The sequence below is a fragment of the Humulus lupulus genome, chromosome 5 (genome assembly GCF_963169125.1).
Source record: "Humulus lupulus chromosome 5, drHumLupu1.1, whole genome shotgun sequence".
Taxonomy (NCBI): Eukaryota; Viridiplantae; Streptophyta; class Magnoliopsida; order Rosales; family Cannabaceae; genus Humulus; species Humulus lupulus.
In genome coordinates this window covers 48,259,282-48,331,370 of record NC_084797.1, presented here as the reverse complement: position 1 = coordinate 48,331,370, position 72,089 = coordinate 48,259,282, and the positions used below count along the sequence as shown (strand labels likewise).

General features: G+C 36.3%; 1 protein-coding gene across 1 annotated transcript; it reads right to left on the bottom strand.

Moving 5' to 3' along the window:
• Positions 1-22,752: 22,752 nt before the first annotated feature.
• On the bottom strand, positions 22,753-37,048 carry LOC133779120 (ATP-dependent 6-phosphofructokinase 5, chloroplastic-like). The gene is made up of 10 exons (XM_062219117.1): positions 36,930-37,048; positions 36,204-36,293; positions 34,625-34,820; positions 27,885-28,007; positions 27,393-27,494; positions 27,234-27,308; positions 26,650-26,790; positions 26,400-26,516; positions 26,223-26,327; positions 22,753-23,009 (listed from the first exon to the last, which is right to left on the bottom strand). The coding sequence occupies exons 1-10, from the start codon at positions 37,046-37,048 to the stop codon at positions 23,001-23,003; spliced, it is 1,077 nt and encodes a 358-aa protein (XP_062075101.1). The 3' UTR covers positions 22,753-23,000.
• Positions 37,049-72,089: the final 35,041 nt, after the last annotated feature.

Genomic DNA, 72,089 nt, shown 5'->3' with positions numbered 1-72,089 from the left:
GAGCAATTGCTTGAAGTCCTTTGGTCGTACAGAACTTCTCATTGAATAGCAACAGGTCATACTCCATTTTCCATTTTCATTACTTGTTGAGTTAGATCCCCCATCGCATTGGAGAATGACATACGATCAAGGCTCTAATAACTAGCTATTAATGGAGTCCCTGGATTTGATCGATGAAAAGCGTGAGCAAGCCCAACTTCAAGTAGCAGCTTACCAGCAAAAAGTCGCCCGGTATTTCAATTCTAAAGTACGCGAAAGGAAATTCAATGTCGGAGATCTATAACTTCGAAGGGTTTTCCTTAATACTCGCGACCAGGCTGCTGGAGTACTCGGACCTAATTGGGAAGGGCCATACCAGATTGAAGAAGTCATCCATCCAGGCACCTATAAACTTGCTCGCTTAAATGGAGATCTCATTCCTCGCTATTGGAATGGAGAACACCTGTGCAAGTACTATCAATAAACAATTCTTCTTAAAGAATTGGCTTGTATTAATTTTACTTTTTACAAGTTATGAAAAAGGGTTGGTCATTTTACATGACTGATTGCTTATAAGTGTAAGATCTTTTCGATCACTCGTACATACATGTTTTGTCCATTTATTATGAGAAATATAAGGGACTGTGCGTAGCTAGTCATTCTTGCCAATTATTGTATTTATTACAAGTATTTTCTCATTACATGTGTTGTTTTGCTGTATTAAATTCTTTGCTACGAGCAATATGGTTCGAACAGGTTTTGGCCGAGGCAAGTGACCAAGGACCTAAAGCTCCTCAATCCCTTAGGGGGCATATAAGGCATCTAGTAAAGCAAAGCATATTGAAAGATATGTAAACACATGAGCAAAACAAAGTGAAAGCATGCTACGGTACTTAGAGTATTTTTCAAAATTTTATATTTTGTTAAATCAAACCAAAGTACTATGCTAAGTTCGGTCATGCGAACAGATGTTATAATAAAATGCAAATATTATAATATCAAAAGGAATCCCTTTACACCGCAAGCAGTAACTGCTCGGATGTAATTGTTCGTTAAAAGTAAAAGCTGCCCATGCAGCAATAAAAATTAAAATTAAAAAAGCAATTGTCTTTACATCACGACCCGTAGGTCGCGTGTTCGAAAGATAAAAAGAAATAAAAGACTACGAGGCTGGAGGATCTTGAGGAGCGTTCTAGTCGACAGCAGCGTCAGCTTCGTTATCTACACCGTCAATCCCCATTTCCAAGGAAATCTCTGGGGTAGCAGGAATTTTGGCTCTTTCTTCTTCCTCCAGGCTAATGGCGCATCGAGTCATTAGAGTTCACCTCAAGCGCTCGGACAGATAACTGAAGTTGGCCTTTTGATTGTGCTTCCAAAACTCATAGAAGCAAAGGTGGGTGGCTTCCCTGTACTTCTCCAAGTTTTGGCATCAGTCTCTTCGAGCTCCTTAACGCGCCCCTCTAGCTCCTCTGTCTCCTTTCTACTCACGATCAGATCGAGCTCAAGCTGTTTGGATTCTTGGTAGTTGAGTTTGGCACTCTCCCTGAATTTTTCTTTATCTTCATTGGATTTGTTCAGGGCGGTCCGGCTTTCTAACAGCTCCTCGGTCAGCGTGGCTTTCTGCTCGAGCAATTCATCGTTCTGCTTGGTCAGTTCTGCATTTTTCTCAAGCAGTTCACCGTTCTACTTGGTCAGTTTTGTATTTTTCTCGAGCAGGTCAGCATTCTTTCCCTCGATTGACTTCATTGCCTCGACGAGCCTGGTGTCAAAGTCTTTGGTCTGGGAGACCATTGCACCTGCTCGGCGCCAGCCAACAGTCATTGTCAGCAATCCCTGCGACTAGACAAAAGGAATAAGATGATGGCAGAAATTAAGAGTAGAATGACTCAGCAACGGAAAGCAACTTACACTGACTATCTCATTCAATCCTCAGTTTATTATTTGATCAGTTTCCATGGAGCTGGTACCGTCGATGGCCTCTTGGCTGTGTTTGCACTTGGAGAGTTTGTATTTCTGTCCCTGGTCGAACTGACCACGGTGCTAGCCAGGGTGCCTTCGGGTTGAGTATGATGTGGCTGGTCGGAAGGCGCTGGAGGAGTAGAGTGCTGGTCGACCGGTGGAGTTGAGGACAGCTGGTCGAGCAGAGAAGGAGGTGGCGTGGTTTCCTTCGAAGGGGCAGCTGCTGAAGGACCCTCAGTCCGAGCCTTCTTTGAAGCAATTTTGCTGCTTTCTCCATGAGCCCTCTTGTTGTCTTTCTTCCTGCTCGAGGAAGTGGCAGCGGCCTTGTAATGCTCGAACACATCTTCAGACGACATATCTGCATAAAAGGAAGCAATACAAATAGTGAGACAATATTTATAGATGGAGCTAATAAGGAAAGCAAGGAAATTATAAGTAAAGTACCTGTGCTACAACTACTAGTCGCTACATTACTTACCTAACTACTGCTACCCTCACTTACTGCTTGGAAGAAATCTGAACCTAAGTGTGGAGTATACTTAAAGTTGTTGTCCCCATCAAATAAATTATAGGGAATTGGCAAGCTATCTAAGAATGAGAAAACAATGTCGTTCTCATCTAAGGACTCGTCGATGGGAGCAGAGGGTTCGGTGGCTTTCTTTTTTTCCCTTTCCCAGTGGGGCAGGGGGAGCAGTAGCTCACGGGGTCGTGGAGGGTTCCTTGATTGTCACTCCGGTCATCCTCCTCCTTTGAGGTTGCAACACATCTGGGTGCTTCTCGGGAATCTCCTCACTGGTGGCACTTCCGCTATTGACTCCCTCACATCCTAGTGAGGCGCCATAAGCCTAACCATCCTTAGGTTAGCTTTTGTGACCAGCTGTTTGACGCTCTTCTCTACGTCATTCATGCTAGCCAAGAGTGCTTATTGTACTTCCATGTTTGGAGTGGGAGCCGGTCGCAACCACGGACCTGAAATAAACTAAATCTCTAAGGGGAATGCAGGAAGAATTAAAGGAAAATAAACAACCAGGGGAGCAAAGATATTACCTCCTTAGGTGAAGGACAAGTTGTTGGCGACCATGTCAGTACTCAGAAAGTACTCTAGATGGTACTTCCCCACATTGGATATAAAAGTGGTATCACTCAGGAAAGTGCGGATCGTTTCCTGGTGGCAGAAATGGAAGAACCTCATGTTTTCTTGATTGGGGTTGGATTTTAGGTCGAACAGATAGTTGACCTCGTGTGGCATGGGGACAGGCCACTTCTTATGACTATAAAGGATATAGAGCGCAGAGAGCATCCTATACCCATTTGGGGTTATTTGGAAAGGAGCGAACCCAAAATAGTTGGCCACTCCTTGGAAGAAAGGATGGAGAGGCAGGATCGTTCCTGCCTCGATGTGATACCTCGACCAGGCGCTGAAGGTGCCTCCAGGCTGATTCGCCCGTTGGTCTCTAGTGGGTTAGACTAGGGTCACCCTAGGAAGCCCATACTTCTTGATGTAATTGGCAATCATCCTAACCGTTACTCGGCTAGGAGGGGCAATGTACCATTCAACATCTGGTCGAATGACGTTTCAAAGTTGGGCTTGAGTTTGGATTTCTAGGTCGGTGATATTTTCTTCTCGACTACTGGTCGAAGGAATTTCAGCCCGAGAAGCAGGCTGATTTGAAGGAGAAGCGGATGGTTTCTTTTTCTGGGATTTGGACTTTACTCGACCCATGTTTTGAAGAGGGGTCGATGGAGTGTCTGGGATGACACGAGAAAAGGGGATCTCTGGGATTAGCAGCGACGGTTTCTCCTCGTCCTCAAGAAATTGGGCCAGCAAGTCATCGTTGATAGGCCTCTCACCTCCCCACAGATCTTGCATGAAAGTCTGCAAACAAAAAAGGGGAGATGAGAATCTACGGCCTAAAAAATTTGTGTTTAAGAGTTGGAATAACGCTGCTCGTGTATAAAAGTTAAGCTTTTATACGACCAGTAGTGTTCTAACAAAAAACACTATATTTCAAGCGAGCAGTTTGGAAAATAGATTAAAAAAGCAGAAGTGAAAAGTTTTTCAGGAAAAACTTTTAGACTCTGAAAGGGTGGGAAAAACTCAGTTTTTCAACTAGCTTAAAAATCGAATTTTTACTTCGATTTTACGCCCTAAATCTACAATCTCAACTACCAAAACGACTCTTAACTCCTATAAAACATTATTTCACTACCCTCTCAAGCACAGGTCAGTATAATCGTCTACCCCGAAGCAATTATTTTTCAAGAACCCAAGATACGAAACAGGTAAAAAAAAAAATAGTTTTTCATGGCATCTTAAACGACTAAAGTGGTTGATGAACTTACTTGAGTAAAGGATGGAGTGAGTCTCTGAAACACTAAGTCAAGCGGTCGGGATGAAAACTTCGTGAAACGCTGGAACCATTTGGGTTTTTCTGGGCTTTGAGTATAGAGTTCTTGAAGAAGAGAAGGTAAGTGAAAAGTAAAAAGTAAAAGAGTGATCTTGGGGAATTATTTATATTGATCGTGGCACTGTAAAAGAGGTAATCATGGAATTACTTTTTTCAAAGCATGGGGAAGTGCAATAGCCGTCAGACAATTTTTTGGGAAAACGAAAAGGCCTGATTGGACATGATTGGTTACCTTTTTTGAGAAGGCATGGGTGACTATGACAGATTTGGTGGGGTATGCGAAAGGTCAGTTTCCTAAGTTTACTTTATGTTCGTCGTAGTAAAATAGACTTGGGGGGCAAATGTTTACCCAAAAACGGTTGCTGATGACATGGCAAGAATTTCTCACATGTGGTTGACACGTGGCAGCGTCATTATGAAGAGGTGTTGTTCGTCTATCGACCATCTCCGTGCTACTTCATCAAACCTCACGATTAGATATGACCAGACTGGTCGCATGCTTTGGTTTATTTCCTTAAAAGATTGTAATCTTGTAATAATTACAATTATTATTCCCTCTTTATTGTCTTGATCCGCTGAGATCAGGGATAATTAAGGCCCATTGGCCCATGTAACCCCCCTTGAGCTTATAAATATGCATGAGAGGGCTCAAGGAAGGGACTTTTGAACCTTTTTTCTGAATACTAAGAGAAAGAGTGGATAGTGCGATTATCCTCCAAACAGTTGTAATTCTCCTAAGGCTTGTGAAACTCAAGAACCCTAGTTCTTTGATCACGGCATTAGGATTCAATATCAACAATAGCACTAAGTGGACGTAGGTCATTACCATTCATTGGGGCCGAACCACTATAAATCGTCTGTGTCATCTCTTTACCATTTGATTCCATGCTTGATTATCATCTCATTTCTTGTCGTATTTCTACCTCCGTGTCGTTGCCCAAATCAAGGGTCAACACATAGTTCCCCTGAGAAACACCTTGGCCGTGGTAGTCAAGCGGCCGCATATGTACACGTCGCCACCTAAGCTCTCCACTCAAGGCTAGGTAAGCTTTTCTTTCCCTTTACCTGCACCACATAGCACCCATGAGCCAAGGCTCAGCAAGAAAACTTATTACTGCATGTAGACAAATAATAATAAGGATCATGAAATCGTTCTGGGGCTCGCAGCCCTAATTAGATGATGACTATTAAGTCATTCTGGGGTCCTGCGCCCTGGATAGATGACTATTAAGCCTTTCTGGGTTCCCATGCCCTGAAAAGATGACTAATGAGACATCCCGGGGTCCTGCGCCCTGAATAGATGACTATTAAGTCTTTCTGAGGTCTTGCGCCCTAAGCCATGTGTCTATCAAGTCATCTGAGCCTTTTAGCCCTGGCTCTAAGTAACTAGCCTTAGACTAGCCACGTGCTTTAGTTTTCTTCGACCAATAGGTCAGTCAAGCATTTAATGCTCATGTTGATTAAATCTAATCATTTCGACCAATGTTCATGTAACACCCTGCTAATTAGGATATGTTACCATGTGTGTTTAAAATTAGTGCTGGACTCGTTAAATGAGTCATTTGGACTAAACATGTGATTAAGCCACTAAGGGTTCAGGTATTTAAAATTTTGGTAAAGTCATAAACATTTTCATTAAACAAAAACTTTGGTCTTTACATGGTATCCCCCAAAAACAAGTTTAAAAGTCGGTTATAATTCAAAAGTTACAAAATAAGCCAACCTAGGCGGCAAAACTGGGTCCAACCCTAGCTTCCTTGAAATTTCTCGACCGTGGCGGTCGAGCGAACTGCTTATGTACACGTCACTTCTATCGCTCTCCAACTCATGACTAGCCAAGCTTCTCCTTACCCTTACCTGTACCACAAAGCATCCGTGAGCCAAAAGACTCAGCAAGAAAACATATTCAAACAATTCACGGAATAATATAGCAGGCTTAGCAGTAATAACTATAACTAAGCACAAACACAATTCAGGTCAGCAACTGAAGGGTTTCACAAGTGCGTGTTGCACTCACTTTTTATTCTTATGGCATCCGAGCCAGTCAAGTGCTTGGTGCAATCCCAAGGTGGCCCAACCATAGTGGCCTGCGCTCAACGCACATAATGTCAGTCTTGGCTCATAAGCCGAGTCTTGCAGATCCTCGACTCATGATTCGAGCCTCATAGATCCCCCACTTATAGGTCAAGCCTTAAAGACCCTCAACTTATAAGCCGAGCCTTGGAGATTCTTGACTTATAAGTCGAGCCCCCCCTTTCATCAAGTATGTACTCGACTAATAGGTCGATCTTTAACTAGATTCAACAACAAATATTTGGTTTATAAACCGAGCCTCCTTGTCACAACAGACAATCATATAATCCATTTATCATACATACAGATACAATGCATTATAATACATTTAAATAGATATACACATGCATAATCATAATCATGCGCATTTACAGGGCCAACGCCCAAATCAAGAATATGTTCATCATTCGAGCCAAGCCCTAATCATGTATATCATCTTCTGGGTGCAGTTTTCTTACATTCGATCCAAGTGAAAGCTACCAACAAACGACCCTTGAGTACGATCCCTAATCTAAGCCCTTAGCTATGACCTCTGAGATATTTTCACCCTTGAGCTAATCCCTAAGTTCAACAAGTCTAATTCTTCAATTTCCCAAGCTTTGTTCCTTCAATTTTCTCAAAGTTCCCAAGCTACCAAAGAGAGAGAGAGAGATATATATATATAGCTTTTTCTTCTTTCTTTCTTTCTGAATGGTTCTAAGCTTCCAGCTGCCTAAACAAAACATATCCCTTTTTGCCAAAAAAAAGTCCAAAATGCCTTTATAACTAACTTAAATCCTCTAGTGACCTCAACGGAAATTCCGTCAATTGCCACTTCCTGTAAATCCTTGAGTGTTCCTCTAAATCCCCAACTACCTCAAAATAATAACCATTTAATCTCCCATTACCTGATAAACCTCGGTAATGTACTAAATTACCAAAATACCCCTAGGCTCACCCCGAGCCGAGTATTTAACCCCGTTGTGACTTTTCCTCTAACTTGCTCACCAGGATCGTCTTGCGTCGAGCAACCCAAATATATCCACATAATAATGTGGTCTCAATCACACACACGCATATTTACAATTATACCCTCAATGGGTCAAATTACTGAAATGCCCTTCTTATAAGAAACGGACTCACACGCATATTTAATATTTCTAAACATGCAAGCATAATTATATTATAATATAATTCATGTAATGACATGCTCACAATACATTAGCACACAGTTAAAACAATTATTGCTTCCTAGCCCCCTAATCTAGGCACTAAGCCATATTAGGGAATTTGGGATATTACAGTTCAATACGCTATTGTCGCTCTTGGCTCATAAGTCAATTCCATATGACCAGAGCTCAATACTATTGCCGATCATGACTGATAATTCAAACCTTCGCGACCAGCACTAAATACCATTGTCGTTTCTGACTAATAAGTCAGTGCCATTCACTAGTAAACAATGCAATCCAATATTCATAATGCAACTGATATCCATAAATATAGAGCACTCAACATGCTTCATCAATAACTGCAAGAACAATCATAGCTATGTACATTTACAAGGGCCAATGCCCAATCAAAACTATGTTCAGTATTCGAGCTAAGCCCTAATCATGCATGTCACAAGATGGGTGCAGTTTTCTTACCTCAGGTTCGAGCGTAAAATAAGTTAAGAACGACCCTTGAGAATGATCCTTTCCTTAGGCCCTTAGCGGTCACCTAATCATAACTAAATATGAAATCCCATCTATAAAATGAGTAATAAAAGGTTCATGGACTAAAACCCAGGCATTCAAGACCTCAAATCCTACTAAAACGGCTAGTATATTCGATTCCAAGCCTTAAGGTTTGAAAACCCATGCTTAAAACCATGCCTGGCTAAAAAAGAACAAGCAGGCCGTGACCTGCTCCCAAGGGCTGCAGCGCGCCCCCCAGATAGACAGCCCCTTTTCTGGGTGCCAGGAGTGGGCCGCGACTTGCCCCTAAGGGTCGCGGCGGGCTTGCCAGACAGAGCCCAGCGAATGCTCTGGGGTTCACTCAAGTCGCAGCCCCCATAAAATCAGTTGTGACTTAACCCTGCGAACCCAGCTCTCCTGCATTTTCCTCAATCCAAACTCAGCCACAACAAAACCCAAGCTTAGAAACACCCAAAACAACATCAAACACCCAATTCTAAGATCAAACTCTAAAGCTTCAAAACAAAATTAAAGAAATAGAGTAAAACCAATCACAAACAAAATTGAAAACTCACCTCAACTATATACTGAATTCCTCACTTGCTAAAACTCCAGCCTAGACTCCAAGTCTTAATCCCCAAGCTTGAATTCTCTACTTTGCCTTAAAATCCCAACCGAGAGAAGGAGAGAGAGGTGATCGAGAAAGAGATGAGAGAAAAGCTTTGTTTCTTCCTGTTTAATTCTACAACCTTCTCCCCTTGGTCAAGCCTATCTAAAGGCCTAAAATGACACTAGGGGCCATTCTACTTCCTCAAAGCCACCCAAGGGCAAATTTGCCATTTCCACTTACCCCGTTCATCATAATTAACGTCCTCTAATTCCCGTCATTCCCAATATCCTCAAATAATTACTAAGACATTTCTCATTACCTTTCATGCCTGGTAATGTACTAAACACCAATTTACCCCTAGGCTCACCTCGAACTCGGTAATTAACCTCGTTATGACTGAACCGCTAACTTTCATCCTAGGATCGTCTCATGCCAAATAGCTCAAACATATCCACATAATAATGTGGTCTCACCCACATATCACATTCATGCACATAAATATACAAATATGCCCTCAACAGGTCAAAATTACGAAAATGCCCTTCTTATAAGAAGTGGGCCCACATGCATACAAAATACCATCATATAATAATATAACTCACATAATCATGCATATAATCACATATTAAATTAATTATGGCCCTCCTGTCCCCCTAATCCAGGCACTAAGCCACATTAGGGAATTTGAGACATTACACACAAGTACTCTTATTTTTATTTTAAACTATTGGGCCCAACTTGCATGTTTTATCAAGGCCCCACTGGATTTCATATGTTAAGTGGTTTTCCTCTATAATTTTATGAGTATGGAGATGTTTTGCAAAGTATTAGTTTAGGGCGTTTTACAGGTTCCTTTGGCTTTGACATGAAATACTTCCAAGAATCATGATTCTCACTGTCCACAATACTAAATGCAACTGGATATAAATGGTTATTTGCATCCAGCACGACTGCACATAACATCTGCCCACTGTATTTTGTCTTTAAAAAAGTGTCTTCCACACATAACACAGGAAGATATGTACGAAACCCTCTTCTACTAACTCTGAGTGAGAAAAAGAAATATTTGAATCGATCCTCCTCAGTGACAAAATCTGTCAACGTCCCAGGATTTTTCTGTTGAAGCATGATCAGGTACGATGGTAACTTCTGGTAGGATGCTTCCAGTGTCCATCTGACATAAGAAAGAGCCTTCTCTCGACATCTCCAAGCTTTTCCATATGACAACTCAATGCCATAATCATTCTTAATGTCTTCTCTTATGTTGTTTTCCATGTACGCATTTGATCCTGTAACGACCCAAAATTGCTAATAAGGCTTAAAGGCCTTGATTAGTGTGCCGGGAGGGCATAATTGGTATTTATGTGAATTAATGATAAAATGCATGATTATGTGGCATGCTTGATTTTATGATTATGTGAAAATGATAAAATGCATGTGTTTTGAGTATTAAATATGCAAGTGGGCCCTGTTTAGCTTTTAAGGGCATATTTGTAATTTTGGCCCGTTGAGGGCATAAATGTAATTATGTGTGATAAATTGTTGAGACCACATTATTATGTGGATATATTTGCATAATATGGCTCGAGACGGTCCTGGCGAGCGGATTAGCGAAATAGTCACAGCGGGATTTAATGCCCAGCTCAGGGAAGCCTAGGGGTATTTTGGGTATTGGAGAATACTTTGGGATTTATTGAGTAATGAAACAGTGATTGGTAATTAATTGGAAGACGGGATTAATTGGTAGATATTAGGAGCAATTGGTAGATATTAGGAGCAATTGAGGAGCTAGTGGGAACTGGGAGTAAAATGACTAAATTATCCGTTAGGCACTCTTGAAAGATTTAAATGGTTAGAGGGGCAAGTGAATCATTTGGCTGTTAGAGGATATATTCTGATTTAATTAGAAATAAAACAGAAAGTGGTAGAAGCATCTCAGTCTTTTCCCCTCATCTCTCTCTCACTGTTTGCTCTTCTCTCTCTTTGGGAGATTGAATTCCTGAGCTGAAGAAGGAAGTGAGAGTTTGAGGATTAAGGTGAACAAAAAGGGGGCATAAGCTTGGGCAAAGCTGAAGGGAAGGCTTGTGGATTTAAGGCTAGCCAACCAGAGAATCCAGTTGAGGAATTCGGGAGAACTCAACCCTTTTTTAGGTAAGGAGTTAGGCCTTTAAGCTTGTTGAGTTTTAGTTAAGTTTAATTTATGAGTTCTTATCCTATTGTTATGGTGTTTTGGGCTTGAGAGCTTGAGTTTGGGTTTTAGGGAAAAGAGGTTTGATTTTTGGTGGTTGCTCGGGGAAAAGGAAGAATTGGTGGCTGCTAAGGACCATCCAGAGGCTAGGGTCGGAATCATCCAACTGAGGTAACCATTTTTGGCCCTTATTTGTCTTGAGTTTTCTGGTTTAGGCAGTGTTCTTGAGCTTCAAAGCTCAGTTTTGATTTCTGTGCTTTGGTGAGATTGTTAGCTAAGTTTTGATGTTATAAGGTTGTTTTGGGTGAGCTATAGTGAGTTATGGGATCAATTTTGTGTTTGATTGATGATTGGAGTGAGTTTTTGGAGCTTTGGATCGGGAAAGTTCGAAGGGAGAAACCCAGAAATTTTCATTTCTGGTGCTAGCGCTGTAGCGCTAGGTTAGGAGCGCTACAACGTTAGGCTGCGTTTCTGGGGGGTTTAGGTTTCTGACTATAGCGTTGTAACGCCCCTCTGGTAGCGCTGTAGCACTACCCTGCCTCCAGAACTTGGATTTTGGGTACTTTTTAGGGTTTTGCTTGGGGGCTCAGGGGGACGATTTCACCACTTCGTTTGGTGAAATTAGAGGTCCCGAGAGCGTGAGTTTGGTCCCGGGATTGTCCTTCTTGAAATTTAAACTCATCGAAGTACCATTTATGGATTGTGACTAGGTTTATCGCCAAGGCTCGGAGCTAAGGATCGTGCTCGAAACCATTTCACCTTCACTGCTTGGAAATTAAAGGTAGGAAAACTGCACCCTTTTGTATGGTTGTGATGGGACTACAGGCTCCCTATATCTGAATACAATTGTTATATGATTATGATATGGCATGTGAGCATGTAATAAACGACCTAAGAGTGTCAGAACTGATATTTGCGCACAGAACGCGGCTCGGGCACTGGTAGCTGAGGTTAATTAAATAATCATCGAGCTTGGCCTAAGCGAGCCAGAGTCAGTGGGTTAAACGCTGGGTTCGACCTAAGTGAGCCGAAGACAGTAGGTTAAACAGAGGGTGCGGCCTAAGGGCATCGACCCTGAATATTGTATGATATGTTTACTATTGTTAATCTAAAGATTATGGCATGTTGAATATTTGGATGATAGATTGTTGATTTGTCAATTATTATCACTGATTATGTGAATGCTATGAACTGCTGAATATTTGGTTAATGTTTTATGAATTATTTGGTTATCGATATTGATTATGCTATGATGTTATTGTTTTCTTGCTGGGCCTCGGCTCATGGGTGCTATGTGGTGCAGGTAAGGCAAGGGTAAGATGGATCAACCATGGGTTGGAGAGCTCTGGAGGCGAGGTGTACATTGTCAGCTGCTCGGCCGCCACGGTCGAGGGATTGTACAGGGACAGAAACCTAAAATACCTATTTTTCCATTAGAGTGGCCTTGATTATTTATAACTTTTGGAAATTTTGTAAATATATCCTTTAAACCCAGTTTTGGGATCCCATGTACTAAACATTCATTTTAATGAAAACGACTTGTTTATGACCAAAATATTTTAATCCTAACTTGTTTATGACTTTAGATTCACATTTTTATCAATACTTTAAACACACAGTGTAACGGTCTTGGTTATCCAGGGCGTTACAGATCTAGTCTGATATTTTTTTCTTTATGCAATGACCAATAACCCAAGGTGTATCATGGTGATGGCCTTTATGTCAGAGGTCAAGTGAGCAAGTGTGTTTATTGGTTAAAAAAGTTATCTTGAACATATCAGATTTAGGCATTCTCTTCCCCCTCAATCTCCACCCACAATCAGGATCCTTGCAAGTGATATACCAAACTTCAGTACCTGACTTCTTCATTACAAACTCGAAGTTCTGCTTCATTGCATACAAGTGTGCCTTTTCTTCAACTCTAACTTGTTCTAAAAACCTTCCCAATTTCTATTACTCCACAACTCACTCCAGATAACGTGGGGATAACATAAGAGGGGCATGGGATATCTTCAGTAGTATATTTCGGAGAACTCCATCTATTTTTATCGTCTTGTGTATTTGGACGACTGCTTTCAGAGTCAGGAGTCCTCCATCCTTAGCTTTCTTGACGTCTTGGCAAGGGTCGTACATTTATATTATCTACTTGCTCCACAGGTAGCATCGACAACCGATCCTCAAAGTTATCATCAGAACTACTGCACCCCTCAACTCTTTCATCATCATCACCAAAATGGGCAACTGGATCGTCATTGACATAAGGCTCGTACTCATACCCATCATCATGCGAGAGATTTGTTGGGGGAAAAAGGTTTCATTTTGACTAGGACCTCTCATGCATACACTTGGCCCAGGAGCTGTTTGTGGAACAGCCATGCATGATTGATTATGATTTTCCATATTAACACTCGCTCTAGGAGATGGATCAAGAAGAGCAATTGTAACGACCCAAATTTACTAATGAGGCTTAAGGGCCTAGATTAGTGTGCCAGGAGGGCATAATTGAAATATATGTGATTTAATGATTTAAAGCATGTTATATGACTATTTGAATATTTGAGATGCATGACTATGTGTATTAGTATGCATGTAGGCCCTGATTAGGTTAGAAGGGCATAATCGTAATTTTGGCCCGTTGTGGGCATAACTGTATATATATGCGATAATTGTTGAGACCACATTATTATGTGGATATATCTGTGATCTGTGATTCGAGACGATCCTAGTGAGCAGATTAGCGAAAAAGTCACAGCAGGGATTTATACCCAGCTCGGGGCAAGCCTGGGGGTATAAATGGGAATTTAGAGAATATATTGAGGTTAATTTTGATAATGAGGAATATAATTGGTGATTAATTAGGTATCGGGAATTAAGCAGAAAATAATAGAGACATTCGAGGAATTAGCAGGAATTGGGGTGAAATGACCAAAACGCCCTAGATGCATTTAAAGGTTTAAAATTAAAAGGGAGGGCATTATGGTCATTTGGCTTGCAAGAGATAAGTATGATGAGACTTTATACTTAGTGGGAATTGTAGAAAAAGGTAGAAGGCTGAGGAAAGAAAGAAAAGAAGGAAAAGAAAGAAAAAGAAAAGGAAGGAAAACAGAGAAGTTTTCTTAGGGTCGGTTGGTGATTCTCTCACCCTTTCTCTTTAATTTTCTTGGAGAAAAACTCAGAAGGGAGCTAGGTTAGGCTGAGCAACAAGAGTATTGAGCTAAACTTGAAAGGTTGGCAAGGGATTAGTAAGAACACATCAATATTTGAGGTAAGCCTTTAGAGTTTTCAGTTTCTGGTTTGGTTAGTTTAAACAATGGTGTCTAAGCTGAGTGATGGGAACTTTAGGGGAATTCAAGCCAAGGAATTGGGGAAGAACAAGCTAAGGAGGTCAAGAAGTTAACTTGAAATCGAATTTCCATCAAAGGTACAAATTCTGAACTTTAAACTTTGAAGTTTTGACTGTGTTTTGCTGAATTTTGAAGTCTAGGAGTGACTATGGTGAATTTTGGGATTAGAGGTGCATGTGGTTAGATTTTATGTGGTTATGATGCTTGGGATGAGTTAGACATGTTAGTGAGCTTGATTTTGAGTTTGGTGAAGGTTTGGAGAAGTTTTGGTTAAGTTTGGCTCGAGGAAATCGCAGGAAGGGAAAATGTGGTGTTGGCAGTCTGTGACTAGCGCTACAGCGCTAGCCTTTGGGCGATGTAGCGCTAGGGCAAGCATGTTGAGGGTATTTTGGTTCTGTTTGTAGTGCTGTAGCGCTACCCTGTGTTCAGAAAGGGATTTTAGGGTTATTTTCAAGGGTTTTTGACCAAGGGTTCGGGGTTCGATTCCACCACCCTGTTTGGTGGAATTAGGACTTCCTGGGGGCTCGGGATTGGTCCCGAGGCTAGGTTTTGGACTTGAGGTTTGGTGATGACTTTGATCTATGGTTGTGATTAGGTGAGCGCTAGGGCTCGAGAGGGATCATGCTCAAGGAATCAAGTGAACAAAGCTAGCAAATCTAAAGGTAAGAAAACTGCACCCGGTTATATGTCTGTGATGGGACTAAGAGCTCCCGATATCTGTATAATGTCAATGATGGTATTATGCCATGGGACATGTGATAACGGCCTAAGGGTGTCGTACACAACATGTGCGCACAGGGCGCGGCTTGGCCACTAGTAGCCGAGGACAACTTAATATTCACTGAGCTATGTTTAAGCGGGCTGGAGTCAGTGGGATAATGGAGGGTGCAGCCTGACGGCGCTAACCCTAGTTATCATTTTTGAAGTGATGTATGATATGAGTTGATATGTTTGGTATGCTGAATACTTGGTTATTCTGAATGTTTAAATGGTTGAAAACATGTTTATGGAATATGTGATACTGAATTGTCTATTGATTGCTTATGCTCTGTTATTGTGTTTTCTTGCTGGGCCTTGGCTCACTGGTGCTACGTGGTGCAGGTAAAGGCAATAACAGGTTAGACCAGTCCTGAGATGGAGAGCTGCGGGGCTGAATGTACATAGCCAGCTGTTCGGTCGCCATGACCGAGGAGTGGATCAGGACAGTGATTGCCTAATTGTCTGTTTTTCCTTAATATGGCTAATACTGTATTTAATTCTTGAATCTTTTGTGAATGGTTTTAATCTGATCATTTTTTGGATCCCGTGTAAAAAGGAATTGATATATAAAAGAAATGCGACTTTTAAAACCAAAATCTTTTAACCCTAGTTCCAATATAGTTTCAGTAACATGTTTTTAATTAAATGACCTGATTAGCAAGTTTAGCACTTTTATAAACACACAGTGTAGCGGTCTTGGCTATCCAGGGCGTTACAGCAATGTTCTTTGCAATCGAACTAACGCATAAAGGAACTCAATGTCTTAAGGGCTTCGAATTTTAAAAAATAAGAGCACTAACTCCTTCATCATCCGTGATTTCAATTGGATCTAGGCTAAATCATTGCATGTAAATGACACTTCCAACTTTAAGTCAAACAGTGACCTATCCACTTCCAGCTTCGAATGCAACTTCACCAATAATTCTATGTAACCAAAATCAATTGGTACGTGTATTATAATATTCAAACCAACTTTGAAATTCCTTTCCCTCCTTTCTGTTCCCAAACACCGTTGTAAGAAACAATTATATTAACTCTACAACCTACAAATTTACAACAACATAAAAAAAAAGCATAAGAAAATTATAAAAATAAAGTATAATCGATGGTAAATCGATGATGAATCAATGCCTATGTAACGCTATTTGTATTGCAGTTCAACATCGATGACATTTCGATGCATAATCACTGCTGATGGTCGCCATCTGTATGCGATTCCATGTACATGATTCCATTTCGATGATATATCAATGCTAAACCAAATCAACATCTATGGCATCGATTCAACATCGATATACCATCGATATTATATTGAAAATAACATATAAATTTTATGTTCACCCCAGCATCATAATGTCATCGATGTACCATCGAAATGCCATCGATTTCGAATGGTACCCACATATTTCCAGATCCGAAGAACACATCAAAAATGCAGAAAAAATACCACACTCAACACCAGAAGAGTTCGAATCTAATATCTAACTATGTCATTTCATATTCACAAGTAGATAGAATGAAAGGATACTTACCCATGATTTTTTCTAAGCAAAAACGCCAAGAATGTCAATTTCTTCACTTGAAATGAAACTTCCAGATCTGAGCAGTCCAATTTCTTCACCGATTTCAGTATATTCGACAATAATATTTAGGTTGCTGTGAAAATGGCTGTGAATGATGGAGGAGGAGAGAGAGAGATAGAGAGAGAAATCTGTGAAGTGTTAAATTTCCCATATTTTTAACTGATGAGGGTATTTTTGTCTAAAATAGGGGAGGGGGCACATTAGTGGGAGAATTTTTATGATGGCATGTTAAAAAATTTAACTATATTATTATGCATATAGTGTAAAATTTCTCTTATAATTTTACTAAAATGTCTTAACATATAACAATGCACCACTTTTTTGACACTCTGTCGAAGATGTTATTACCTTTGTGATTTTGGTTGATTCTAGCCTTTAAATGAAAGCCATTTTCCCCTAAAAAAAAGAATATATAAATATATATAACAACATCAATAAAAATTTAAGCAAAACAGGTGTAAAATGATATATTAATTCTTAAATTATTAAAGAATTCTATTTTTATATTGTTATCCATCATTGTCTCATGCACATATTTCTTATTTTACATATAAAAATGAGATGAATCCGAATACAAGACGCAATCTTTCATAAATAAATAGCATATTTATATGTTAGTATGTTTTTGTTTTGATTTCATTTTCAGATTTTATGAGTTTGATTTATGTCTCTAATATTTTTTTTTTCTTTTTATTAATAACGGTAGGTTTGTTTTATTTTTACTAGATACAAATAATGTGCAATATGTACGTTTGCTTAGTTTTATTTGTATAATTTATTAATTATTTTTATTCTCAGGTAATTCAGTCCTATGGTTCTTCATTATCTGCATATGGCCTTGGCAGAATTGAGAAATTTTATGGCTCGAATCTTTAGTATTCTCTTATTTATTACCTGTATCTACTATTTAGGCAGAATACCGTCACCCATTGTTACTAAGAAACTGAAAGAAACCTTTAATTTATATTAATGTCATATAAATTTTGAAATAAATATCTTATTTTAATTAAATAATTTATTTATTTTTGTTTAAGTTTATGTTTGTTTTAGTTTTTGAATTTGGGAGTGACAACTAGAGATTATATATTATATGTTTAATGTAATATTAAATATTATACGTGGATTTTAAATTTATATTTCTTGCTAGTTTTTTTTTTTTAAAAAAAGCAATTTGTTGCTAACTCACATTAGATTATATTATATGTTTAATATGATATTATTCTAATAAGCGAGTTTAAGTTTAATAGAATTTTATTTAAGTTATAAAATATTTAATATTTTAAAATAATTATCATTGTAAAATATCTAAAAAAATATCCTATTTTAATTTGTTTAATTATTTATTATTTTTAAATAATTATCATTGTAAAATAACTCAAAAATATCCTATTTTAATTTTTTTAATTATTTATTTTATTTTATTAAGTTTAAGTGTTTACAAACTACCGTTAAATATAAGAATATTTTGTTAAATATAAAAATATTCGGTTAAAGTTAACATTAAAAAATAAAAAACCGTTAAAACAAAAAATTTCTGTTATCTACACACTTATTATATAGAAGAGATATAGAAAAATATACATGTCTCGTTGTTTAAAAGACAGAGAATTCATTCATAATATATGGGATCATTACAATTATATACGTATAATATAAAATAATTACAAAAATCACCTACATAATTTTATTTACAAAAATATTTTGCCACATCATTAAAAAATACCAAATTTCAAAAATAAAATAACTGAGTTGGAAACATTCCTGAAATCCCGAATTTCCTATTTTTCTGGGTTTTAGGTTACTTATAATGGTGATAAGTTACCAAGTGGTTACTTTTTCATAAAAATGTTTATTTTTAGAGCATATTATTGATTGACACGATTAGCGGCAATTGACACGATCAGAGCATTTTGAGTACTAAAATCAACATAAACACTTTATAAGTACAATTATTGATCTTGGAACATCGCGGATGGCAATCGTGACCATTGATGAAGTCCGAAATATCTCATAATTAGCTAAAGTTCCATAAACTACTACATTGGGTTGTGATCATCATCGACCAACATCAAACAGAGCTTTTTCATTATTAATAAAGTCAATTGGAATACTCTTTATAAGTGTGATTTTTTATTTCAAAAAATTTTAGATGGCGATTTAATTGTTGATTGGATTCTAAATACCGCAGAAATAGCCATGGTTGCGATAAACTACTATAATGGGGTGAAAATGGCGTTGATGGACACCGATCAGAGCATTTGGACGACTAAAGTTAACATAAACACTTTTTATTAGTGCGATTATTGATCTTCGACACTGTGGGAGGCAATGCTACCATTGACTATGTCCAAAATATCTCATAATTAGATAAAATTGCCATTAACTACTATATCAGGGTGAGATCGACACCAACAGAAATTATTCAAAGCATTTTGATTGCAAAAGTTAATCTGAATACACTCTATAAGTGTGATTGTTGATCTTAGAACACCATGGATGGTAATCTACTACGTCTTAAGCTAATTAGCTAAGTTTGTCTTAAGCTACTACGTCGGGTGGTGTCGATCATAAGCTTTGACCTAAATATTAAAATCTATCAACGTAGATCACTTTAAAAAAAAATTAAATGCATCACTTCAATTCTTAAATTAAAATCTTAAATAATAAAACTCTAATTTTGAAAATAATTTTTTTGTATAATCTTTTTATTCATTTAAAACTTTTCTAATCACCTTTTGCAACAATATAGGAGCTATTGTGACGACAACTATCCGAACGAGTAAATCAATTTTTTTTTGTTTTTATTTATAATTTTTTAATCAAAATCTTTGTGTATTGATTGATTTATAATATTTGAGATATGAGTTTAATTTAGGAGAACAAAATTATGTTTGATTTTTTTTAATATTTGTAAAATTAAATATCTACAAGGTTAAAATTATTTAAACTAGTAATATTATTTTTAATGCTTACCATTATGTATGCATATAATTTACTAATTTTAAAATTAATTAGTAAAAAAGATAAGATAAATAAAAAAACTAATTAGTTACCGAAAATGTGTCTAAATATATACATTGTGAGTAATAGGTCCCACAAAAAAGTGCAAAGAAATTAAAGTTATTTATGATATGATTGATTAGCAGTTAGAAAATTGTATTTTTAAGAATGATGATTGAAATAAGAATATAAATTTAGTGTGTGAAAACATGTTTATGAAAATATGATTGATTGCATTACATGTCAATTTTAAAAAATCGAATATATAATTGAATAAAAATATGAAAATATAACCGAAGCAAAGTAATTGGTATATAAATTCGAAAACTATTTTGAATGATATACCAGAAACAAAACAACATTAAATTTGAATTTACTAATAAATTTAATTTAATAAAATTTAAAATTAGTATATTGATTAAATTTATAAGAATACACTCACATAAGCTTTTTTTTTTTAATAAATGATTCTTGTTTTGGTAATATTTAGATGCCATAGTATACAATTATGATGTCAAGCACTTGATTTTAAAATTTAGAATGAAATATATATATATATATATATTTATATATGACAAGGAACTATTTCCTTATTAAGTAATTTTGTACATTATATGACAAAAAGAAAAAACCTAATCTCGATTGCACTAGTTTCAATAGGATCATCTCTAATTGCTTGAAACCTAATAAAATACAATTTAACACATTATTTTTCTTGATTAATCTATTCTTTAATTGTTCTACTGATTCTTTTTATACATAAACAATATTAAAATCTAGTGTTAAATGGACACATGAGGCACTAAAACATTTTACTGAGAAAATAACACAATTAATTGTAAATCAAGAAAATAAATGAATTAAATATTGAAATGAATACTAGGGATATTAATACATTATTTTACATAAATTTTGAGCATCCAATATCACATATAATAATAATAATAATAATAATAATAATAATAATAATAATAATAATAATGCATATGCTTAAGTATAGGTATAAGTACCTATTATGAATAATTTTTTATAGCTTTGATTGAAAAAATCATAATAGAATGAAAAGAGAATCGGCAAGAGGTAAATGATAGTAAAATAGTATTTTTGAATCATTCTGTATAAAAAAAATTCACCCAGCCATTCATAAAGAATCTTTAAGCATCTAAGGACTCACACGACATAAGGGACTAGATGTGAGTGATTAAAGAATTCCCCATTATTATATATCAAATTTTGTCATGTGTTGTATACATTTTTATTTTTATTTTAGGTATAAACGAGATTAATTCCGAATAGAAGACATGCACACCACTCATAAATATATGTAGGCATATATTTATCACAAAATTCGTGGTACGGGTGTGTGTGTGCCATCGGAGTCTTTACATTTACAGCTCAAAGGAAAGGCCTCTATCACATTAAAAAGTAGTGCAATCAATTAGTCATCCATATCCCCTTTTCTCAGGTTTCGTGCTAGACAAAATATTAAATGCCATTTCATCATTTATTTTGGTCATTTATGAACCCACTGCATGGTGCATCACTGTTTGTAAGAGAATATTTTCTTAATTTTAAACACAAAATGAGATCATTTCATTAAAGAAAAACTATAGATGTACAACGTTCGCGGCTCAAAATATATAAGTGAAAATATTGAGTGTGACAATCAAGAGGTGTTGCATTCAAAACCAATAATAATAATGTCTGGACACATACTAAACATTAATAAGACCAAATTTTTTTGTTTCAGATTGGTCGGTGACATATGTACATATATATCCTTACTATATACTAAGCATTGATACACTATTAAATATGAAAAAAATCTCACATGAAAAATATATATAAAAAATAATATCTTTGTAAAGGAAAGTATTACTCCATTTAACACCAATTTATTTTAAGAAGAAATCCCAATCCTAATCCTAGTAGCATTTCTCCCTCAAATTGTAATATGGTATTAAGAGCAGGTTCGACTTCCACTGCACTGCACTCCACTCTTGACCTCGGTTTGGAACCTTTCCAATGATGTTGATTCGTGTTGGATTCTATGACCATGTGAGGGGTATTAAATGTGTGAGCTTTCCAATGATGTTGATTCGTGTTGAATACTATGACATGTTTCGACGTAAGGGGGCGTATTAAATGTGAAAAAAGTCTCATGTGAAAAATATATAGGAACAACAATATTTTTATAAAGGAAATGGTGTTACTTCACTTAACACCAATTGATTTTAAGATGTAACTCATATCCTAGTCCTAGTGGCATTTTCCCCCTCAAATTGTAATATACCCCCTTTTACATGAAAAAAATAGATTAATGCCATTGTTATCCTTTTTTTCTATTTTTGTTTTTGTCTACACATGTCGGATAATAATAATAATAATAATAGTCTGAGTCTAATTTTTTTTAGTTTACTTTTGAGTTGTTTAATTAATTACTAAAATTATTAAGTGACCGTTTGGTATGAGAAATTCATAGTTTTCATATTATTGGGAAAGTTGAAGAAGGTAATCTGATAGACAGGAGACTTACATCACTGTGTTTGGTTATGCACTGGAATCTTATCTATGATTCATGTGAATATCACTTTTTGTGTTTCGTTGTGTATAGATATATGTTAAACTACAAGAAAAAATACTTTTAATAACACCAAAAATGTGTTATCAAAACATACCATAACACTTTTTGATGTGTTAAGACCGACTATGTTATTGTAGGTCAGGGTACTTTACATAACACTTTATCATTGTTATATAGATGTGTTATTATACTGTCAACGATAACACACTTTCTGTGTTATTTTAATAAATAGATAAGTGTTTAATTATATTATTTATAGTTGATTATATAACACATTTCAATACTTATAAATTTGTGTTATACTACACTTTAGTATAACACATTTTTTGTGTTATATTATACTTTAGTATAACACGTTTTTTGTGTTATAATACACTTTAGTATAACACATTATTTGTGTTATATAATGAAGTGTGCATAACAAAATTCTTTACTTATAAAAAGTGTTATTGTAATAGATATTATAACACATTTTTTGTATTATTTTAATATTTAGATAAGTTTAAATTCTCATTATATATTCATTTATATAACACTAATTTATTCTATTATATTTTTATTTTTTATTTATATTCTAATATATACTAGCATCATCAAATAAACTTGATTTTCAAATAACAAAAAGTAAAAACATTCAACATTGTATTAACAATCCACAAATTAGTTTAAAATATTCAACATTGTCATCAACAACAAAATGTTCTTTAAGTATTCAAGTATTCTTAAATATTCAACATATTGAAAAGTTACTATAACAAGAAACTTGGAGAGTATTGTCTACTATAACATTCTCCAACTCTCACTCTTGCTTTGGCTCGTTCTCTCCATTTCCCATTCCAACTGTTTCATATAGCTTCACAGTTTCTGCATAGGAAATAAGCAGCCACAAAAGTCTTTTTTTAAAAATACTTCAAGAAACTATGCTAAAAAAAAAAAGTTATGCAAAATAATACAACTTCAGATATATTCCTGGTCAAAAACCCACCAATTATTCTGATGGCTGAACTCCAAAACTCTGGTAGTGATTCAACAGCCCTAGATATAGTATCTTGTAATTTACAATCTGAAGTGAAGTTTTCAGGCAAGCCATCTGGCAGAGCAGATTCTACAGTGTCCAAAATAACTTTGCACGATTGAGCAGCTTCTGCAAGAAGTACATGAAGAAAGATTGGGAGTTTGTGTGGATCATAAAAGTTTGCTATTTTAGTAATCTTAAACTTTTTAGATATCTAAGAAATGAAAATCAACAAGTAATAATCCAATCATCTTTTCTATCATTTTACTAAATACAATAAAAATATCAGGAAAAGAAAAACTACTTTGACTAGTACTAGACAGCAGCAGCAATAATGTGAAACATAATTCCAAAGATATGAACTAAGAATGAAATTACAGTTAGGTAAAGGAAATACCTTCATATCATCCAAGGCCTTGCAATGATTTTGCTTTGAGAAGAACAGCTTCAAGGAGTAGACTAACAGCGTGCATGGACATAGGTGGGACAGAATCACTCTGTGAATGGCATCTATTTTGTTCACATCTTCTAGAAATGGATCCTTTCATCCTAGGAGTCACTGCAGCAATGTCTATTCCTTCAAATACATGAAGTGCAGCTTCTATGTTACCCTTTTGATACTCAGGTCTTCCTAGTAGAGCTCTTGCTTCCTATAAACCATGAAACCAACATAAATCATCATCCAAAATAAATCATCATCCAAACTGATTTGCCAAAATAAATAAGTCTAAAAACAACTCCTTAGTAATTTGCCTCAACTTTATGACATTGTAAACTGTTCCATCCCAAGACTAAAAAAACTCAAAAACAGTAATGCTATTTTTGTAACAGTATACCAATATTTTAATCAAACTGATTTCTTGACTCTTCCTTTCGATAGAAAATTATACACAGGAACAATGTTAGAACAAACAAGTAAAAAGCCAAGGATTTCTCCCATTTTTATTTCTTAATAAAATATCTCTCATAAAACATATAAGAGACTCCAAGTCAAGTGTGAAGTTAGATACCCCATGTCTAATTACACCCGAATTTATTACTGCTCATTAACACATGTCTTTCACACACTAGAAATAGATTACAAACACACAGAAAAATAGCTAACAATATCGAAGAAAAAGTCAGCTGACAGGAATTTAATCAAACACACCCGAAACGCCCAAGTTTTCTTGGTTCGGACTTAACCAAATCATAATGAAAACAAAAGAATACTGATTTTAACTCAGACTTTTCCTCAAACAGATCGTATGCATCAAAACTTTGAGTATACCTTAATGACTTAATAATAAGAAATATGTGTTCATGTATATATGTGTGAGAGAGAAATAGGGGGAAAATGATAGAGAAGTTAAACAAAATTTACTTGCAATACTAATCCAACCACAATAGTAATAAAATTATTGAGATTAGCTTATGGGACGCAGTAACAATAAAAATGAGATAGTAATTATCATAATATTGTACAAATTAAAGGCACCAAAATCACATTTTCGTGAGTCAAATTTTGTGATCAATATATGCAAGGGATAGTGAAATAAAGAATTTGATCACTTGATTGTAGAGTGCAGAACAATAAAATAAAAGATCTCATAAATTACTATAAAGTAAAAAACTGTTTAGAATCACAAAAGAATACAAGATTTTGATCCCTAGTAGAAAAGATTTTGGTCACAAAAAATCAAGTATTAATGATACAATAAGAAATATTACTAACTATCCCTAATGAAAACAGAACATAGAAATTTCAAGGTAAAACCAAATCAATTAACAGCAAAACCCACATACAAATATCCAAAATAAAACAGAAGCTACAACAAAAGAGCTCCATACCATTTCCTTCAAGGTCTCTAGGGGCCTAAGGCATACGATACATCGGTGTGCCCTATTTTTTAATGTTATCAACATCTTAATACATGAAATTGTAGGTAGACTGATCTGCAGATACCTTATATGTACTCAATAGATTTGGAGGAGCAGTGCTAATTGGTAGACTTAACTCAGTCCTCAATGCCACAATATGCATTACTTTGACAGCTTTCAATGGATATCTTTGTTATAATCACAAAATTAGACGGCAGATATGTAAAATAAAAGAAAGGAAATGACAAGACAGAAAATTTGCATCAGACAAGAGGAAAAAGTCATACATAACTGATAACTCTAAAGTGTCTAAGAATTATTAACATTTTTTTAACTAGAGAATACTACTATAATTATTGAAAAATATTATTTATCTTCCAACATCTTAAGATATGTCATTTTCAATGATATTTAAACTTTCTAGACTATAAGAAATCACCACTAATTTGACAACAATCAAACATGGTGCTAGCTAAGCTACTTACAAGAAGTCAAGCAACAAGATTCCCGGCCTAATTAGGAAGTAAAGCAACACAGTTTTAGAAAGACCACAGTACATTCAATGATGTTAGTAGCTAATGGAATTCCTCTAGACTGTTATAAGAGTGAACTTTAGAATTGAGTGCTCTATATGTCAAAAACTCTTAAAAGATTACACTATGTATATAAATAGATTCAACAAGGGGAAAGAAGGAGTAATTTAGCAGCGTTGGACTGGGCTTAAATTTATATATAGGATATGTAGAATGTGGTTTCACAAATTCTCAATCTCATGCTTCTTTGGCCTAACCACATCATATATCTGAAACAATTGCTGCTTTAGGCCTTTTCCAAAATATGAAAGGCAATATTTGAACAACTATTAGTAAGCTGGAAAAACAAGTTGACAAGCAAAAATGTGTTAAACTAAAAACAGTCACTATTCCCAGGCCAATCATAACAAAACACTCAACATGCTATCAAAATTTAATGATCCAACTGTATCTTCAAAACCATTGATGTAACATAGCTAACTTAGATCCTTAGAAAGATAAACATCAATTTGTTATTTCTTTTTAGCTAGTTGAATCTCAAAATATGGCTGGCATTTTGTTTTGAGGGGTTTCATAATATTTAGATCCAGAAGGAAAAAAAAATATACTAGTTCCAATAAGTTGATCATGTTTCAACTAGTGAAAAACTGATGTTATACTATGACTAACCTGCCCTGCTCCCTCAGCAACACAGACCACTGCTGATCCTTTTGTCTCAATGAGGTATTTCAGATGCCGCAAAACACCATGAGGACCATGTAAATGGAAAGGTGCCTTAAATGTATAAAACCAGTATCTGTACAGAATCTCAAAAATAACTAACCAATTAGTAAGTCGCACAAATACCTCTGGTATCAAGGATATATCGATTTGTCCACTAGCCAGGGATGCATGCATAGCAATAAATCCACTGCTACGACCCATCAACTTTACAATTCCTATACCATGGTATGCACTATGTGCCTGTAATAAGGATTGAGAAGTTAACAAAGACTGTTTTTCCCACTGAGTTCTTTAACAATGATATTATAATGCATGAAACTTAAGCAATAAAAATGAAATCGAACAAATCACAAAATATAATGAAAATTTGTACCTCGATGTAAGCTGAATTAATGGCTAGTTGTGCTTCCTCAACAGCAGTGTCAAACCCAAAAGTTTTGTCCATTAGCAAAATATCATTGTCTATAGTTTTGGGGACCCCAACAACAGCCACCTTTACCCCTCTTCTACAGCACTGAAATGAAAATAGGAAAAGTAGGACATGGGACCTAAATAGAAATGGCAGGCAAGGTCGAGGCAAGATAAAGGGAAATAGCTTACAAATGTAGCAATCAAGTAAAAGTAGTTAAACATATCCAATAAAATGATTCTAGTGGCACGGTCATCTATATGGCAGTAAAGTGCTTTATAATTTATACGAAAACATGAACATATAGACATTGTGATGAATCCTAAAATAAAAGCAGAATGAATTCAATTCATCAGGATTGCATCAACTTTTAATTCTTGAGACAGCACTTTACATCTACAAATTTAGAACAACTTGTACCAAAGCAATTTATATCCCAAAAGATTTCTGCTTTTAAGTAATCTGTTCACTAGTGACCTTAGTTATGAATGCATGCCAGATTATGAGATAAGAAACACAGGAATGTAAACAGATACACGCATAACTACCTCTTTGTGAATTACATTTGCCCCAGCATGAGTTCCGTTCCCACCCAGCACAAAAAGCATGTTGATTCCTCTTTCCTGATATCAAATTAATAAATGTTTTCAGGTCAGGAATCATATGTCCACAAAATTATTAACTCTAAAGAAACTGAAACAACAAACCTCCATGCTGTCCACGATTTCACTTATGCCTGGTCCTCCACGTGAAACTCCTAACAAGCTTCCACCGGATAGGTGAACGTTTTGGACCACTTTTCGGGTTAGCTGATAATCACAATCGAACAACAAAAAACAAAGTAGAAAACTTAAGAATCAAAAAACCAAAAGGGGTTTGGGAAATTTTGAGAGATGAGCAGGTAAAGTGAAACATATATATATTTAGAGAGAGAGAGAGAGAGAGAGAGGGAGGGAGGGAGACAAAGATGGGGGTTGAATCGGGTGATGGTCTAGGTCTGGTGGTGAGGACGTGTTTGGGAGGGCAGGATCTCTTAAACGTTGGCTGTAGAGAGGACCTCGTCGACCTCCCTGCCGCACGCCCAAAGCCGCGAGCCCCCACCATCCCATCGCACACCTGCAACAAATAGAGAAAGTGCGAACGAGAGAGTGTATACGTGAAAGAAAGAGTGAGCGACAGAGAAAGAGAAAGAGAGCCACCTCGAGCTGTCGGAGGGTTACGACTTCCCGTGAAGATGGTGGCGGCACTGCCTTCCTGTGGCTGAGCGTGATGGTGGCGCTGCCTTCCTGTCGCGCATTGGAGGGAAGAGAAGTGGAAATTGGCTAACCCTAAAGCGTTAAAAGGGCCTTTCTTTTTCTTTTTGTTTTTGATGAGAGCTGATGAGAATACTTTGTGTTTTATTTTGTTTTGTTTTTCTTTTCCCTCCATTTTAACTTTTACCCAGCCATTACTTTTTGTTTCCCTCCATTTTAACTTTATAGTTTTCTAACTTTTTAGTTTACCTATTATAATACTTTTCCAATTAGCTTATAATAATGTGTTATAGAAAGAGGTATTTGGTGTAGTTAAGTTTTCATATTTGCATAAAACTAATATAATAATAATATATTTTATCAAAATAATAAATAATATAATTATAAATATCAAATGACATTTTAAAAAATTACCAAATTTTTTCTTCGATTAAATTTATATACAATTTTACTCATGATTATTTTTATTAGAATTAAAAAATATAATTATTTAATCATAAAATCAAGTATAATTTTTAAAAATACAAAAATACTCTCATTTTATTTTTTAATAATATTTTATTTGTTATTTTAAACTAAAATAATGATATAAAGACTTTACATATCAATTTTTTTAAAATAAACAAACATTATTTATCATTTTGTACTATTTTTTTGCCGATGTTGCTGGTGTGAGGGAGGGACAAATAGTTTTCTTTTAATCTTTCTTAGGCGGAGTGGACTTCCATGCTTTTGTTTGGGTTGAGCAGGTCAGATCAACGGTAGGGATCAAATCTATTTGGGTCCAGCCTAGTATAAATATAAAGGTCTAGTGGTCAGTGAAAAAAAATAACCCTTAAAAATTTATATATTTTAGTTTTCATTTGATAATTATCGATCAAAATATGAAAAAAAAACGTCTCACAAATACATTTTATAAAATTAAGCTCCTATAAAAATAAATAAATTTACTACAAATAATTATAATTTTTGTTTGAAGTAGAAAATTGTAATTTATATAGTTTTTTATCCTAATTATTATATATTTTTTTATTCCAAGTCTCACCTAAACAAAAATCCTGGTCCGTTGTTGTATATTTATATATATATAGTAATATATTAATTAATTTAAGCTGATAAAGTTGGATACATATCCCTCTCAGAAAAAAGAAAAGAAAAAAAAGTCGGACTTATATATGTGGATATGGCTTTACACAAATTCCATCTCCATTCAATGAAGATATTTTCCTTAAAAAATTGTAGATGAAAGTTGGTGATCGGGACCAAAATGAATAGGAATCTAGTTCGTATTTGATGGGACTCAAAGCTATGTATGTATTAGTTGAGTGGTTCCAATATGGAATATTTGGAACGTGTCATGTCATGGAATATTTGGATTGGAACAACAATTTATCTTCTTCATCCCATATCCTGTATTCCGTAGGTTTTATATGCTTGAGTGGGTAATAATTAATAAGAACCTTTCTCAAATGGGAAACAAATTATGCTCGTAACGCTTGTGGGCTTAGTATGACATGTAGAAGCGATAAAGTGGGTCCACATAACGACTGAACATGGACACCTTACGTTTATACTATGATATGAAATTCAGTGATAGAGCCAGAATGTATACCTAGTCTACACATTATTAGAAATGTAGGCTTTTACTTCGTTTTTTTACACATAGAATATAAAAAAACTGAAGTAAAAGTCTTTCAATGAGTTTTTACTTCGCTTTTGGGAATGGTAGTACATAAAAAAAAAGTTATTACTTCAGTTTCTTAAAAAAACGAAGTTAAAATAGAAAATAAACAAGTGCCATGTTTGGTTTGCACACTATATTGGGGCTTTTCACTTCGGTTTTTATGAAAAAACCGAAGTGGAAAGTGGAGCAAGCCAAACGCGGCCATGAAGGCTTTTACTTCGGTTCTTTTATAAAAACCGAAGTAGAAAGGGTACTTTCTACTTCTGTTCTTGTATAAAAACCGAAGTAAAAGATATTAAGACCCTTAATATATAGCTCTCATCTCTCATTCGTCTCTCTGAAGAAAAAATCTCAAACGCGAAACCCAGAAAACTCCATTGTTGTCGTACTCCCACGAGAGTTTCACTAAATATACCATTTTTTATGTTTTTTTTACCATTTGAAACCATTTTTCTTACTTAAAAACAGAAATATTAATTCCATTTTTATTTTTGAGGGAGAAAATAAAGACTTTGGGTGTGGGTATTTTTAGGGTTCGAAAATGGGTATTGTTATTGGACTTTGACTGGTTTTCTTACATTTAAATAAGTTCTTGAGCTTCAAAAAAGGTATGAATCACTAAATCTTTGTTTGTATGATTTTTTTTTATTTTCTATATTATTTTCAGATTTTTGTTCTTATAGATATAATGTGTTTATTATATATAGGTTTTAGAGTTGCTAATATTGATTTAGAGGTTATTTTGAGCATCAAAGAATGTTTGCTATCTTAAAACTTTGTTTGTGTTAATTTTTTTTATATTATTCCGAATTTAATACTTATTTTTTAGTATATTTGTGTTATATTTTTATTTATTTTGTTATTTTATATAATGTTATTAATTATATATATACATTAGTAAAATTTAATAATTGTTGTGACTTGCTATTTAAATTTCTAAACATAGCTTCAATAGGTAATGTTGTTGCCAATGTTAGAACTTGAAATGTTTGGATTATTAGTGACATTTGTTTTTTATTTTCTATAACTAGCTAGCTTGATATGTTGTTTGATGATTATGTAACTAGTTTAATTAATTATGTAATTGATTTTTATTTGTTTTTTTTAAGCTTTTTAGTAGGGTTGTTGATTTAGTTGCCAATTTGATATTTATTTTGGGTGACTTCAAGAGTAATATTGGAGGTGAGTAATCTTTAAATTTTATTTATTACTATTGCAATATTTATTTATAAAATTAGAGTTAAATCATGCATGTTTTACTTTAGTGAAGTAGGTTCTGGGAAATTTCTTGTTGGCGGTGATATAAGGATGGAATTATGTATGTTGATTTTGTGTTTGTTTGTGTTGAATTTATATATAACTATAAAATTGGTATATGCTACAAAAACAAAGGAAACTCTGCCAATTTTTTTATAGATTTTATTAATTGTTTTCCTTTTTCAATTCGCACACTATGTCGAGATATTTTGTGTGTTATTTATAGGTTTTAAAATTTTTGGAGATGTTAAAATGCAGTTGTTATGCTGCCGAAATTTTGTTAGACTTAGAAAAATTTAATAATTAAACTTCAATTATGTTTGATGTCCTAGAAAAAAGAACTAGGAATGGAAGATGTAGATGGATATGAAATTTGGATAAGAGCGCGAGAAACGAAGAAGACTCTTGTTGAAGATAATTTGGACAACAAAATTGAAGAAAGAGTTGTAAGTGTTTTAAAGCAAAGTAGGAATTTTTTTAAGTGTTGTTACAAGTTACTAATTTAATCTATCATTGGTTTGTTTTGTAGAATGAACTAAATGACAAAGTTACTAGTAATCAAATTGTCGCCAAGGGTCGGGAGGACATCTTGCCAATTCAACAAGAATAGTTAAGCCGATTGATGACTTAAATTTATTAGTAAGACTATTTTGTTTATGCATACCTTTAGTTTTATGTGAATGTATATATAAATGTTTAGGCTATTTTACTTAATTACAATTATGTGAATGTATATATGAATGATCAGGTTATTCTACTTAACAATTATGTGAATGTATAAATATTTAATTTTATAAGAATTTTAATTCTAAGTGTATAAATTTTGTGATTTTTATTCTGTTATAAATTAAATGAAAATAAACAAATTCCAATTGTAAAACTATATATAACTATAAATTAATATAATTAGACTCTTTAAAAAAATTAGGACAAAAAAAAAATATATATATATAAAAATAGAATTGGGCCATTTAAAAATAATTAGAAATAATTATTAAGAAAGGGTGACTTTCTATTTCGGTTATTATGTAAAAACCGAAGTAGAAAGTGGGGATTCTACTTCGGTTATTATGTAAAAACCGAAGTAGAATCTCCACTTTCTACTTCGGTTTTTACATAATTAATAACCGAAGTAGAATCCCCACTTTCTACTTCGGTTTTTACATAATAACCGAAGTAGAAAACTTATTTTTTACTTCAGTTTTTAACTACTTTTTACTTCGCTCCGAACTACTGTGGTTGCGAATTTTAGCGAAAATCGAAGTAAATCCAGCTTAAAAACCGAAGTAAAAGCCATATTTTCTTGTTGTGACACTTGAACAAATATTAACTCAAAATTAATACATTTAAATATTAAATATCTTTACAAATTTTCATGTTCAGAAATACAAAACAAAACATTCTCATATACCAAAAATTACGTTTTTTTATGTTTTGAAATTGTTGTATGATCACATTGTCGTCATCAATATATACTAATAAACAAATCACTCATCTATTCATCTCTCAAAATCGACTATTCTAAATATTCATAGAAGAAGTACTTTCTACCATAACTGTAACAACCGGAAAAATAAGTACCAATGTTATGAATCTTGTGTATTTTTAAAATATCTTTCCATATTTTTTTAGAGTTAAATATAAAAATTATATTTTGAAAATTATGAGACAAATAAATAATACAATAAATATTTTATTATATTTTGGAAATTGAAATTAAAGACAATTTTTTTTTTAAGAAAAAGAAAAGCTAACTTGTAATATCATGTATTGATTTTCATTATATAAAATCAAATTAGATTTATTTGAGATGGGCAAATACGTGATAGGCCTATGAAATAGAATTATGTAAGAAAAGAAAAGATGATTTTTTTTTGAAAATATGGTATTTTCAAAGTCAATGATAAAAATATGACTTTACCATATTGTTAACTTTTGCTAAAATAACTTTCAATAGACCATATTATATATGGCTTTTTTACCACTTAACTTTAAGATTTTCCCATAAAATTATATTATAAATTTCCTAATACTTATACCGTACATATTTAAACCATTCTCATATGTGCATAGCATATATATAATTATATATATTTTTTTATAGACTCTTTTTAAAAATTAATACTACATATACATAATTAATATATGTCAATATATCTTACCTATTTCTTCATATATAAACTATATTTTTTATTGACTGATTGGGAGCTGGGACATTGTCTTCAACGTAGACAGATGAAACAAAATTACACTATTAGTTAACGAGTTGGCACATATTCTTAAGTGATTTTTGATTAAAATATAATTCAATACACTACAAAATACTGGCGCTATACCGAGAACAAAACTCATCGGCAGAAGCCTGGCAGTTGTCGGTAGAACATGTTGTCGGTATAACCTCGTCGTAGACATTAACTTCTACCGATGACAATAAATATGTCCTCGGTATAGCCTATACCGAGGAAAACTATTGTTGGTATACAATAGAAATGTCGTCAGTGGAATCTGTCCAATTTTGTTATTTTGTCATCTAACAGTGTTATACTGAGGACGATGTTGTCGATATAGATAGGGTTGGCCCTGAGTAGTGGGAGACCCTATACAAAAAATGTTATTTTTAAAAAATTTATATATAAAAAATAATATTTTTCAAAATTTTTAGAGTCTTTATGTATGTAAAAAAGACATTTTTCAAAATTTCAGAGCCTCATTATGTGAGGCCCTAGGCAAAGGCCTAGCCCATATGTGCACAAGGTCGGACCTGGATATAGACTATTGTCCTCGATATAGACCGAACCGAGATTTTTTTAATCCTCCATTACGTATTTATTTATATATTTAATTATTGATTGATTTAATTTGAAATAAAAATAAAATAATAAATTAAAATTAAAATACTTATATTAAACATTTAAATAAAAACATAAGGGTACGTTTGCTCGATCCAAATAAAGAGTTGTCCTAAAGATGGAAATATAATAGTCTATAAAAACAATACTCATCGGGATCATCAGGTGGTGGTGGGGTACATTAAGATCCCGGGGTGATAAAATGAGTCCAGAAGTGCTCCTCTAATTGTTGAAGACACTTTCTCTTCTCAACAATCTCTTCGTCTCTAGTTTGCAGTGGAGGATCAATAGTATATGGAGCTTGGTCGCTTATGTTAAGGATACGACCGTATCCTTTTTGGTGGCCATGTCATTTTTCGAAGACAATTTGTACCAAGGACAAGTCGTCATCTTCAGGCGCACTCGAAACTGGTGTGGAACTCACAGTATCAGTTGATTGTGTCTGTTATGTGTTGCGATAAGCACGCAATTGTTCCTATGATACAATATATAATGTAATTATGTATTGTAAATAAACAATTAAAATTTTGAAAAATGTTTAAAAAAACTTAACATACCCAGGTTTTCTTGGTTGTTTCTTTCACCCACCATGTGCCTACTTTGTGGTGAGTATTCAACTAGGTATTCAGGATCGACGCAAATTTCCCAGTCTCTAAATTGTGCTGCCATGTACATATATTTTTTTAAAAAAATAATTAAACGTAAATAAGAAAAAAAAACTTAAAAAATTTAATTAACTTACTTTTTTGTAGCGCATCACTGGGATGGACTGAGAACCTCCGTAGCAAGGCTCTTTTAGTTTCTTCTTATTTCCCTTGATGACCTTGGAACGTTTCTCCAAAAATTAGTGTTAGTAATATATTAAATTAAGACAGTTAAGTTAAAAATATACATACCATCACATATGGGCGTTGGAAAAACTCAATGGCTTTTTTCCACTGCGTATCTGTACAACCACAATAACGATTTCCTAGCCCATTATTCTGTAAATATTCCTTAATATCGTGCTTCCAATCAAAATACTTTTTGGCACATGATGTATCAATTCCTCTCAAGATTCTAGGCATGTGCTCCGATCCATATTGCGTACGCCTGATATCAAACAAATCATCATAAATTACAAACATTTATTAGTAAATATGATATATAATTAAATAGAATAAACATTAATATAGAAATGACTTACCTCCAAATGTGCAAGTATTGTTTGTTTGGAGGCCTTTGGTACTTATGTCCATTGAGTATAGTCTGGATCTACGTAATATTGAACAAGTAATCCTAGCTTTCTCGAGAAATTTGACCTGTAATCTCCGACCTCTTTATATGTTCTCCCTCTCACGTCCCACTCGAATGGGAGAGGATGCCTCGACTCTTCTCTTTTTTTTTTTCTAGAGTGCTCAATCCCTTGTGGTGTCCACGCTTGGTAGGGGCGATATTGAATGCAAATTTAATATTTTTAAATTAATATATATTAAGTGTTAAAAATTAATAACTTAATCAATGTATAATATATTACCTCGTTCACAATCAGTCGAGATATCTGACGGTCCACGTGGAGGATCGCATCCTCCACCATCACCCCTGTGAGATCGAGCAATAACGTTAGCCATATATCTGAAAAATAGAGATATTAAACTTACATTTATACTAAATATAAATAAATATGCAACATAATTACCATAATAATCATTTAATATAAAAGATAATTACTTCAACATAAAATTACATTTAATAAAATCACATTATAAAATTACTACTTAATCATCACTATCACCATCGGTTTCTATGTGTTCCTCTTCCTATTCATCATCTTCTTCTATAAATTCCTCTTCATCTTCCTTTTCATCATCATCTTCCTCTTCCTCCTCCTCATCCTCCTAAATTGCAACATTATTAATCTCAAGAATTGAATTTTTGACTTTATCTAAATCAGAGACTTTTAGAATATGCATGAACACCAACTAGCAAAAGGAATCGAATAATGATGTGACAATTAAGCAATTTCAAACCAACGATCTTGTTGTCATTATCAATCACGTTATTCCTTAGGTTAGATCCAAAACCATCTGGAAACTTCAGTGAATTAAGAAATCGACAAACTTTTGGCGATCTTAAATAGTGAAAGAGAACTTGGCCACGGGTCTTTGTATTCAACCATTCAACTTTTTTAATTGTAACTCTAGTCTCATCTTCTTCTTCTTCTCCAAGTATATTCTGGCACTAACTGTATCTTTGGTCTTATTCTCCAACCCAACTATTGTGCCTACTAAACTGCCGCGCACATTTTTCTCAACATGCATAATATATAGATTGTGTTGCAACATTATGTTGGTCCAATATGGGAGCTCAAAAAAGATACTTTTTTTCCGCCAACCTACTTGTTCTTTTGTACGCTTTCTTTTTTGGCCACCATATCTTATATGCTTACCATGAAGAGATTCTCATATAAAACTCATTTGTGTGAACATATCTTACATGGTTAATGACTCTGGTGGTGGTCTTTTTACAATAGCACCATATGTCTTATTGTCTCTTCTAATAGCATGTATGATTGGTAAAATATCTCTATGGCCATAAAAAGCAACATTTTTTTAATGTAAATGAATAGATGGTATTGCCACATTGCATGTAAAGCACGCATTATAACCTTGACCAGTCCATTCATAAAGGCTACTCCTTGCTGGGTAATCATTTATAGTCCACATCAACGCTGCTCGAAGAGTGAAGAACTACCATCGACTGCATCTTGAGTCTGTACACCGGTCACCCATAATTCTTTTAACTCACCAATCAATGTTCTTAAGAAAACATCAAAATCCTTTCCTGGCGAATGAGGCCTGGGAATTTATTTATCTCATGCACAACCATGGTGGCAAGTTATACGTCATCAACACAACTGGCCACATACTATGAGAAAGACTCATATAACAAAAGGGATTGAATCTATCTGTAGCCAATCCAAGGTGCACATTCCTGGGCTTTATTGGAAACGTTGGATTATTTTGGTCAAAGTCCTTCAAAGCTTTCCCATCAGCAGGATCACACAATACAACATCTTCTTTTGTATGTTGCTCGTGATGCCATCTCATATGTTGAGCAATGTGTCTCGATGCGTATTTTCGCATTAACCTAGGGGTTAAAGGAAAATACTACATCACTTTATGAGGCACTTTCTCGCCCTTAGTGTTCTTGTCCACCAACCGATCCTCTCCACAAACAGGACATTTACTTTTTCCAATATGCTTTTTCGAAAACAGTGCGCCATCATGCTCACAGACATGAATTAACTCGTAGCCCAATCCAATTTTACGCAACAACATTTTCGATGCATAATGCGATTTTGGAAGCTTATTTGGGGCTGGAAATGCATAATGTAACAACTCTAGTATTCCATTAAATATTATGTTGGGAATTTTTCCCAACACTTTGAAATGCATCAAGTTCACTAGGAAATTCAACGATGTGTAATTATGACAACCAGGGAATAATGGAGCCTCGATCTCAGTAAGCTGGAAATGCATCATGTAACAACTCCAGCATTTCATTAAATATTATGTTGGGAATTTTTCCCAACACTTTGAAATGCATCAAGTTCACTAGGAAATTCAACGATGTGTAATTATGACAACTAGGGAATAATGGAGCCATGATCTCAGCAAACAAATCGTTATAATGTTTCCGACCCCTGTAGTCTGCCATAAGTATCTCTTGATCACACTCATTCTCTTCTTATTCATCATTCTCATTTTGCATAACATTATTGAGAACATCCATTATTTCATCTTCATCATTTTGATCTACCACTTTCCTCATTGGTATTATTTCTTCCTCTCCATGATAATGCCAATTGGTATATTTCCATAGAAAACCATTTCCAAAGAGATGATTTTCTAATACGTCAATTGTCTTAAATTCAATGTGCACACACCTCCTACCAGGACATTTCACCAATCCCCTTGAATCAATGCACGACCTAGCTCTCTCAAGAAAATACATCACACAAACTTCATACTCATCAGAGAATCAATCTGTCAAATTAATCCAACTCTTGTCGATCGATATTATACGTGTGTAGCACTGCATGAAACACTTATTCATCAAAATTACAACCAATTTGTATGTGTGTGTGTCCTAATTCACCTTTTCACTCCATTTCTATAAGGGTAAAGAATCTATCCCATTCAGGTTTACTATATACTTATAGTGTGATCTACACTCATAATATTGTTTCATATTTGTAAAAATATCGGCAGCACCTCCCCAAACTAAAATTAAGTCTTCCCACTTACGAGAACAAAAGAGATGCATACCTTAATCTCTACAATTGAAACAATAAATGTGTAACAAATCACACTATGCATATACAATAATCCCAAACAATTCGATCTGGATAGAGAGAGCAAAATTTAAGAGTCCTTACTGACTCACCCTCTCCGAACGAGTCTAAGGATTTGAGTGAAAATATATATAAATAAAAAATTATCACTATGTGATAAGAACACACTATCTTATTTTTGGTAATAATTCCATATTACCAAAGACAAACAAATAGAGAAAATTGTTGTCCTATAATATTGTATGATCTTTTCAATGTTTTATGATGTCTAATTGTAGTATTATCTCATTTTTATGTTTAATTATTTATTCATAATTATTCTTATCATGTGAGTTAAATACTAAATTTAGTTATTTTAATAATTAATCATATTAGAATATAAATTATTTTATTAGTTTAGGCTTACTTTTAAAAAAAAAATTTAACTACTTTATTACTTTAAATGAATTCTAATTAGTTTTATATTTAGTTTTTAACATAAAAATGTAACGCCCTAAATTCTCATAATAATAATGTCGAGAAAGAGCATTGGATCATAAAATATAAATTTTGCGCTTTTACTTAAAAATAATATAAAGAAGAGGGATCCCAATTTTTTTTACAATAAAAATATGGTCTTTAACAAAATTAAATACAACAACAATCAATAAAAAAATACTTAAGAAAAATGCTTCATAAATGAAATCATAAGCACTAGATGTTTCCAACAGCCACATGGTCCTCACGAATACATCACCACAACTATTCAAGTCTCACTTGCCATCGGCCATTCTATCCTTAACTTCCTTGATCTGCACAATTACACTATAAGGAGTGAGCTTCTAAGCCCAGTAAGGAGAATGCATACAAGCAATCATATAATCATACATATCATAGCAATACATAACATCATAAGCTCATACGAAATCTCATAATAATAATATTCTATCAAGATAACTAATTCATAAAAAGTCATAATCATATACTATTGGTCATAATAGCTAAATAACAAGTCAAACAAGAGAAAGATAAGTGCTTATAAAAAGGTGGCAATCAATCCTCGGACATCACTTAGGTCCATCATACAATTTTTGACATCCGAGCCTACTGAACATCACTTAGGTCCGTCATACAATCCTAAACAACACTTAGGTCCAGCCATACTTATCTTCTTGTACCTGAAATGTTAGGGTCATACAATCATTTAAAATCATAATCTAATTCTATCTAAATTTCCTTACACTGAGTGTGGAAAAAATAGAAGAAAAGAGAGATTGCTAGTGAATTTCCCCCAAACCTTATTGTTGACCCTGAATTTGGCCAACTGACACGGAGTCAAATTTGCTTGATGCGGACAAACACGTTGGAAAGAATGTGATGACGAAATAATAAAGAACACAAGAGTTTATAGTGGTTCGGCCGCAAAATCTGGTAATAACCTACGTCCACTCGAATTGTTATTGATATAGAATTCAAAGGAGTGATCAAAGAACTAGGGTTCAATGAGTTTCACCAACCCTCTGAAGAACAAGACAATATATCAAATAGAATCACTCTAGTCTCAAATAATTCGAAGGCGAAAAGTCCCTTCCTTGAGCTATCTTTCTCTATTTATAGGCTCAAGGGGGATTACATTAATTTGTTACATATATTCTTTCCTAAATAATCGGATACTCAGGAAATCATGGGAGTCAATTTCGGGATTGACTAAGATCTTTATAGAAGTATCATGAGGCACGCGGAACCTACGACCATACTGGTTGCAGGTAAACTTCGACTGCCTTTTGCTTGTAATATCTCTTCTGGTCGATACCCTAGCAGAATTCCGCCAAGTGTCAACCACGTGTCTGGGAATCACTTGCCACCTCATTCGTGCTTGTTTTTTGGATAACACTTATATATATAACATAAAAGATTAAAATTAGAGGCTATAATAATAACCAAACTTTAAAAAATTCTAATCCTTATAAAAGTCATACCTTCACCTTAAAATGATATATCAAGACTCCCAAAATCCCGAGCCTCCATAACAATGTCAATCATCAACAACAATATATAGAGTTTGATTTTAGGGTATTTAGGCTATAGCAAGGATTGGAAGGCTTAGTGTGTTTCAACTATATAGGGTTGTATAGTGGAAATGGTGTTTGAGGATTTATAGAAAAATAGAAGAAAAGAATTCTGATCACTATAAATGTTATAGTGGTTTCGGCTAAATAGTATTTTATGGAGCAAAAAGATGAATATTTGGGAGAGAGTGATTTCGAAATCAAGAGCTCTTGAAGGCTTTGTTTCAATGTGAAAATGGTGAGCAGAAATGCTCTATTTATAGGCTTCCAACTCAACTCATTTTCTCAAACCTCTCCACCTCCATTCAACTATTTTTCAAAATTCAAAACTCCCTAACACTCTAAGGTTTCAGGCAGCACTAGTGTTTACCCATTCCAAGTGCTACACACACTAACTTGTTGCCACACACACTCACATACAACCATAAGTAGTTAAAGTCTTCACTTATCTCTCTAAAAACTCTCCCACGTCTACACCTATACACTTTTAAATTCAAATGATTTCAAATAAGCTTCAACTATAATCTACTTAGTCTTCTAGTCTGTCTTAAGTAAGCTTAGATTGACACCTAGCTCTTTAAGTTCAAAACTTAGTCCAGTCTATGCATATTCCTAAGCCTCCATGCCACCTAGTCTTGTGTCTCAACAAAGTAAGACTTGATTCTTCAATAAAAATATGTTACTTATTTATTTAATTCATGAAAATTTCCACCTATTTAAGCTATAGGGAATTTCGGGCAACATAGTGAAATTCAAATATTATGTGACTCATTTTAATACCATATCCACACAACTTAAATCACCAAGTAACATGTGTACTTATTTTTATAAATTTCTATTTCCTTAAAGAAAATATATATTAACTTGATCATATGCTAAAAACTTTATAAATACTAACCATAATAATTATAATTATTCAAATTATAATTATTTACTAAGTCATAAAACTCACATCTTAAAAAAAAAAAATCTAAATCAATTTTTCTAATTCGACCACTCAAGTTAAACTATAAAATAATAACAAAAATGCTAACCTAAGGTCATAATTAAGGAGCTTATAAAATAATAACCTTGCTCATTACATTCTTCCCCCTTAAGAAATTTCATCCTCGAAATTTTACTTACCAAATATCTCAGGATATCGTTCCCTCATATCTTCCTTCAACTCCCACGTTGCCTCTCTTTCAGTGCTATGGCTCCACATGATTTTAAATATAGGGATACTTTTGGATCTCAACTCCTTACTCCCCTGTTCTAGAATGCGTACTGGTCGTTCTTCATAATTTAAATTCTGCTTTAACTCTGGAGCCTCATAATTTAGAACATGGGATGAATCAAATACATATTTTCTTAACATGGATATGCGGAAAACATTAGGCGTTTCAACTAACGATGGCAGTAGAGCCAACCGATATGCTACTTTTCCCACTTTGTCCAATATCTCAAAAGGACCTATAAATCTCGAGCTTAACTTTCCTTTCTTTCCGAAACGCCTAATCCCCTTCATCGGTCATACTTTTAGAAAGACTTGATCACCTACTAAAAACTCAATATCTTGTCTCTTAGAGTCAACATAGCTCTTCTGGCGACTTTGATCAGAAATCATCCTTTTTTGTATTTTTTCTATCGCTTCTGTTGCTTCTCTTACAACTTTGGGTCCTAAGTATCATCTTTCACCGACCTCATCCCAATGAAGTGGTGACCGACACTTCTATCCATAAAACATCTCATAAGGTGACATGCCTATTGTATCCTGATAACTGTTATTGTAAGAGAACTCTATCAACTGCAGATACCTTCTCCATGATCTTGATAAGTATAATGCACATGCCCTCAACATATCTTCTAATATTTTGATGATACGTTCCAATTGACCATCTGTCTAAGGGTGAAATGTCATACTTAACTTTAACTTAATGCCCATAGCACGTTGCAGACTTTCCCAAAATTTTGAGGTGAAAATCAATCCTCTATCAGAGACTATCGTCTTTGGAACTCCATGCAATCTCACTATCTCTGCCACAAAAAGCTCTGTGTATTGCTCCACATTGTAAAATGTTCATACTGGCAAGAAGTGAGTTGACTTTGTAAGTCTATCTATAATCAGCTAAACATAGTCATGCTGCTTGGTGGTCCTTAGTAACCCCGTTACAAAGTCCATGGCTATATCTTCATATTTCCATTCAGGAATCTCTAATGGTTGTAACATTCCAGCGGGTCTCTAATGTTTGACCTTAACTTGTTGACACGTAAGGCACTTAGCTACGAATTTGTAATGCCCCAAAATCCCTAATGAGGTTTAATGGTTGGATTGGTAGGCTGGGAGGGCCATAATTGATTTATTATGCCATTAAAAGATTGTGTGCATGTTTATGTGAATTATATTATAATATGATGTTAAATGCATGCATGTGGGTCCACATTTCATGACAGGGGCATTTTGGTAATTTGGCCTGTTGAGGGCGTAATTATGTATTTTCATGCATGTTGATGAACTATTGATGAGGCCACATTATAATGTGGATTTGTTCGAGTTTTCAGCATGAGACAATCTTTTAGTGCAGGTTAGCGGTTTGGTCATAACGGGGTTGATTGCGGGGCTCGGGGTGAGTCTCGGGGTAATTTGGTGATTAGAACGTTACCGAGAATTAAAGGAGTAATGAGATATGGTTTATTGGTATTTGAGAATATTGGAAATAACGGGAATTGGAGAGCGTTAATTAAGATTAACGAGATAGGGGGGACAAGACAGTTTTTCCCTTGGAGGTTTAGGGTTTTAATTAGGCTTAGGGGCAATATGGTCTTTTCACCCTAAGGATAAATATAACCATTGAAGGATGTAGAAACCTTGCAAAAACAGAGTGAGTTTTCTTTTCTCCCGTACACCATTTCTCCATCTTTTCTCTTTGGATTTTTGAGCTTAATTTGAGGAACCAAGCTAAGGAAGTGAGTCTTGAGGGCTTTGGGTTGTGTTCCACCATTGAAGAGGGTTCTATACTGAGCTTGAGGTAAGGTTATAGCCATTAAAACTCTGTTTTTCTATTGGATTTCAACTTGGATTTCTAGATTGGATATTGAGGATTGATGGGAGTTTTTGGCAAGGGTTGATTGGGTTCTGATGCCTAGGACTTGTGTATATGGTTTTGGGATTCATTTGGAAGTTTAAATGAGGTTTGGAAGCTTGTTTTGAAGGTTGGAAATGGAGGAGTCGATGAGGGAAAAATAAGGGTTGAAACCTGGGGTGTAGCGCTACATCGCCTAGGTATGGGTGCTACATCGCTAGCCAGAGGGCCTTCTGCTCTGCTTGTAGCACTGGGGTGCTAGGGGGTAGCGCTGTAGCGCTACCCTACTTTTCCAGATTCCTATTTTGGGCACTATTAAGGGTTTTTGGCTCGGGTTTCAATTTCTAAGGCTTGGGATTGAATCTACTCACTGTTTGGGTACAATTCGGAGTCCCGGGAGTGAGGTTTAGGTCAAGAACCTTTTATGGTTGATTTTCATTAATGGAGGTTATATTTGGTTATGACTAGGTGACCCTTAAGGAATCAAAGGGGTCGATCGTTCTCAAGGTTCGTTCTTTTACTATTTCTCGCTCGAACCAGAGGTAAGGAAACTACACCCCATATGTGACATGCATGGTTATTCATGAGGCATGTTGAGTGTTTAAATGTGGACATTGATTGCATATCAAATGCTTAACAAATCTAGCTTACTTTTGAATGGCATTAACTTATTAGTCAGAATCGGCAATGGTGTCGGTATTAACTGTGAAGTTGTGACTTACTAGTCAAGTTCGGTAGTAGTACTGAGCACTGGTCGTATGGTATTGGCTTAAGAGTTAAGAACGGTATTAGCGTGTTTAATGCAAGCTGAAAAGATTAGATCTAATTGGCATAAGCATTGAATGACTCATCATGAGAATTAATGCTTGACCGACCTCAAGTTCGATGAAAACTAAAAGCGCTTGTCTAGTCTAATGGCTAGTCACTCAGAGCCAGGGCTAGAAGGCCCAGGTGACTGCATCGTCACATGGCTAAGGTTGCAGAACCCACATTAGTGACTCCATGGTCACTCATTTGGTTTATGTTAGTGACTCACTCATTAGTCACTCATCTGGTTTAAGCTAGTGACTCCATGGTCACTCATTTGCTAAGGGTGCGGAACCCACATTAGTGACTTACACAACAGACACTCATCTGTTTAGGGCTATAAGCTCTAGATGATTATCATAATCATACTCTGAAATTATATACATGCAGTAATGAGTTTCTTGCTAAGCTTTGGCTCACGGGTGCTATGTGGTGCAGGTAAAGGGAAAGAAAAGCTCACCCAGCCTTGAGTGGAGAGCTTAGGTAGCGATGTGTACATATGCGGCTGCTTGACCACCACAGCCAAGGAGTTTCTCGGAGGAACTAGGGGTTAACCCTATTTTTTCCGCTTAGGTCGGCGGGTTGTAATTTTTACACTATAATGACCATTTTGGATTGTAAATAACTTGTAAACGCTTTTATGGGCCCATGAACAGTTTTATGTTTTAAATAAAATATATCCTTTCCTTTTTTATCGAGTTTTTCACCTTAGCCTATTAATAACACCTAGATGCACGTTTATAACCAAATGACTCGATTAGCAAGTTAAGCACAGTTCAAAGCTCATAGTAATTGTCTTGGAGTAACCAGGGCGTTACAAAATTCCTCTATGTCCTTCATTCTCAATCACCAGTACATTGCCTTGACATCGTTGTACATTTTGGTTGATCCTGGATGAAGCGAGTATGGAGTGGTATGTGCCTCTTGCATAATATTATTCCTTAATTCTCCCTTTTCTGACACACATACTCAGTTTCTATATCATAGCATGCCTTCCTTTTTCATTGAGAAATCAAAATTCTCCAATCTTTGTAGTAATGCCATCATTTTAACAAGGAATTCATCCTCTTGCTGTTTCTCCTTAATCTCTTCCATAAGTGTAGACTTAATTGTGAGGTCAGCTAGTCTCCCCGTTATTAGCTCAATTTCAGACTTCTTAATATCTTGTTGTAAGGGTTGGGCTAATCCCTAAAGTACCGATATGTTTTGGTAACTTCGTCTACTAAGTGTGTCTGCCATGACGTTAGCCTTTCCTGGATGATATAAAATCTCACAATCATAGTCTTTTAATAGCTCCAAAAACCTCCTTTGCATCATATTGAGCTCCTTCTGCGTAAAGAAGTACTTTAAGCTTTTATGGTCCATATAGATTTCACAATTCTCTCCGTACGAATAGTGCCTCCAAATAATTAGAGCGAAAACCACAGCTGCTAATTCTATGCCATGGGTTGGATACCGCTGCTCGTACTCCTTTAGTTGTCTCGAGGCATAGGCAGCAACTTTCCCATCTTGCATCAATACGCATCCAAGTCCTTGCTTTGGCGCGTTGCAGTACACTACAAACTTGTATTTATCATTCGGGACACATAGAACTCGTGTTGATATGATCTGGTCTTTTAATGTTTGGAGGTTTTCTTCAAATTCTCCATCCATGTGAATTTATGCTATTTCCTTGTTAAATTTGTTAAGGATATAGTTATTTTAGAGAACCCTTCAACAAATCGTTTGTAATATCCCGCTAAGCCTAGAAAACTCCTCACCTCAGTGATGCTCTTGGGCTTGGGCCAGTCCTAAACTGCTTCTATCTTTATTGGGTCTACTTCTACGCCATCTTTAGACATGATGTGACCTAGGAATGCCACCTCCTATAACTAGAATTTGCATTTCTTGAATTCGGTATATAGTTGGTGGTTCTTAAGCCGTTCCAATGTCAGTCGCAAGTGCACTTCATGCTCAGCTTTCATCTTTGAGTAGATCAATATGTCGTCTATGAACACCACTACGAACTTATTAAAGTAATGTTTAAAACTCAGTTCATAAGATCCATGAACGCTGCTGGTGCATTTGTTAAGCCAAAAGACATTACCAAAAACTCATAGGGTCCATATCTGGTCTGGAAAGCCATCTTCGGGATATCTTCTTCTCGCACCCTTAGTTGGTGATACCCTGACCAAAGGTCTATCTTCAAGAATACCGTGGATCATTGTAGTTGATTGAAAAGATCGTCTATGCGGGGCAAAGGATATTTATTCTTGATCATCACCTTGTTTAGTTCTCGATAGTCAATGCACATCCTCATGCTCATGTCCTTCTTCTTGACAAAAAGCTTTGGTGCACCCCAATGCAAATAGCTAAGTCGGATGAAGCCCTTCTCCAACAGCTCCTGCAGTTGCATCTTTAACTCTTTTAGCTCGGTAGGTGCCATTTTGTAGGAAGCTTTCGAGATTAGTGCCGTCTCTGGTGCCAATTCTATTTCAAACTCAATTTCCATATTCGGAGGTAATCCTGGTAGATCTTTTAGAAACACCTTGGGGAATTCACAAGAAATATGGACGTTCTTTGGATCCTGTTCCGTTTCTCGTGACTTATCCACTAAGTTGGCTAAAAAAACTTGGCATCCGCTACTGATCAACTTTTGATCTTTGAGAGCTGAGACTAAGGGTATGCCAGTTCAAGATACGTTTCCTTTGTAAGTGAACTGCCCTTCGTCTTCTGTTTTAAAGTTGACTACCTTGCCCTTATAGTCTATTGTTGCTCTATGTTTTGCCAACCAGTCTATTCCTAATATTACATCATACTCCTTAAGGTCTAATTCAATCAAATCTACTGGTAATTCTCTGCCTTCGATTCTAACTACTATGTTGTGCACCCCTCTACTAGATAGCATTTTCTCCCCCGAGGGTAATTCCGTAACAAACTTATCTCTAAAAAGTTCATAAGGTTTATCTAAGCTATCTATCATATTCATAAAGACAAAGGAATGCCTAGCTCCTTAATTGAATAAAACATTGCATGGTTTACCAGAGAAAGTGATCTGACCTGATACCATTCTATTATTGGTTTCCACCTCACCCTTTGTAAGAGCGAAAACCTTGGTTGGTACAAGCTTATTGTCTTTCTTCTAGTCCTTCAACTTTGGGCAGTCATTTTTAATGTGACCTTCTTATCCGCAGTTAAAGCAACATTTGATCTTGTATCTGCACTCCCCTAAATGCTTCCTCTTGCATATAAGGCACTGGGATATTCCACCTAGGGTTTCTTATTCCTGTTGCCTTCTGATGAGTCTTACCCTTCTTGCCGGCCCATTGGTTTCGGCCACTGTCATGTTTCCGTTTGTGGTCATTCTATTCATTATTTTTTGGTGTCCCTTCTGCCACGTTTCCTTCTAGTTCATTTCTTCCACCAAGCCAGCTTCCAAGGCTACGTCTAATGTTTCTGCATAAGTGGTTATTCCTCGTATCAGTTTCACATCACGGGCTATCATAGGTTTTAGTCCCTTCATGAATCTCTAAATTCTCAGCGTCCTCGATCAGTTTTGTGTCCGCTGCAAATTTAGCCCGTCGATCAAACTTTCTGGCATACTCGATAACACTAGAATTCTCTTGAGTTAGCATGATGAATTCGTCCACCCTAGTGGCTAAAATTGCAGGACTATAATACTTCTTCTTAAACACTTGGGTTAACTCATCCCAAGTCATTATGTTTACATCCCTGGTTTGTTTTACCACGACAGCATCTTTTTTAAGTAGACTTGAGGTGCATGAGACTCGATCCTCATTTCCCAGCCGCATGTGTTCCAAGATGAATTCTACCTATTGAAGCATTCTTCTGTATCTAGTGGATCAGCCCCACCGTCAAAATTTTATGGTTGTTGTTTTCTGAAATGTTAGTAAATTTCCTCGTAGTGAGACTTCGCCAATTGCATCAGTAGTGCTAGAGAAATAACAGGTTGCACCACCTGCCACTGTTGGCCTTATTTTATTTGTTGGTGGAACTCCTCCTCCTTTATCCTTAATTCTTCCCTAAGACGAGTATTTTCTCTTTCTAGATTTACTTTGGCAGTAATAGCTGTCAGACCCTTGGCTACGTTTGGGATTACTTTGGCAGCAAGCCTTCTGGTATGTCTAGATACTCTTCTTTTACTAGATCAGCAACTTCTCCTCTACATCGTCCTCATCCGTGGCCTAGGCCTCTTCCTCGGCCACTTAGGCTTACCGATCTTCTAGGTTCTTGGTCCATAGTTTCTTCTATTTCCCCAAAACAAAAATTTTTAAAAACTAAAACAGACAAAAGCAAACATAAGTGATTAACTTATCCTATTATACTAATGTTTATTAGGTCCATCTATAAACTAAAACTTCCCGAATACAATTAAGTCCAACTCGAGTAAATGGGCCTTAACAATTGAATTTTCTATGGAGGAGGGCTGGGTTCAGTATGTCGTACCCACTACTCAGGCTCCCTCACTTCCCCCTAAACCCAAAAGATAGGAATTTAAACCCTTTATTAATTGTTATTCATTTTAATTATGTCCAATCTAATAATGCAAAGCAAATAGGTTTTCACAAATGGGCTAACCCATAAGACAGGAATTTAAACTTTCACTTTCAATTGAGCCCAAAATATTTAAACATAAGCATAATGTTACTAAAGAAAGTAACAATCTTTATTGAAAATAAATTATTTACAAACTAGAAAAAGTTTTACTAACACTTCAAAATAAAACTAATTATCATGCACTTATTCTTATCCTCTACTTCAAATCCTTCTTCTAACATGTCTTGAGTAAGGTCCTCATAGTCATCTTGAGTGTAGATAAATAGTGAGGTGAAAGGGATATTACTAAGAAATTCTTTTCTAAGATTGCTTGTTAATTGGTGTACTCTTTCACCAATCTCCCCATTCGGTAAATCAATATCTTCAATAATTCTAAAATTGTTGGACAATCTATCCTTAAATATATCATACTTATCCCCGATTGGTATGCTTTGGTCATACAAAACTTCATTCCATGCTATCTAAAAACTTGGTTAAGCTAGTGGAAGTTTTGTAGAGTGCATGAGAACTATGAATTTCTCATTAGATTTAATTAGTGTGGAGTGATTAGCGATGATCATTTCTATCTCCTTATGGATTCATTTTATCCTAAGAAATACTCTTTCAAATTATGTTTCACCATCTGGGTATGATATTCTTCTTATTTCTTTAACAACCCTAATGACATTTGGGTCCATGGTGCTAAGTTCTGAAAATAAATCATAAAATTCATCATTTCACATATACAAAACATATCACAAAAAGAGTATACTTACTTGGTAGTGAGTTGGTCCTTTGTAACAGTTGTGTGTATTTTGTGAGAACATTCAGGACCAATATAATCGTGGCTCTAGTACCACTTATAACGACCTAACTTCTCATAATAATAATGATGAGAAACAGCGTTGGATCATAAAATATAAATGTTGCTTTTTATTTAAAAGTAATATAAAGTAGAGGGATCCCATTTTTTTCTTACAATAATACGTTCTTTAACAAAACTAAATATAACAACGTTCAATAAAAAAATTCTTAAAGAAAAATGCTTCATAAACTAAATCATAGACCCTACATCTTTCCAACAACTACATGGTCCTCACGAATACGTCACCACAATTATTCAGGTCCTACTCACCACCAGCCATTCTATCCTTAATTTCTTATATCTGCACAATTACACTATAAGGAGTGAGCCTCTAACCACAGTAAGAAAAATGCATACAAGCAATCATATAATCATACATAGCTTAACAATACATAACATCATAAGTTCATACGAAATCTCATAATGACACTATTCTATCAAGATAACTAATTCATATAAAGTCCTAAAATATTCTAGGTGATAATCATATATTATTGGTCATAATAGCTAACAAAAAAGCCAGGCAAGAGAAAGATAAGTGCTTATAAAAGGTTGGCCTTCAAGCCCCTGACATCACTTAAGTCGGTCATCCAGTATTTGGCATCCGAGCCTACCGTACATATACAATCCTGAACAATACTTAGGTCCAGCCACACTTATCTTCTTGTAATCGAAATGTTAGAGTCATACAATCACTTAAAATCATAATATAATTCTATATAATTTTGCTTACCTTGAGTGTGGAAAAAGAAAAGAAAAAAGAGATTGTTTGCTAGTGAATTTTGCCCAAACCTTATATATATATATATATAACATAAAAGACTAAAATTAGATTCTATAATAATAACCAAGCTTTCAAAAATTCTAAACCTTATAAAAGTCATACATTCACCTTAAAATGAAATATCAAGACTTCCAAAATCCTGAGCCTCCACAATAATGTCTATCCTTAACAACAATATTTAGAGTTTGTTTTAGGGTATTTCAGCTATAACAAGGATTGAAAGGCTTAGTGTGCTTCAACTATGTAGGGTTGTATAATGGAAATGGTGCTTGAGGCTTTATAGAAAAATAGAAGAAAATAATTCTAATCACCATAAATGTTATAGTGGTTTCGGCTATATAGTGTTTTATGGTGTAAAAAGATGAATATTTGGGAGATAGTGATTTCGAAATTAAGAGCTGTCGAAGGCTTTGGTTGAGTGTGAAAAATGGTGAGCGGAAATGCTCTATTTATAGGCTTCCAACTCAACTCCTTTCCTCAAACTTCCCCACCTCCATTCAACAATTTTTCAAAATTCAAAACTCCCTCTCACTCTAAGGTTTCGGCCATCACTAGTGTTTACACATTCCAAGTGCTACAAACACTCACTTGTTGCCACACACACACTCACATACAACCATAAGTAGTCAAAGTCTTCACTTATCTCCCCAAATATTCTCCCACGCCTACACGTATACACTTTTAAATTTAAATGATTTCAAATAAGCTTCAACTATAATCTACTTAGTCTTCTAGTTTCCCTTAAGTAAGCTTGGATTGACACCTAGATCTTTAAGTTCAAAACTTAGTCCAATTTATGCCTATTCCTAAGCCTCCACACAATCTAGTCTTGTCTCTCAACCAAGTAAGACTTGTTTCTTCAATAAAACTATGTTACTTATTTATTTAATTCATGAAAAATTCCACCTATTAAAGCTATAGGGAATTTCAGCCAACATAGTGAAATTCAAATATTATGTGACTCATTTTAGTGTCATATGCACACAACTTGAATCACCAAGTAACATGTGCACTTATTTTTATAATTTTCTATTTCCTTAAAGACACTATATATTAACTTGATCATATGCTAAAAACTTTATAAGTACTATCCATAATAATTATAATTATTCAAATTATAGTTATTTACTATGTCATAAAAATCACTCCTTAAAATAAATAATCTAAGGAAATCTTTCTAATTCCACCATTCAAGTTAAACTATAAAAATACAAAAAAAAAAAAAAAAAACTAACCTATGGTCATATTTAATGAATTTATAAAATAATAACTTTTGTTATTACAGAAAATGTTCACTAATATTTATAAAATTTTCATCATAATTAAAAAAATGATTAAATTTACTTATTAATTCACTAATGAAGTCAATTATATGTTTGATTTATTGAAATATTATTTTATTAAACATTTTATTAGTGTTTACTGAGTTTTTTGGGAACTATAAATATATTGAGAAATAAGAGCTAGAAAGAAAGGCAAAGAAATGAACATGATCATAGTTTTTACGTGGTTGAGGCGTTAACGAGCCTTAGTCCACGAGTCACTAGAATTGAGCTTTAGAGAGATTAACAATGGGAGTTTTTTGCAAGTTCAGCAGCGTTTTTGCCTACAAGAGAAAATTAGATCCTTGATACAGTGCATGAATGACCCTATTTATAGGCATCATGTGACTTGGGCTGGACTAATTCGGGCCCAATAAGGATATAATCATAAGTGCTCTCTAACGGAGCTATAATACAAGAGTGTAACATGTAAACAAGTCATTAATCTAGGCCCACTGGGCCGATTTAAGCTTAGTAAAGCCTTAGTTTCCTTTTATCTGTTAGTGCAGACTAATCTACATGGGCTGCTAGAGGGATCCCGGGGACAGGATTTGTCAGAGTAGTTGTAGTACCGTTTCCTAGGAACGTCGTACGTTCCGTGCGTACCCCATTATGCATGTTACATAGAGAGACCAACTGCTGGATTTCTCGGGGACAAGTTAGTTGTGGGAAGAAATGGGCTTGCTACACCTGGACATATGGTCTGGGTTAGTTTACTAATGTCCAGGTTCGCAGACTAAGACCCGGGTTCATTTCCTCGGACGGACATCTGCTAGCAATAATGGATCGAAGGACATCCTGGTGGCGAATTAGAATGTTAAGGATGTACCCGGAGACTTCATCTGGATCCCACTTGATGGGATCCGTCTCTTGGAATGGACCATCTGCAACCTTAATTTATATCTCGGAGGATAGAGATTGGGTGCGCTTGGGAAGGTGAATCTGGTCTACATCTCTTTTCCGGCCCCCTTACTATGTTCATGCTACTCGCTAGTTATTGGGCTCATCCGGGCCAATAGGATTTGGTTGCTCATTGTTCGCTGGGCCCTGTTTGGGCTCAAGCCTCTTCCGAGAGCCCATGAAACCTGTTTGGTCGTGCCACGTGTTCAAGGTGGAAAATATGGATAACAAGTAGATATCGTAATTCTATATAAAAAAATTTGGCAGCATAACAACTATATTTCATCTATCCCAAAAATAAAGAACCTGCAAACACACAGAAAATACCGAGAAAGTCTCCCTAATTTTCTCATTTGTTTGTTTAATCAATATTTATGACAATATGTGTCCTAAAATAAATATCAGTTAATTCAAAATTAATTTTATCTTAAAATATAAATTTTAAATAAATAATTGGAATATGCGCATTTGGTACCCTGTTTTTTTGGCTGAGTACAACTTTGGTATCCTATATTACGAATAATTATCCTCTGGTACCTTGTAATTGTAAAATCAGTGAAAAATGGTACCCTAGACATAGATTTGGTCAGTAATTTTTTAAATGACAATTTTGCCCTTTCTTAATCTGAATTAATTTATTTTTTTAAAAGGCAATATGCATATTTGGTACACTATGTTTTGACCTAGTACAACTTTAGTACCCTATATTACGAATAATTATCTTCCGGTACCCTGTAATTGTAAAATCAGTAAAAAAAAATGGTACAAAAAACGGTCCAAATAAGAACACCTTTTAAAACCCACTGAGTGTACAAGGTCAAGCTTGATACAAGTTTATCCATGGATATTTTGAGTACTTTCAAGTTTGATATTTCGAGTTGAGTATGATTTTGTATTTAAAGGTTGAATATGGATATTATGAATTTTTTTCATTTGGTTTAAACTATGAAGAAATGCCAGAAAAGGAATAACAAATTCAAATTTACGGTAAGATTTCACAAAAACTTTTGCTCTTTTTTCTTGTTTGAGGATTTGAAGAATAATGGCTTGAAATAGAATGACTGTCGTTTTAATTATGAATCTAATTATTTAATTAAGTTTTAAGTTTTTTTATTTTTATTTAATAATCAAGTTATGTTTTTATTTTTATTAAAATATTTTAATACAATATTTTAAGGAATTAATTATTTATAATTGAGAGTAATTTGGATATTATAAAAACAATGTTGACTAAATTCGTGTCTAGGATACCATTTTTTACTTATTTTACAATTACAGGTTACCAAATGATAATTATTCGTAATAGAAGGTACCAAAGTTTTGAGAGTCTCTCATATTTGGGGTATTCCCCTTGTTGCCATGGATTTGGCATGAGCTTTGCTCAACAATCCAATCCGCTGCATCAGTTGTATTAGGTAAAAACATAGGGTACCAACATATTCCGTATATTTTAATTAGTTAATGATTTATAGCTAACAGTAGTTAAGGTATTATGAATAAATTGATGTCCAAATTCAAGTAGAGGGTACCGTTTTTTTTACTAATTTTACAATTATAGGGTACCGTATGATAATTATTCGTAATAAAGGGTACCAAAGTTGTACTCGGCCAAAACACATAGTACCAAATGAGTACCTAATATCTTATTATAAATATGATAATTATTAATCTCTCTTTATATTAACCCAAACATGATTAAAATTGTTGAAGTCATTTATAATTCAAAAATGGGCTAGATGGCATAAAAATAATAGAAGGCACAAAAGATGGAGATGGAGATTCTACATGATGGCTTGATTTTTTTTTTTTAAATCATTGCAAGTGTTGTAATTTTTCTAGAATTACTCAAAACAACCGACTCACATTTATTTACTTATTTATTGTTTTCATTTATTTATTTAAATGTTTGAATGTATTAAAAGTGTTTAATAACATTTTCATGCATTATAACATGCCATTGATATTACCCACACACTATATCTAATTCAAGCACACATCTCATATCGAGTAGAATCATGTTTAAATTAGGAACGTTGTAACATCCCAAATTTTGTAAATATGGCTTAGTGCCTGGATTAGGGGGTCGGGAGGCAATAATTGCGCTAATTATGTGTTAATATAGTATGAGTATGTTATTATGTGAATTATATTATAATACAATTATGCTTGCATGTCAGAAATGTTAAATATGTGTATGTGGGTCGTTTCTAATAAGAAGGGCATTTTAGTAATTTGATCCGCTGAGGGTATAATTGTAAATTTGAGTCTGTGTGATTGAGACCACATTATTAAGTGGATATATTTGGGTTACTCGATGTGAGGCGATCCTGATGAGCAAGTTAGTGGAAAAGTCACAACGGGGTTTAATACCGGCTCGGGGTGAGCTTAGGGGTATTTTAGTAGTTTAGTACATTACCGGGATTTAGCGGGTAATGGAAAATTATTTGGTAATCGTGTGAGGATATTGGAAGTAACAGGAATTATAGGGCGTAAATTATGATTAGTGGGGTATGAGACAATGACAAAATTGCCATTGGGGACATGTGATGAGTAGGTTAGGGGCAAAGGGGTAGTTTGGTCATTTTTGGCCAAATGTGTGATTTGGTTGGCTGGGAACTTCTCAGAAGGTTTAGGAAATCAAAAGAAAACTCTCAGCAACACATTTCTATATCCCTCGTTTTCTCTCTATCTCTTGAAGCTTGAAATTTTTTTTAAGGGGAAATTGAAGAACAAAGCCTAGGAAATTGAGGTATTGAGCTTGGGGAACTAAGAGATTAGCTCAAGGGAATCATCATATCAGAGGTAAGGGCTTTAATTCAAAATTTGTTCATGTTAATTCTATGGTTTTGTTTGAAGCTTAAGTGTATGCATGCTTGGTAGTTGGGAGGATGAGTTTTGGGATTTGTTGATAAGTTTTAATATAGTAACTAGCTAGTTTTTGTTGCTAGAAAGGGTTATGTTGGTTATGGGGATTGAATTGAAAGATTGGGGTGTAATTGGATTGTTTCTAGTTGGGTTCGGCTAAGTTAAAACCCAGAAATTCTAGGTTCGAAGGGCTGGGCTGCGGCGCATGTCTGATGGCTGGGGAGGCTGAGCCTCTAATTAGAGGCGGGACGCGTCATAGGAGTATGAGACCGTGGCTCTTAAGGTGATTTTCAGCCTGAAGAAGGTTTTGAGTGCGGGAAATCAACCTTTTGTGCTCAGGATCGATACTACTTCCGTGTTGGGTGGAATTCGACGTCCCGGAGGCTAGAATTCGGTCTGAAAGCCTTTAGTCATTCGTTGTTCATGGAATTCCTTATTATGGTTGTGACTAGATCAACGCTAAGGGCTCGGATCAGGGATCGTACTCAAGGGTCGTCGTTAGTAACTTACATTTGGACCGAAGGTAAGAAAAGTGTACCCAGTATGTGAATGTGTGATTAGAGCTTGGCCCGATTGTTAAATATAGATATGATTAAGGCTTTGGCCCTATTAATGAGCATGATTATAATTATGTTTGTGAATATTTGGTTAAGCACACTTGAATGCACATGATTATGATTATGCCAATGTATGTTGTTTGAGCGTATTATAATACATTGTATCTGTATGTATGTATGATAAATGGGATATGTGATTGTATGTTGTGAATAGAGAGCTTGGTTTATGAACCAGAGGATCATTAGGATATTAGTTAGAGATCGACTTATTAGTTGAGGGCATATTAGATTTTGAGAGACTCATCTTATAAGCCGAGGGTCTTAAGATTTGACTTATAAGTCGAGGGCTTGTGAGGCTTGGCTTATGAGTCAAGGATCGATTGGACTTGGCTTATGAGCTGAGATTGACATTACGCAGGTGGAGTGTAGGCCACCATGGTTGGGCCATCTTGGGGGTGCACCAAGCACCTGACTCGCTCAGATGCCAAACAAATGGAAAGAGAGTGCGACACGCACTTGACTGGCTCGGATTCCAAACGAATTAAAAAGGAACTACAACACGCACTTGTGCAACCCAATGGTTGCCAATTTGTATAACGTGTATGCCAGATTCAGTTATTACTGTTTGATAAATATATTACTCTGTGAATTGTTTAATATGTTTTCTTGCTGAGTCTTTTGGCTCACGGGTGCTCTGTGGTGCAGGTAAAGGTAAAGAGAAGCTCAACCAGCCATGAGTCAGAGGGCGATAGCAGTGACATGTACATATGCAATCTGCTCGGCCACCACGGACGAGATACTTAAGGAAGCTAGGGTTGAACCCACCATTTGCCGCCTAGGTCGGCTTATTATGTAACTTGGATGTTGTAACTAGTTTTTAGACTAATGTTTTTGGGATCCCGTGTAAAGAACATGTTCTTGGGTTTAATGAAATGGTTATGAGTTGACAAAAATTTTAAATACCTAAACCTGTAGTGGCTTAATCACATGTTTAGTCTAAATGACTTGTTTAGCAAGTCCAGCACTGGTTTTAAACACACTTGGTAACGAACCCTAATTAACAGGGCGTTATAACTTGGTATCAGAGTTGCCAAGGTTTAAGGGTTCCTAATGTTGGACTAGGCATGTACATTCACTGCTAAAGACAAGCTCAACTTAGGGTTGGGTAACTATTAATATAGTTATGTGTATATTTGCTTAAATAGATTATATATGCTTTACCTACTATTTTAAATAAAAAGCATGAGTTATTCTGATAGGGCCTGGCCCTTGAATGCTGTACGTAGGTTGAGGATGTGTTTATTAGCATGATAGACATTTGTAAATGTTGTAGGATTGCTTATTAGCATCATTATTATTGATGAATGTCAGAAACGCTTATTAGCACTGCTGTATGTGTGCATTGGATAGAGGATGCTTATCAACACCGTTACATGTTAAAGGAAAATGTTTATTAGCATTGTCAAATGGTTATGCATGCAGGAAAATGCTTATTAGCATTCTGTTTGCTCTTGAGCATTGGAAAATGTTTAATAACATTATGTTATTGCATGCCAAGAATGTGCTTATTAGCATCTTGTTCAATTATTATCATGAATTCCTCTGCTTATTAGCATGATTGTTAAGTGTGAATTATTGGGATGCTTATTAGCATTGTCAATGCATGTGGATGCTTATTCGATTGGTTCTGAACCATGGGTTGATGTGAGATATTGTATTTATCGCCTGATAAGTTGAGTCATTGATTGCAGATAGACTTGGAAGTATGCTTCCAGGGCAATCTAATGAGCCAACTGGCGCTGGGAATCAGGTTGAAAGTAATGATCAGGGTTAGAACCCTCTGCCAGCCAGTCCCTGAGAACTGGCAACAGATGCTTGCAAACATTCAAGCTAGACTGCAGAGATAAGATGAAGAGATTCTCTAGTTGAGGCAACATGAGGTTCCGGCTGGGAACGCGGCATCAGGGGTCTCATTTCCTGTTCCAGTACCAGCCATACAATGGCAGACAGAATTAAAGAACCGTGGGAGTTAGTGTATGAACGGTTCAGGAAACAACACCCTCCAGTTTTCGAGGGCAACGCAGATCCACTTAAGGCAGAACAGTGGATGGCTATGATTACATCTATCCTGGATTTTATGAGGAGGGTGGGCAATGAAAGAGTGGCCTGTACCACGTACATGTTTTGGGAGGATGCCCGAATCTGGTGGGAGGTGGTGTCCCAGACTAGGGATGAGAACTTATGATTGGTAAACCAGGGTTTACTGAGTCTCACAAGCTCCAAAAATAGATACAAAGACTTGTGCAAAAACACTAGTTTTCTTTCTTAGTCCAAAGATCCCTCACATGAGCCCTTTGAGTTTTATTTATAGGCTCGAGGATCTTTCTATGGGCCGATGGGCCTTGTCCATTTTTAAAACAAACATATCTGAAAAATAATGGAAATTACAATTTTTACGTAAATACAAGATCAAATATCTTTAGAAAATATCTACGATCAGTCCTGGTCGCCTATGAAACATGTCCCCTGCCGTATCAATTCTCCTCTGGTCGATGGTTGACCAGAATGTAACCACCTAAATAGTCACGTGCATCCCACGTGCGTACTAATCCGGCCACGTCAGCAAGTAAATATTATTTGGGTAAACATTTGCCGCCCAAGTTTATTTTACTGCGATCAACATTTAATAAACTTGCTTGACCAGCTATTCGTCTGACCTATCACATCTGTCAGCACCTTTTCGAGAAAGCAAACAATCATAACCTTTACAGTTTCCCAAAAATATTCTGACGACTATTGCAATTTTCCATACATCGAAATCCCACTCTCATCATTACTTTTCAACAGCACCACGATCAGTATAAATATATTACCTTTCCAACTTTCACTTTTTACCGAAGCTTTCTCTCCTTAAGAACTCAAAAAAAATTTCCAAGAAAAACCCCAGGAAACCTTTGTGATTCAAGACATCGTCGATCAACTTCGAGCAAGAATCTACGTGTTTTATTTTACAAATCGTACTCCAAGTAAGCTCTGAACCCACCTTTTTCTTAAGTTTATGTAATCTTGAATAGATTTCTTAAGTTTTTTTGATTATGCCTCCATTGTTCTTGAGAAAAAGATTTTCGAGTAATTTGGTTTAGACAAAGGTACATAGAAACATGCTAGAATAAGGATTTTAGATAGTATAAAATACTAGGTGAGGCTTAGAAATCAAGGTGGGACATAGGAGTACTGATTTAGGGTCCAAAATTGAAGAGAAAATTTGATTTTACTGTTTTCGGAAAAATTGGGCTTTTCCTGCCTGTTTTTCGGAGTCGAAAGTTTTTCTCGAAAAAACTTTTTACAGTCACTTTTTAATCTATTTTTTAAAACTACTCGCATGTTTATAGTGTTTATACCAGGACGTTGTTGGTCGTATAAAATCTTAACTTTTATATACGAGCAACATTATTCTTGTTATTCTCCTTCTTCTATTTATTGGTCATAGATTCTGTAATGCCCCGAATTTCCTAATAAGGGCTAGGACCTTGATTAGGAGGTCGGGAGAGCCATAATTGAATTATGATGCTATTTAATGATCATATGCATGTTTATGTGAATTATATTATTATATGATGATAAATGCGTGCATATGGGAGTATTTATACTTATAAGGGTATTTTGGTAATTTGGCCGCTGTGGGTGTAATTGTGTATTTTGGGTGCATGTTTGTGATTAATTAATATAGCCACATTATAAGGTGGATTGGCTCGAGCTATTCGGCATGAGACGATCATGAGATGTAGGTGCTCGGTCTAGTTATAACGGGTTTAAGTTCGAGGCTCGGGGTGAGTCTCGGGGTGAAGTTGAGTTAGAATTGAAGGAGTCGAAGAAGGAAGTTTCAGGGGTGGCTCTGTCTGGGGGTAGCGCTACAGCGCCCATCAGAGGGCGCTATAGCGCTACACAGGGCTTTAGTAGGGTGGTTGTGGTTCTGTCTTGAGCGCTGGGGCGCTAGAAGGGCAGTGTTGTAGCGCTACCTTGTTCCTTCAGAACCCTGTTTTGGGTGTTTTTAAGGGCTTTAGGCTTGGGGTTTCAATCCTTAAGGCCCGAGATTGAATCTACTCACTGTGTGGGCATGTTTCGAGGTCCCGAGAGTGGGGTTTAGGTTAAGACCCTATCTTTGGTAATTTTCATTAATTGGAGATTGTTTTGGTTATGACTAGGTGATCGTTAAAGGATTAATGATTGATCGTTCTCAGGGGTCGTTCTTGTTCTAATTCTCACTCGAACCGGAGGTAAGAAAACTGCACCCTGTGTAAAGGTGACATGCATGGCTATTCTGGATGCATGTTGGTTGGTTATTAAATGTGACATGCATGGCTATTATCGATGCATGTTGGATTGTTAAATATAATTCATATGAAGCACGAGAAACATGAGATTAGGACATGCTTTATATACTGAGTATGATATTGTTCAGAGCTTGTGCCTCTGGGTTTGTGCATGGTCCTAATTGTATTAATACTTGTTAAGTAAGCATGTTGAATACCTTGTTTATGGATATTGGATATGTGACATATGTTTGGTGGCATGACTTACTTGTGTATGGCACTGACTTATTAGTCAGAATCGGCAATGGTGTCAGATCCATCTGTGAGGCTATGACTTATTAGTTAAGTTCACAACGGGTTGAGCACTGGTCGTGTTTCACTGACTTGAGGGTCAGAAACGGCATGAGCGTCGAGGACGCAGGGCCGAATGAAGATTAGATCTAATCGATATCAGCATTGAATGGCTCTATAGCATTAATGCTGGACCGACCCTAGGGTCGAAGAACTTATAAGCGCTTGCCTGGTCTAAGACCAGATGTTCATAGCCAGGGCATATGGCCCCGGTGACTGTTTGTCACATGGCTAGGGGACGCTGTCCTTAGTTACGGCCCTAGAGTCGGGAGGAAGGTTATGTTGGTGACCATTCACCATGCACCTGTCCTGATCAAACTTATGAAAGGACAACCTACCAGTTAAGCCCTGGTGACCCTATCTTCACATGGCTAAAGGGTGTTGTCCCCACATTTGTGACTCTTGTGTTAGTCACCTATTTTCTTGGACTGTTGGTCCTGAATAATCATTACAATTACTGTTGTTATTATATCATGTTATATTGTGTACTCTTGCTGGGCTTCGGCTCACGGGTGCTATGTGGTGCAGGTAAAGGAAAAAGGAAGCTGGACCATCCTTGAGTTGGAGAGCTTAGGTGATGACGTGTACATATGCAGCTGCTCGTCCGCCATGGCCGAGGTTTTAAGAGGAACTAGGGTTAAACCCTGTTTTGCCGCTTAGATCGGCGTGTTGTAAATATTTTTCTGTAATAGACTCTGAAACTATATTTTTGGGATCCCAATGTATATATTAAACGTTCTAGTGAAACGTTACATCTTAACCAAAAATTTTAATCCCTAAACCGCTAATCATGCTTAGTTACACGATTTTGGCCAAATGACTCGATTAGCGAGTTTAGCACTATTTACAAGGTACACTGTAACGGTCCCTGGAGATGGGGCGTTACAGATTCTCACTACCCCTTTGCTCTTCTCAGATATTCATGAATGATCCTCGGGAGGTGAGAGACCAATAGACGACAATCTTCTCATGTTGTTGTTCGAGGATCAAGAACAACCTTCTTTAGCCTTTCCTGAGTCTTCATCTCCACAACAAAACCCTACACCCAATTCTTCAGCCAACCAACCGAACATGGGTCGTGTAAAATACACTGCTTGTAAGAAAAAGAAAACCATCAATTCACCTTCCAACCATCCAGCAACCAATACTGAGAGTTCATCAAACGACCCTCAACCTCTAAATTTTTCACCCTCAGACATTCAGCCAAAAGCCCGTCCTCGCGATGGCCCCTGAGCAGAAACAGAATGGTATGTTGCTCCTCCTAGTGTCATATCGACCAGGATGGTGGCCAAGTATTCCAAGAAGTATGGGATTCCTGGTATTACTATACAAAAGCCCACACCCGACCAAAGGGCAAACGTGCCTAGAGGCACCTGGCGAGGTATCACATCGAGGCAGGGGTAATCTTGCCCTTGCACGATTTTTTCCAAGGGGTGCCCAATTATTTCGAAGTCGCCCCCTTTCAAATAACACCCAATAGGTATAGAGTACTATCAACACTCTATATCCTTTATAATCACAAAAAATGGCCTGTGCCTGCGCCATACGAGATCAACTATTTGTTTGATCTTAAATCCAACTCCAACCAAAACATTACGGGTGTAACGCCCTGGATAGCCAAGACCGTTACACTGTGTGTTTATAAAGTGCAGGAGTTGCTAATTAAGTCATTTAATTGAAAACGTGCTATTGAAACTATAAAGGAACTAGGGTTTAAATTTTTTGGTCTCAAAAGTCACATTTTTCATTAAGAAACATTGTCTGTTTACACGGGATCCCAAAAATAATAAGTTTAATGACCGTTTACAAAAGTCATAAGGTTTAAGTACAATATCAAGCCATATTAAGGCAAAACAGACAGTTAGGCAATCCCTGTTCTGATCCACTCCTCGACCATGGTGATCGAACAGCTGGCTATGTACATTCAACCCCGCAGCTCTCCATCTCAGGATTGGTCCAGCTTGCCTTTGCCTTTACCTGCACCACGTAGCACCCGTGAGCTAAGGCCCAGCAAGAAAACACAACAGCAGAGCATAAGCAATCAACAGACAAATCAATATTTCATATTGCATCACATATTCTCAACCATATAAGTATTCAGTATAATCAAGTATTCCACATACTAAACATATCAACTCATATCATATATCAGTTCATAAATGATAACTAGGGCTAGCGCCCTCAGGCTGCTCCCTCCGTTATCCCACTGACTCCGGCCCGCTTAAACCGAGCTCAGTGAATATTAAGCTGTCCTCGACTACCAGTGGCCAAGTCGCGCCCTGTGCGCAAATATTCTGTACATCACCCTTAGGCCTCTATCACATGTCCCATGGCATGATACCATCATTGACATAATACAAGTATCGGGAGAACTTAGTCCCATCACAATCAAATAACCGGGTCCAGTTTTCTTACCTTTCGATTCGCTAGCTTTGATCTCTCGACTCCTTGAGCACGATCCCCCTCGAGCCCTAGCGCTCACCTAAACACAACCATAGGCCAAAGTCATCATCAATCCTCAAGTCCAAAACCTAGCCTCAGGGCCAATCCCGAGCCCCCGGGAAGTCCTAGTTCCACCAAGCAAGGTGTTGGAATCAAACCCCAAACCCTTGGTCAAAAACCCTTGCAAATAATCCTAAAATCCCTTTCTGAAAGCAGGGCAGCGCTACAGCGCTCTTAGGGGGGAGCTACAGCGCTACAAACAGAAGCAAAATCCCCTCAGCATGCAAGGCCTAGCACTACAGCGCCCAAAACGCTAGCGCTGTAGCGCTAGTCACAGGCAGGCACCACCTTAGTTTTCCCTCCTACAATTCCCTAGAGCCAAACTCAACCGAAACTTCTCCAAACCTTCACCAAACTCAAAAACAACCTTATGAACATACTCCACTCATCCCAAGCACCCTAAATACTCAAAACCCAAACACATGCATCCCTAATCCCAAAATTCACCATAGCTGACCCTAAGTTTAGAAACTCAGCAAAACCAATCAAAACATCATAGTTAGAAGCTTAGAATTCATAACTTTAATGGGATTTTGATTTCAAGACAACCTCTACACCACCTTAGCTTGCTCTTCCTCAACCTTTGCCCTGAATTCCCTAAAGTTCCCATCAAACTCAGTTTATGCACCACAGTTCAAAAACCAAAACCAGAAACTGAAGAAACTATAGAACCTTACCTCAAGTGTTAGGGTGTTCCTGCTAAACCTCTGCCAATTCTCCAAGCCTAGCTTAGGATTCTTGATGCTTAGCCTAACCCAGCTCTCCTCTGAGCCTTGCTCCAAGAAAACCCTAGAAAATTTGTAAGAGAACCACAAACCGACCCAAGAGAATACAACTTTGTTTTCCCTTCCTTTACTCTTTTCTTCCTTTTCCTTCTATTCTCTCTTTCAGACTTCTATACTTTTCTACAACTTCCACTAACATAAAGCCTCAGTAATTCCCATCTTTAAAAAGCCAAATGACCTTAATGCCCTCCCCTTTATTTCTAACCCTTTAATTCCCATCTTTAAAAAGCCAAATGACCTTAATTCCCATCTTTAAAAAGCCAAATAACCTTAGTCATTTTACCCAATTCCCGCTAATTCCTCGAGTGCCGCTAATATTTACCGCTTAATTCCCAATACCTAATTATTCACCAATAATATTCGTCGATGTCAAAATAGACTCCAATATACTCACTAAATTCCCATTTATACCCCTAGGCTCACCCCGAGCCGGGTATAAATCCCCGCCATGACTTTTTCGCTACTTTGCTCACCAGGATCGTCTCGAGTCACAGATCACAGATATATCCACATAATAATGTGGTCTCGACAATTATCACATATATCAATACAGTTACGCCCATAATGGCCAAAATTACGATTATGCCCTTCTAACCTAATCAGGGCCTACGTGCATACTAATACACATAGTCATGCATCTCAAATATTCAGATAGTCATATAACACGCTTAAATCATAATCATGCATTTTACTCATTAAAGTCACACATAATTCCCATTATGCCCTCCAGGCACACTAATCAAGGCCCTTAAGCCTTATTAGAGAGTTTGGGTCGTTACAACGGGGTTTTTCCACTTCTGTCACCAGGAATCTGCTCGCATATTCCTGAGTGATGTTACCTATAAGTCCAACGTATGAAAATACTTCCAGGAGTACTTCCTCACTACAGACCTGGTTGCTGACAACTTGGCCTTCACATGAGGAGGTAAAATTTTCAATATCTGGTCATATTTTTTCTATTCCTTGTCCTTAGTAATTTGGTGTTGTGTCTAGGTCCATGGTCCGACCAGACCCCACTCCAAAGATGGAGATGAGGGCTGCAACCCTAGCCAGCATGACGAACATAGAAAATAGCATCAAGGAGCTGGTTACTGAAGGTAATTTAAGGTTGGTCAACCTTTTGGAACCTCACCAGGAAGTGAGGGAATCCACCGCGGGGAGTGCCAATGGAGAGGGCACCGGACAGGAAATCCCCGAGCAGTAGCAAGATGTGTCACAACCCTCGAGGCGCTGAGCGACAGGAGTGACCATCTGAGAACTTTCTAGCAACCCTCGGGCCACTGCTGTCTCTGCCCACCATGGGAGGGGAAAACAAAAACTGCTGGAATAGACCGGCCCTATATTTGAATCCTCTGACGAGAACGGTATAGAACTCTCACTCTTAGATAACTTTCCTATACCCTGTCACTTATTTGATAGGGATGGCAACTTTAAATTTACGACCAGTAATTTTAATTCAGACTTCTTTGAGGCAGATAGTGAGTGTAGCTGTAGTTCTATAAATAATATATCGACCAGTAAAAATAGCTCGGGCATAATACTTAGAATTTCTCTTTTCATTATTTCATTATGACCCTAAACTATTTGGTATGATCGTTTGTTTTTATTTTGTAGTCATGCCGTCTAGAGATGCTTTCGACATGTATGCCTTGGTCGAAGCTCTGTCGAGCAAGAAAAGATCGAGCAAAAGGCATCTGGGGGAGTGCAGTACTGAGCCTTCCAAGAAAAAGGCTTGACTAAAAGACCCTCTGGCTCCAACTCCTTATAGAACTACAACTCCTCCTCCTCCTCCTCGCAGTGGCCCTTCCTCCGAGCAGGCAGGGAGATCCTTGGCCACTGATTTGCTGAACAGCGCCTTTAACGCTACCCACAAGAAGTTGGAAAGACTGTCCAGGCACCGCTGCAGCTAGAAACCGTTTGTCCATATTCCTCCATTAAAGCACAACCAGGTCATGAGCCGCGGGCTTTCTGAAGTCCTTAGTGTAAGTGTTTTTTTTTTATATTGAGCAACATTTTCTCTAATTGCCTCTAACAGTTTCACTCTTTTTTATTTTTTTGCAGGGTATCCTGACCATGAGCCATAGTTGGCGTCGTGATGAGGAGATCGAGGCCAAACATGCCGAGGAGACCAAGGTGTGCGAGGAGAAGGTTAAGGCGGCTAAAGAGAAAGTCACCAGTCTAATCGAGGAGTTGAAAAGGAGCCAAGAAAAGATGGCCAAAGCTGTTGCTGCCAAAGAAAAGTTTAACGAGGCTTCGGAAAACAACTTCAAAGATGCAACCAAACTTCAAGAGGACCTAGCGACCAGCATCCAGGAGGCTACCGAGCTAGAGGACCGGGTCAAGCTGCTCTAGGAGACCAATTCTCAAAACCTGGAGAGGTTCAAAGGAGCAACTTTCAATTGCTTCTATCTGTTCTGGAAGAACAACGAAGGAGCAAATTTCGACTTCCTTCCCGAGCAGATGAGGTAAGTCAAACTGGGGAAGTGCGCAACTAGCCTAGAAGAGGAAAAGAAAGCTCAGGAATCTCCTGATATTTCCTTGGCGACAGGCGTCGACGGAGCCGAAGAAGATGTAGGGACAACAATCAACCAACGCCCTCAACAAGACCCTCCTCCTGCCGCACAATAATTTATTATTATTATTTTAAAACTTTGTAACTAAAATATGCGAACATTGGTTCGTAATGTTGAGACAATTTTGCTGTGTAATGCAGCTTTTCTTTTAATTTTAATTACATCCGAGCAGCAATTGCTCGTGGTGTAAAGACATTTCATTATGATATTATAATATTTTTATTGCTATTATAACATCTATTCGTATGACTGAACTTAGCATAACACTGTCTTGATTTTACAAAATTTAACTAAATTTTTCGAAAATACTCTAAGTGTCGCAGTACGCTTTCCCTTATTTTGCTCGTGTGTTTACATATGCATGTTGATATGCTTTGCTCACTTAGTATCTTATATGCCCCCAAGTGATTGAGGAGCTTAAGGTTCTTGGTCACTTGCCATGACCAAGTCCTGTTCGAACATTACTGCTCGCGTACTTATAAACAATTAACGATGATATAGTAAAACAACAAATGTAATGAGCAAATACTTGTAATAAATACAGTAATTGGAAAGAATAACTGGCTGCACACAGTTCCTTTTATATCTCGTAATAAAATGGACAAAATCGTGTCTATACGAGTGATCAAGAATTAATCTTACACTTATAAGCGACTAGTCATTTAACTGACTAGCCCTTGTTCATAAACTTGTAAAAAGTAAATTTAATACAAGCCAATTCTTTAAAAAGAATTGTTTATTGATAATACTTGTGCAGGTGTTCTCCATTCCAATAGCGAGGAATGAGATCTCCATTTAAGCGAGCAAGTTTATATGTGCCTGCTTGAAGGATCTCTTCAATTTGATACGACCCTTCCCAGTTTGGTTCGAGTACTCCAGCATCTCGATCGCGAGTGTTGAGAAAAACTCTTCTAAGTACCAAATCCCCATCCCCCACGCTAAACTTCCTTTTGCGTACCTTAGAATTAAAATATTGATCGACCTTTTGCTGGTAAGCTGTTACCCGAAGTTGAGCTTGCTCATGCCTTTCATTGACTAAGTCCAAGACTCCATCAATAATTGATCATTAGTTCTCTGGTCGTATGTTAGCCTTCTATGTGATGGTGGATTTAACTCAACAGGAAACATGGCCTCATACCCATAAGCCAAGGGAAATGGTGTATGACCTATTGCTGTTCTGCGGGATGTTCTATACGACCATAATACTTCTGGTAATTGTTCTGGCCATGCCCCCTTTGCTTCTTCGAGCCTTTTTTTCAGTGTGTCCTTTAGAGTTTTGTTAATGGTTTTAACTTGTCCATTTTCCTACGGATGAGCCACCGATGAAAAACTCTTTATAATTCCATGCCTTTCTCAGAAATCAATGAAAAGATCGCTGTCAAACTGTGTGCCATTATCTAAGAAAATTTTCCTAGGCAACCCATACCGACATATGATATTTTTGACAACGAAGTCCAATACTCTCTTGGTCATTATTGTTGCGAGTGGCTCAGCTTCAACCCACTTAATAAAGTAGTCAACAACAACTACTACATACTTGACATTCCATTTTCCTGCAGGTAAAGACTCGATCAGATCAATTCCCCATACCGTGAATGGCCATGGGATTTGCATCTATCTTAGCTCATTTGGGGTTGCTCGTGGTGTCTTGGAAAACCTTTAGCACTTGTCACATTTTTTAACGAAGTCCATAGAGTCCTCATTCATGGTAGGCCAGAAATACCCTTGCCTTAGAATCTTTTTTGACAAACTCTGCCCCCAGCGTGATCTCCACATAAACCTTCATGGACCTCTTGCATCAGTTCCATGGCCTTCTCCTTTGAAACACATCACAATAAAGGCATTGAATAACCTCTTCTATACAAAATTCCATCGACCAGAATAAATCGAGCCGATTGTCTTTGAAGCGTCCTTGCTTTGTTCCTTTCTGACGACAACACTCCCCGTTCAAGATATTCGATGATGGGCGTCATCCACATGTCTGACGCCTGGATCATTAGCAAGGATTCTTCCATTTGAATGCTTGGTGACAACAAATGTTCAACTGATACTATGCTCAAGGCGTCGGCCTCTTTAGTACTTGCCAGCTTGGCCAAGGAATTAGCATTTACGTTCTGATCGCGAGGCACTTATTGGAGAGTATACTTTTCAAACCGTACCAATAAGTCCTTTGCTTTGTTCAAATAAGAAACAATCCTGAGACCCCTAGCTTCATACTCTCCCATTATTTGATTAACTACTAATTGGGAATCGCTATATATTTCTAGTGATTTTATACCCATATCCTTAGCTAGTCTTAATCTTGCGAGCAAAGCTTCGTACTCGGCTTCATTGTTGGACACTGTAAAGTTAAATCTGATTGCACAGTGGAACCGATGTCCGGGTGTAATTAGGATCAAACTTGCTCCTGCATTGTGCTTGTTGGAAGAACCATCTATAAAACAACTTCTAGATAGGAGATTGATTTTGACTTTCAATTTCTGCTATCGATTCGTTGACAGGGAGTCCGGTGAACTTTGTAAAGAAATCTGCTAGAGCTTGTCCTTTCACAACCGCTCGTGGAGAATAAGAAATTTCGAATTGTCCTAGTTCGACTGTCCATTATAATAACCGCTGGGTTTATCCTGACCATATCTTTATGCGACCAGGAAAAGACCTCCTTGTGCTTCTTAAAAAATTCCACCAGTTTGTGTTTTGTTGTTGTCTCTAAGTTTTCACTGACTTTCACATCCCTGGTCGGATCTGTCTCTTCTAATTGGACCTCCTCGAGGTCTTCCACGAGTCAAACGTCCTCTTCAAAATCCCCAAATCGAGGATCTAAATCTCTATCGTCACTTTGGGCAACACCCTATTTGGTGACTTGTTCACTAGATTGGGCATGTGTTTCACTTATTACCAGCAACCTTTCTCCGTCTTTTTCTCTTGATCCGCCTCTTTATGCCTTTGTGATTGAGGAATTATAATACTCCCGTGCTTCTCGCTGGTTTCCCAACACGTATCCAATTCCTGCGTTGGTTGGAAACTTCATGGCCAAATGCCCTATTGAGGTCACGGCCTGCAGATCGATGAGAATGGACCTTCCAATCACAACATTATACGCGAATGGACAATCAACTACTATAAAAGTAGCGAGTAATGTCTTGTTCGTAGGTGCGGCCCCTGCTGTGACTAAGAGTCTAATTGACCCTACTAGCGCAAGCCCCTATCCAGAAAAACCATAAATGGTTTGGTTGCATGGCTGTAAATCTTGCACTGAGAATTTCATTCTTTCTAGTGAAGATTTATACAAATTGTTGACCCAGCTTCCTGTACCCATCAACACTCATTTTACCATCATGTTGGCGATCTGAACATCCACGACTAGCGAATCTGAGTGGGGAAATCAAACATGCTGAGCGTCTAACTCAGAGAAAGTTATTGATTCTTCCTCTGTTTGAGCTTTTTTGGGATTTCGCTGCTCGATGTTCATCATTTCAATATCTTGATTGTGACGTAGGGTTCTAGCGTATCTTTCTCTTGCCTTTCCTCTATCACCTACTATGTGCGGTCCCCCACAAATGGTCCACAATGTACCAGCAACCAGAGCTGGCTGTAAAGGAGGCAAGCGTTGGCGTACGGGTGCCTGCTCAATGGCTCCGTGAGCCTCTTGCTGAGAACCTCCAGCTGCTCATAGATATCTCCTCAGATGTCCTTGCCGGATAAGGAACTCAATCTCATCCTTGAGTTGGTTACACTCGTTGGTGTCATGGTCGTAGTCGTTATGAAAACGACACATGGCAGTATCCTTTTTGGATATATCTTTCCTAATAGGAGATGGTCGTCTAAAGGGAACAGTAGTGTAATTGGCCTCGTATACTTCTACTCGGCTATTGATCAGAGCTATGTAATTGGTAAACCTTGGTTCATACCTATTCTGCTTTGGGTGCTTGCCATCAGATGTTGTCAGCTCGTTGCTCGCCCTTCCCCCCCCCCCCCCCCAATTTTTTCCCTTATTTTTCCCGTCGCCATTGATTTTCCCAGATCCATTGGAGGCTTTGGTGGGGTCCTCTTTCTGGCCCTGGTCGTCTGTAGGAGACTTTCCTTCATTAGCGATAGCCTCCTCGAGTTTAATATACTTGTCTGCTCGATCCAGAAATTCCTATGTACTCTTGTCTCCATTCTCTTGCAAACTACTCCAGAGGGATGAATGGCATCGTACTCCAGTGGTGAGAGCTATCATCTTTCCCTCGTCCCCCACTATCTTGGCCCCAGCATCTGCTCGCATGAATCGTTGGATGTACCCCTTTAGGGTTTCCCCTTCCTTTTGACAAATTTCGACCAGCTGATTAGCCTCGGTCAGATGTATTCGACCAGCATAGAATTTTCTATAAACTCATTTATGAACATCTCCCAAGAAAGTATATTGGCCGGAGGGAATTTGAAATACCACTCTTGAGCAGTTTCGGATAAAGTGGTGGGAAAAATTCTGCATCAAGCATCATCTGACACCTTCTGAATGTCCATCTGTGTCTCGAACTTATTAATGTGAGATATAAGATCTTCCAATCCTATAAAGTTGGGCAAAGTCAGCATTTCAAATTTTCTTGGAGTTTTTGCCACAACAATTCTATGCATGAACGACGTGCCCTTTCTTCGATCAAATTCTATATGGGATGCCCTGTTCCCAACCAGTTGTTGGACGACCTGATTTAAGGCATCTATCTGGGCCTGTACAGCATCTGGTACTGCTGGAGCGACCGGTGCTGGGGGGAAGTACTCGTCGTGCCTTTCCCTTTGATCACATGTATTCATAATACTAGTGGACCATACTAGTAGTAATTAATATAAAAATTCCATAAATTTATTTTACTACGAACTATTTAAGTTTATTATCTTAATCTCGATCCTCCTATAACAATATGATTTTAAGACCACATAGATAAACTTTGGAATTTTCTGATATTCACTTCATATTATCATATAATATCGGACATAGTCTACATATATATAATAATTCAATTCAATTATTTATTTCATTTAAAACATTTGTCAACTACAATTGCTTTAATTGCACTATTCCCAACAATAAGTCTAGACATATAAGTCTAAGACATGACTATGTGAGGGAATTGATTAATATGATTATCATATCAGTTTCATATGTGAGAACTTAGTGGATCTGTTTACCAGACCTCTTGGGAGAGATATGGTTAGTTCCATAAATAAAGGGATGGGACTAAAACTCCTCGATATAAAGATTCTTCAATGATGACAACCCAACTCAAAACTTGTTCGCATGAAGTGTAGAGTTCAATGGGTAATATCAAGTCATTCGATAAGGGAATAGTTTCAACATTAACAATCTAAAGTCTCATCAAGGGTGAGTTAATGTTGGTTGCTACCGAAGTGAGGGTTAAGCCTAGGGCTTTTATTGAAATTCCGTTGAGGAGCAACAGACATCTTTAAAGGTAACAAACATGATGTAAGAATTTCACCTATGTGAACCTAGAGGTGGGCTGCCTTTCAAGAGAGTAGGTGTATTCTCTCTGGATGGTTCTGTTATATTATTTTATAATATAATATAATGTAATATTATATTATAATATTATGTTTTAGATTAAATAAATGTGACAAAGAGTGTCACATATTGTAACATATAATAGAGAGTTACAATATTTAGATATATGTGATATATCCAAATATGTAACATATTTGGTGTTACAAATTTGTAACTTCCAAATATTACCCTTTATTGTGTAAATTTGGTGTTACACAA

Bases quoted from the DNA above. Each gene is read 5' to 3' on its own strand.
- LOC133779120 (XM_062219117.1), bottom strand. From the start codon at position 37,048: ATGTTGTTGCGTAAAATTGGATTGGGCTACGAGTTAATTCATGTCTGT. The intron at 34,821-36,203 runs GTAAGATATGTT...GTTTGATATCAG, and splicing joins CCACCAGAGTCATTAACCAT to GCGTACGCAATATGGATCGG. The intron at 27,309-27,392 runs GTTTGTTGTTTC...ATTTGATATCAG, and splicing joins AAATCGTGGACAGCATGGAG to GAAAGAGGAATCAACATGCT.